The following is a 72089-nucleotide window of genomic DNA, read 5'->3' as shown; positions in this document are numbered from 1 at the left end:
GTGGGGTTGGGGGGGTGGGGTGAGGGATGTAGGGTGAATGGTGCCTATTAGTAATGCTTTTATCAGGAATACCTTTACAATTAAATATCGTTGTTAAGGCATTCGTGGTAAAATCATTAGTAGTAAGAATGAGGTCGGTGTTCCGACCTCGTTGTTAAGGCACTAGTTGTTTTCAAAGTCGGTGTTCCGTCGTACAATCCCAGGAAAGACCGCCAGCACCAGCCCCGCAGGGCCAGACAGGACCGCCAGCACCAGCCCCGCAGGGCCAGAAAGGACCGCCAGCACCAGCCCTGCAGGGCAAGACAGGACCGTCAGCAGCTGAGTCGCTGGGCCAGACAGGACCGTCAGCAGCTGAGTCGCTGCCAAGGACCCCGCCGCAACAAGCACCGCTGCCAAGGACACCGCCGCCACAAGCACCGCTGAACAGGACACTGCCACCACCAACACCGCTGAACAGGACACCGCCGCCACAAGCACCGCTGAACAGGACACCGCCGCCACAAGCACCGCTGCCAAGAGCACCACCGCCACAAGCACCGCTGAACAGGACACCGCCGCCACCAGCACCGCTGAACAGGACACCGCCGCCACAAGCACCGCTGAACAGGACACCGCCGCCACAAGCACCGCTGCCAAGGACACCGCCGCCACAAGCACCGCTGAACAGGACACCGCCGCCACAAGCACCGCTGGCCCATGACCGCCAAGGGCACTGACGCTACTGTGTCCACCATGAGCAGGATGAAGCACTCTAGGCACAAAGCCCCCTCCAGAACCTGTGGAGATTCACATCCACTACCTCAGTCCTTGGCAGGATGAAGCACTCTGGGCACTAAGCCCCCTCCAGAACCAGTGGAGAAAGGCATCCACTACCTCTGTCCTTGGCAGGATGAAGCACTCTGGGCACAAAGCCCCCTCCAGAACCAGTGGAGATTTACATCCACTACCTCTGTCCTTGGCAGGATGAAGCACTCTGGGCACAAAGCCCCCTCCAGAACCAGTGGAGACTGTTATCCACTTGAGAGACTGTGGCTTTGCACTCCCCAGGATTGAACAGTGGGCAAACCACCCACTGGAGAGACTTCAGAGACTGTGGCTTTGCACTCCCCAGGATTGAACAGTGGGCAAACCACCCACTGTAGAGACTTGAGAGACTGTGGCTTTGCACTCCCCAGGATTGAACAGTGGGCAACCCACCCACTGTAGAGACTTGAGAGACTGTGGCTTTGCACTCCCCAAGATTGAACAGTGGGCAAACCACCCACTGTAGAGACTTGCGAGACTGTGGCTTTGCACTCCCCAGGATTGAACAGTGGGCAAACCACCCACTGGAGAGACTTGAGAGACTGTGGCTTTGCACTCCCCAGGATTGAACAGTGGGCAAACCACCCACTGTAGAGACTTGAGAGACTGTGGCTTTGCACTCCCCAGGATTGAACAGTGGGCAACCCACCCACTGTAGAGACTTGAGAGACTGTGGCTTTGCACTCCCCAGGATTGAACAGTGGGCAAACCACCCACTACCGAGACTTGAGACACTGTGGTTTTGCACTCCTCAGGATTGAACAGTGGGCAAACCACCCACTTTAGAGACTTGAGAGACTATGGCTTTGCACTCCCCAGGATTGCACAGTGGGCATGTGGCCCCCTCATGGATTTGGCGTCGAGCACTCAACCGGCTGAGGTCCCCCCCCTTTTCCTTCCCCCTGAGGTGCCTGTTTTATTGCTCTCTGATGCCCCTGCAGTGTTCCCTCCATCATGTTCGGGTATTGGGTGTGGGTCTCGCCCATGCCGTGTGGGCCCAGTGTTCCACTGACTTCAATGGAGCAATACCTGGACTACTATTCTTAGTGTATACATATGTTAATAGTGTATATATATTTTTGCGTACTGGATTTTAATATATTACAATGGTTACACTAATTTCCTTTTGTCTTTGCATTTTTCCAGGGGGTTTAGGGGGTGTAACTGTAATGTATCATGCTGTATTAGTGTGTGTGTTGTAGTGGGTGAGGGTGGGGGTGGGGGTGTTGCGTGTTGCGTGTGTGTGTCCCTGTTTTTCCCTCCCCCTCCCCTGTGTCGTAGGTGCAGTACTCACTGTGGTCTTCGCCGCCTGCGTTCGTGCTCCTGGTAGAGGAGCAAGAAGATAAGGGCGGGGAAAATATGCAGCTCTGGTTCCATGGCGTCCTGGTTCCTCGTGGGGTGTGTAGAGGTGAGCATTTTCCCTTCAAAGTCCTGTTTCTACCTGTCTGTTGGCTGTGACCGCCATGCTGTTTGTTTGTACCGCCGTGGCGGTCGGAGTGTGAAACTGGCTGTCTTTGTTGGCGGTTTCAGCAACAGTCGTAATTCAATTTTTTTTCCGCCGGCCTGTTGGCAGTCTTACCGCCGCTTTAACACCGTCCGCCAGGGTTGTAATGACCACCATGGTGCCTAAAATCACAGCCATTAGAGTAAAGTTTGGGAACCGTGGAGGAACATCACTCTCGATGTTCTTGTTTGCCAAGATATTGCCTCTCAAACTTAAAGAGATTGAGGTTTTGTGGGCGGTGCTATTAATGGGTTCAACGCATGAAGATGTTTACTTCTTCTTTGGCTAACATGGCCAGTGTGCCTCATTTATTTTCTGTGGATAGTGCATTTGTCGGTTGACCTGGAATGATCCCTCTGATATTTCTTCTCTATCACAAAAAGAAGTACTTCCTCAAAGGCACCAATGCTCCACCTTGTGATCACTTCCAGGTCATTTCCTTTTGCTTCCCCAACTATGCTGCCTTCTTTGGTCAGAGCTTAGTGCTCTGTCCGCACTTTCTCTCATCTGTGACCTGATCCTTCCTCTACCCCTTTTCATTCCCCTGCTTTATATTTAATTCCTGCTGGCTGTTCCTTCCCCCTACTGTGTCCCATCAATGCCTAGCTCGTGGACGTGGCTCTCTTTCCTTTGATCTACATTATTTCCGTTATCTCTTTCATTGTCTTTCATTACATATTTTACTTGCTTTAGTTATTATTCTTCCTTCCTTCCTTTCCCTCTTTCTTTCTTTCCATCTTTACTCGATTTTCTCATCATTCTTTCTTTCTTTCTTTCTTTCTTTCCTGTTACCTTTTATTCTTTCTTACACCTAGCTCATCCAACTCTTCCATCTGTCCTGAAGCAGAAAGACAATGATTAGATTGTGGGTGAGGTTGTGGGCCGGGTTAAGAAGGGCAACTGCCATTTATCTTATCAAAGGCCTGCCCATTTTAAGACCGTGGATGACTCCTCGACATCCTAGTGTTGAAATAAAAGGGCTGGGTGACGAAAAGGGTCTTTCCATTTCCACCCACAGAGGGTGAGAGTCTAAAGCTAGGATGGAATGTGGAGGGGAGCTGGGACAAGTGAATTCTTAATTCAGTTCTCCCATGTCCCCAACTCTTGTTCTCCATCACCTACCAGAATCATTTTCTGAATGAGAAGACTGCTAATTGAAAAGTGGATAGCACGGTTGGAAATAACATCTTCTAATTCACAGAGAGGGGGATCTAGCATTTAGGGCTTGAGGGGAAGGAGTATGAGATGGAAACCTTTATTCCTGTCCTCCAGAAACTCCCACTCTGCCTAACGTCATTGAATTCTCCCTTCATAGTTATAACAGTTGTGTTGGCCTCGGCGCACACATTCTACTGATGTGCCTGTCGTGTGAGAAGGACAACGAGCCAGAAAGAAAAGCGTGTCTGACCTTGGATACGAAATTCAGTGAGGTGCCCTTCCCTCCCCAAACCATCCTTGTCCTCCTTTGCCCTTGGGCAGGGCCTTTAGAATTATGCGGAGGGAAGGGCCAAATTATGCAGTAGCGGAGGAGAAAAATTCAGTGGCACGAAAAGGCACATTAAGCAACATAAAAGTGCATATTTTTTGTATTAATCATTATTTTGTTTTTTATCCATGTTAAAACTGTCTGCGCAAAGATTTCCACCTCAACGCCAGTTTAACATCTATATATATGGCAAAAGGCAACAGAAAGGGGTCTTTGCAAATGGCCTTCCACTGAACGGCAACACGTCACTGTGTTTGTAGTAACTTTTGATCCATTTTAGCTAGAAACTATTTTTTTTGTGTTAAAATCTGCAGGTAATGCAGCAGATCATTGTGGATTATGTGGTAAATTTGTCAAATCCATAATTATATGAAAAATGCTGCAGCTGCAAAATTGCATAATTCCAGTGGCCCTGCCCTTGGGTCCATATCACTACATTGCTCGTAAGAGGTATATATGTCGTCAAGGTGCTTATCGGCCTAACATTCATATATATTGTTACAAATTATGTAATTTACAGAAGTACAGAGTTAGACTGCATCCAGAGACCAAGGAAGCCAAAGTGCAAATTCCTCCATGGCTTCTTTACATCCTCTCCAGGGTAAGCTGCCACATTTTGCTGTGGCTTAACCTTAAAGGATCAGAGGTTGGAATGCACTGGAAGGCTGTTTGTGCATTCTGGTGGGGGCAGTGCTTTAAATGGAAATACAGAAGTGGAGGTACTCACTGTTTAGAGTACCTGTTCGCTCTCGAGAAGTGCCGGTACTCTGCCATTACATGTGTTGCCGCAGCGCTGAGAAATGCATTTAGTCCCCTTACAAATTAAAGAAGTGCGGGTACTCAGTACCGGACAGTACCTGCCCATTTAAAGCACTGGGGGTAAGGGGGGAGATCACGACGCTGTACGCAGTCCCAAAGAGAACATTCACATCAACGGTATCTCCACATACCTCATACACTTAGTAAGTGGTCCAAAGAGACCACCTCCACATTAAAACATCACAAGCCAGACGACACGCATGATGCTTGTGACTGCAGCGATTCCATATTTTTCTTCAGGAGCCACGAAAACGCTATTGCCACGAACTGGCATTAAGAGATTATAGATCAAAAATACTTCATGCATGCTTTAATCAAAAATGTGTAATTTTGCTTATTTGAGCAAATTCACAAACAGAAATGTGCGTTTTGTTCACCTTTCTGAATGGTTGATAATCCCTTAATCATTCATTAGACTATTCTCGTGGGTAATGTTCATACTAGCATTAACGTGAAGCAAAATATCTAATCTTCTTGTTTGCATACATCTCTATAGTTCCTGGAAACAAAAACAAAAACGTTTGCCCAAATGTGCGTATGCAAGGTACTCCCTTTCACCTGAATGTTGCATGAGCTACATTTTAGCTTGCATTTTTTCCGCCAGAATAAAACCGGAGCTTTCCTGTCCAACTCATCATCTGCCATGGCGTCCAAAATGATGTTTACTGTTTACCCGACGGATTAGCCCGCTTCAAAGTGTCTCCTCTGACTCAGTTCACCCGGCTCCCAAACAAGCAGTAAAGGGCCATTTCAAAGCAGTCCCACAACCATTAACTCATCGAAATGGGGACAGGAAAGGAAAAGCTCCCTGCATTTGGTGCGTTCCAGTTTGGTCAAGGAATAAGTAATTCAGGGGAGGCCATAAACCACCCAAATGCCCTCACACAGGCGTTTCCCGGCAACTGAAGCGGCGGCAGAGGGGCCGGCCCGGGAAACTGTGCGAGTCCAAATTTCGGCTGCCCTTGCAGACATTGCATGCAAGTTTATTCAGAACGGTGCAGGCATCTTTTAGTAAAGTGCACCTTCGACGCTTTCAGCTGTGTCATTTACGTTTGTATTGGTGTTTGCGTTTTGTTCTTCGAACTTCAGAAATACAGTGAGGGCCACTTAGGGGGCCAACGTTTAGGACTGTTACTTTACCGGTTTTGCTTCTATCCGTGATGAATGATAAGTAGGAATCAAGCCAAGGGGCTGCTACCCATTTGAGCGCCTTGAAGCATTCATTGACTGCATCGGAAACAAAATAAAGCTAACAAAGGTCATGCGCATGTCGGCACCCCACTGTTTGTTTGCGAGTCACAGTGCAGTACTTGTTTCCTGCCATGTGGCCCTTGTGTGCACACAAACTATCCTGTATGTATATTTACATGGCGCTAGAATGCTCAGACAGCTATGTGCTAGACATATTTTGCAAACACCTTATTCGCGATTCGTGGGGTGAGGCGCCTGTTTCTGGGTGCTCAATAGGAGGCGGCAGCAAAGAGTGTGGGCTGAGCTGCCCGGGTTCTCTGGCATTTGGGATGCAGGTTGCCCCTGCCTTCCTGTGCCGGTTTCGCCTTTATTACTGACTCTTTCCATGGCCCTTTGTACACGTCGTACCACAGGACATCATGGTTCTAGTCATGGACTTTCATATAACAGCCCGTTTCTTTTTAGTTGGTGCAGGACTCGGTATGCTTCAAGCCACTTGGACGAACCTAGCTGATAATGATTTCTAAAAAGAAAGGCTACGCTGGAAACATGATGGCCTGCCAACTCAGAGCAGAATGGCCTCCTTACACCTAGGTCAGGCCTGTGGCTTCCTATAGAACACCCCTGTTAGGTTGAGTCTGACTTCCCGACCATCACCTCTAACCACGCGTGAAGTTGTGCCTTGATACCTGTGCCTTGCCCTTGTGCATCTGTATCATATTCTAAAGGGCCTCCTGCATCTTGCCCCTCCATCACCCATGTCAACTTATACCCACAACCTTCCTGCTTGTCATCCTCCTTAGCTAATGTCAGATTTAGTCTAACCACTTGCACCTTCCCCTTTTACAGCCAGGTCGGGTTGTGCATGACTAGCTCTGTGATCCATCACTTGTCCGGAGGCCCTGTTTTATTGCCAGTGCCTTCCCCTTCTACACCCGTGAAACATTGTACCCAACGAGCTGCACATTCCACTATTAAAATCATGTCAGTTTGTGTTTTACTGCCTGCCATATTCCCTTCCTACACCCACGTCAAGTTCTTTGTGACTACCTACACCCTACCCTCCAACCACGAAGCCAGGTTGCATCTGCCTTCCTGGCCTTAGATACCAGCCCTGAATTGTGTCTGAGTCTGTTCATCCTTCTCCGGTACCTCTCTCAGGTTGTATCTGACCCCCAACCTTTCACTACTACACCTATTCCAGGTTGTGAAATGCTCTCAGGACTTACAAGTGATGGGACCTGTAGGTTACAAACCCACACATCTGTGTAGAGAATTCATTAACCCTCCATGCTGCATTTCCCATCTTGGACACCCATGTCAGTCCTCTCAAAACAACTGAAATAGCTACCTATTGAGAAGAGAGCTAAATTCACAAATATGTGAATATGTTACACAGTGCCTTAAGGCAACAGTCCCACATTTCTCTGTAGCATAATGTTCCCTCATCAGTCTCCTCGCCCTTTGTGCGCTTCAGCCAAAGTCCTTTAAGCCATTCTCAAGATCTTCAAATCCAGAGCTAGTGGTTGTGCGTTCTGCTTTGCTACAACGTCTCTATGGAACTCTTAACCCCAATCCCTTTGCTTTATGCAAGGCATTTTATTCTTCAGAGAAGCTTTAAGACTTGGCTATTTAAAGATCACATTTTGTTCTGGCATTTTTCATTCAATTGTGTATGATCCTCAGAGGGACAGGATGCCAGGAAGGGTAACAAAGGACTCTTCAATCACCCCCCTCCAAATAAGCAAACAAATAAATATTGGAACCTCTGACCTGTCAGCTACACACTGATCTCTGATGCCGACAAGTGCCCACAGTGTGTGATGTAATAAGCAGACAGCTCAAAGGGTTATTACCAGCTTGACCTGTGCTCTCAGTACTGCACCATCAGCGAACAATCGCAAGGTGATCCTTGGTACCTTCTAAATGTTTCAGTGCTGGATTATCACTGTAGGGTGCAGACCGAGCCCAGTGAATGTCTGAGTCCCAGGATCTCTGTTCTTGGTGTTGATCAACACACAGGAGCGATGAATTCCATGTGAATGTCTTAATAGTGGCACATCCTCCTGTATTTATCTTTCACTCACTGCAGCTCACCAACATCACTTGTCACATCATTCATTTTAGTTGAGTACATTAAATTACTGGGATATCCCCAAATCATCCACCTACCTCCAGTCCTAAAGTCAATGGCTAATATATGTCTCTGGTTGTCTTCTACACTGGATCCACTTAAGCAGGACATACATGGACCCTAAATAGACGCCCTACCCACAGCTGACCTAGGAACAACCATTTTATCACAGGTGGGCTCTGCAGCTCAGCAACTTGCTGTGCAACACCGACATCTGTGCCCTGTTTCTTTGCCTGGCTTGTGACATAGCTCAAGAGGCATTCTGCAGCTCCTGCACTTCGTAGGGTACGCACATTTCTGCTTATACACAGGCAGTCTGCATAGTGGGCTGCAACATCCTTTTGTGGAAAATTCTTTGCCCACCAGCGGCCAGGTGATGAACTGGCCATGAGCAGAAGGTGCGGAGAGGACAGTAACTGTGGGTCATGGATGGAAGCCTAGGGCACAACAATACACAAGCTGAATTGGGGAATTAATGCTAAACTGGACACTGAAAGGATGGGGACACATGACAAAGCACAAGCGGTGAGGAAAACCAATACAAAGGAAAAGATGCAGAGCGCAGCTGAAAGAACACACAACAGATCTCTGCCAATGCTTCTCACAGTGTCATGTTTGGCTACATTTTCAAACAGAAATTGTGACAGGATGAAAACAGTTAGTGTATGCAATATGCAGTGTATGTGTAGTTCCATGCAATGGACCCAGGCTGTTCACCATGGAGAAGCAGTGTATGCATCAAGGAAGTCGGTATGCCATAATTACACAATATGGACGTTTCACTATGCAGAGCAATGAAAGCCCTCAGTGCTTAATTTGTAAAAAAAAAAAAGTACTAGTGCCCATAGCTTAGTTCAGAAGCTTGCGGCCAGCGATATCAAAGGATGGCGTTCAGGTACCAAGTCTCCGTATTTTTGATTCCACCTCATGCATCTTTACTTCTCCAACAGATACTTCCTGCCTCTTTATCTTGCAGGTTCTTTCTCATTGCTGCTTTTCAGCTGTCACCAATTTTTCATATTACTTTTCTCTCTTATACCTGCTTCTCTTTTGTGTGTTCTCTCTCTTGCTCTGGATCAAAGCTTATTGAGGAAAAATAAGAGCCAGTCTCCGAAAAAGAGTGCCGGTTGCCCTACCTGCAACCACTGGCTCAAACTAAGCACAAGAAGCAGTATTCAGGCAAAAGGACAAAGCAAGAACGTGAGTGACCCCAATACTTTGTAGTGTTCATTGTGCCTGTGAATTCACTTTGACCCCACGCAATATCCCTTCCTCATCTACAGCCACACTTAGTAGAAGTGGGGTGCTTGTGTTGGATCCAGTTTACACCCTTGCAAGTTTGAAGCTAGCGCTGTCCCTCCCTGTATGACAACCCACTGTGCAGGCAGGAGAAGATGCTTTTGCACCACTTCCACCATTCCTTCATCATCCTATCTCTTTATACCGGAACCCCTCACTGTTCACCATAGGCCAGAAGCTCTATGAACACTTTCTGGAAGCACCAGTGTTTCTTCCATTTCCTGTATTCTTTAATGCAGGATTTGAAGATATTTATGGTTTGATGCACCGATCTGCTTTGGTTACGGCAGAATGCGTATTTTGTGATCTTCTCCCAGCCCCTTCTCATAGAGGAAACGAATAAAGGAGTAAAGGCAAGGGGATGGTTTAGTAGAGCACTACTAATACCATCATGGTGTGGATGAGGGATAAAGTATTAATCTCCATCCGATAAAAAAATCACCCCACTTTATACACAAGTAAGGGCACCGTTATTCTTTTATAGCTTTGTGCACAGGTCCAATTAAAGAAATTTGACATTTTGCTACACCTTCTATAGAAATAGGTATCTATTTGTGGCGAGTATCCTAGGTGGATGCCAGATATTATTTCAAGTAGCGCTGGATATGGTTGTGTGCCACTGATAGTCACTAACCGGATGAAAATACAAAGGAGGGGTGATTTGATTGGTTAGGATGCTCTGCCAAACCAATCTTTTGGTTTGCTCGCACTTTCTGATGCCCGGCGCTACTTTTAGGGGGAAAAAACATAAACTGTTGTTATAGAAACTAAGAAAACACCGATGGAGTACACGAACCACTTAAGCATTGGTAAATACAGAAGTCTACTTTACTTGGGGTAACTGGCTACAGCCACCCCAGATAAAAGCGTCTTACAAAGGCCAATCCCGCCAACAGAAGCCATGTGGAGATAGGGGAGATTATAGGAAGGAGGTCCTCGCCTCATAATATCACTAATGCTGGCGGGGCAGGGGTCCCTCTCCCCCTGACTGTTTGTTCTGCAGTTAAAAGAAAAGGGAAAGAGAAGTCAGCCTCACACCCTCCCGCTTACATAAACAGTCTGACGTTTACACAGTGAAGAGGCTGGCCTTCGTTTAGGCCTCAAAATCCGGCAGCCTGCTTGGTTAAAAACCAGCGCTAAAATTTAGGCGGGAAACACCCGATTTTTCCAGCCTAACGTGTTATTTTAGTTAGCTCTCTTCCAAAAAAAGGCACTCACTAAGCAAATTAGCAGTGAGACCGACTTTTTTTTTCTAAATCTCCCTTTTCTGTCCCCAAATGTTTGCATGGGTATTTAATTCAAAGTAAGTCTGAATATTCCTAGGAATTGTTAATTCCAGAAATGATGAATTTTACAGTAAGAAAAGACTCCAAAAAGTGAAATCTGTCAAACGTCGCAGAGGGTGATTTTCCCTTCTGTAAATGAAAAAAACACACCAGTTTAAATTGCAATTAAGGGGAAAGAGGGCAAGGTTAGGAAATATTTTGTCATTTGTGTAAATTCTACCTTGGCCTCGTGGCTACAGCACGCGTTGCCTATGATATGCATTAAATAATGTAATGGGCAAAAGTGGGCATTAAGAAGGAGCAACATACATTTTAGGGTTGGTCTTTACAGGCACACTGTCAAGGCTACTCTCGCACCACTGAACTAACGTATATGGGATAGTTAAGATCGAGTTAACATCGTGGATAAAGGTGGGGTTTCTTATATTGTTAACTCATTTTAATACATCTAGCCGAAAAGGCTCCGTTGTATAACTTTATTTTAGTGTGCACTGTGTTTTTTGTTATGTCACGCAAGGTTATGCATGCTATTATATCTTTATAGCAACATCATGTTGCTTCAAAACAATATCACGTGAACATCTGTGTACGTATCATAGAGAACACAAGAGCATAGTCAGATTTCTGGATTTCTTTATTTATTTTTGCAATTTTATACAGCGTGGACATGGTCCGAAGGCATTAGAGAGCTTTACAAAACATAGAATACTGGGTTACAGCAGGTTACATTAGTAGTAGTTGAACTCAGACGTTTACATCAGTGATGTATACAGGAATTACCACAAGAGACAGTTACAATAGGGCAAAGGACATAAACAGTTAAACAAAGGCAGATCAGGGAGCATTGGAGAAAGTAAATAAGTCTGGTCGAGGGAGAATTAACCAAGATGTCTGACAAATAGGAGGAGCTTGAGGTCCTTTTTAGGTCAAGGGTGCAAGCGCTCTGACCTCCTGTAATCTAGATGTGGGCTTTTAACCACGCCCACCGTACGCTCATCACTATCACTCGTTTGTGAGCTTGCCTTTCCAAAAATCCTTTGTTGTCACTGGTAAATGCTTTACATTGGTCCCTCCTTGGGGCGGTTTGGTTACCGCCTTGCACAGCGACCCTGTTACCTGGATAATTGCACAATTTCTGATACGTTTGACTGTGAGCAAACTTCTGTGTCTCTAATTCGCGGTCATGGCGCTTTGAATCGTCTCACTTACGTCAACTGTTATGCTTTTCATTTTCAATTTAAGGGGCAAGAAAAGTCCAGTTAGGAATTTACAATGTTAACAGCTCTAACTTGAGCAAACACAAGACCCATTGCATTGCAAATGCTTGTTGAACATTGCTAGGCAGGTGGTTAGACCGAGTGAGGAAGGCAGAGAGTTTGGTGCGGCCAAAGAAGGACTGATTCATTTGTCATTCTTGCCTGAAGGTTGGGGGCTCCATGAGCAGGGATTGGGCATTTCTGGAACGCCTATTTGCTACAAAGATTTTCAGTTTCTCGTTTAGATAGGAGAGTGTGGAGGAGTGAAGCGCTTTGTGGGTGATGAAAGCAATTTTGAATTGGGCCCGTGCATCAATTGGGAGCCATGGAAGGATAAGCAGGGCAGGGGAAATGTGGTACATTTCTTGACACCTTGGACAAGGCGTGCAGCAGCATGTAGTATTGCTCTCAGTGGGATAGATGAACTTTGGGAGTGTCAGAGAGAAGGGCAATTCCATAGTCTAGTCTAGAGAGAACAAGAGACTGCACCATTGATTTGAGGTCTTGTTCTGGAATCATCTGTCTGATATCCTAAAGCTGCCTAAATTGGTGTTGTGAGCTGTTGGACATGACTGTGATGTGGCTGTGAAGATTAAGACAATTGTTCAGAATGATGCAGAGTGATATGGCACTTGTGACAATGGTGGAGCAGCCTACAAAGGCAGGAAAATTGGCCATCCATTCTTGTACAGGTGATTTTGGTTTTCAGAGATGAGCTCAAAAGACATTCCATTTTAGTTGGCTTGAGTTTTAAATGGTGGTTTGACATCCAGTTTTGAATCTTTAAGAGTGTATTTGAAAGCAGGGCAACATCCTCGGGGATGAGATTTTCAAGTATATTTGGGTATCGTCAGTGCAGAGGTGGAAAGAAACCCAGAGTTTCTGAGAAGCACACAAAGAGGTTCTAGGTAGAGTTGAAGAGGGTTGGGGAAAGGATCAAACCTTGGGGGACAGCTTGGTGAGAACTCACTGGTCTCAAGAATGATTTGCCCATTTTCACAATTTGGCAACAGTTGGATAGGTAAAAGGAAAACAAGCTGAGGACCGTTCCTCCACATCCCATGTGAAGTTCATGGTAAACGGAGGAGGTCATGATGGTTGACAGCGTCAAATGCAGAAGATACATCCAGGGGAACCATGAGGCAAAAGTTGCCAGAGTCGAGGATTCTAAGGGAGTCATTGACCATTTGGAGGATCGCAGTTTCTGTACTGTGACACTGGGGGAAACCTGACTGAAGAGTATCTAGGAGGTTGTTTGTTTGTTTGGATGTTGGAGGCTAGTTGGGACGCTACGAAGCTTCCAATGACTTTGCCTACAAATGGGAGTGTGGAGATTGGGTGGTGGTTGTTCAGGTTGTCTGGATTTAGAGGTTGTTTTTTTAAGAGCAGAGTGATTTGTCCAATTTTGAGTCATTCAGGGAAAAGGCCCTGATTGAGAAAGGAATTGAACGAGGTGGTCCATATGGTAAGTATCTGTTTGGCAAGAGATTTGCTGATGGATCCTGGAATAGCATCATGATGATGGTTTTAGGGTTTTACTTTGGAGATAGTTTGTAGTAGGCCCTGCTCAGAGATTAAGAAGACCATGATTGAAATGCTTTGCTTGGTAGAGACTCAACAATTTAAAGGGAGCCATTGATGAGAAGCAAAATATGGATGTCTCTAACTTTTTTATCAAAGAAATCCACGAAGACACAGCAAAAGGCCACGGATGGCTTAAGAGCCGAAGTGACAGAGGGGTAAGTAGACTGTGCAATAATCTCGTACAGGTGGTTCGGTCTATTTTCTGTGGAATTCATGAGGGCTCTGTTACAGGAGTATTTGTTCTTTGTATTGTTTTCTCACTTTGCGAACCTTAGTCATACTCAGGAAGGATGGAGCTTTTCTCCATCCTTTCTCATATTTTGTGATAAGCTTTCATTCTTCATAAAGCACTTTAGAGAACCAGGGTCTAAAGGGTTTTGGTCTGGATAGTTTGCACATCAGTGGTGCACATTTGTCAATAAGAGATTCCATGCAGGAGTTGAATTTGTCAGTGGCTTCATTGATGTCACGATGAGGTGTGATCGCAATTAGGGTGGGAAAGGCCATGTTGGCCATGGCTTTTGTGTCAAGGTTGGATGTGCCTCTAAACCATATTTTCTCTGTCTGGGGTTGTCCTCAGGTTTTGGTGTAAGAGCTGGTTACTGAGAACAGGATCTGCACATGATCAGACCAGTCAACTGGAATGGGGTTTCATATCTTTAGGAATGGGGAGTAGGAGATTATCAGATCAAAGATGGCGCCTTTGTGGTGTGTGGGTTTATGGCAGTATTGTTGGAGATTGTTGACATTGAGAAAGGAGGTAAAAGTATCCACGTAACTATTGCACACGTCTCTCCAGTGGATGTTGAAGTCACCAAGGAAGACATTGTTGTCAGAGCTGATAAATTGAGAGGTTCAAAATATATGCATTCCAGATGTCAGGATTATGGGTCAGGATCAAGTCTGATAGCTCAAGACAATGATTGACTGCAGATCGCCAACTTTACAGCATGTAGTTCAAGGAGAAGCTGTTTTCTTTCTGATTTGGCTGATCTGGGAGGGTAGCTGGGATTTGTATCAAGTTACGAGGGGATGAGCATGCACTGGGGTGGTGTGTGTGTGAGTTTTAATGCGGTCAGAGATGGGAGCGGAAATCTGGCAGCCCTCAAAGGAAAAGTAGGAGGAGGGGGTAGCGGGCAGATCAGAGGAGGGGGTAGCAGAATTTGAGGCTGCCTTACTCTTTAGAAAAAGGAGTAGATTCAGTGACCTAAATGTTGTCATTTGAAAGTGTGAGTTTGCGTGAAAAATTCACAGGTTATTGACCTGCAGGGGTGGTATCTTAATGTCAACCTTGCTTGGCAATTCAAGGGCACATGTTAAAAAAAATGGTATTGATGGTTTAATGATGAAGCTGTAGATTTTATGTAAGAAACAAAACAGGGGGGCAGATGTACTAACATTTAATTTGAAAAAAGTTGTCGCAAACTGTGGACCTATTATTTTTGGAAATTAAATCAGATTTTGCAAACTGCCCTATGTACTAACAAGTTGAATTGCAAAATCACTGTTCAGAGTGGGTCGCAATCTGATATGCCTCATGAATATTATTGAGGTAGATGGCAAATTGCCACATACTGTGATTGGACGGCATCACAGCTATGGTGGCGTGCAGGGGTCAGTAGACTACCATGCCTTTGATTGCATCTAAATAAAACACTTTAAAAATACAGGCAGTTTTTCTTAAAGGAAACGGGCCTGCATTATTCGCTTTGATGATCGATTGATCGAATAAAGCATGTGTTAAACGAAAAAAAGAATGAATAGTTTGTTCAAGAGTTGGCAGCAGTTCCCTCGACTTTTGCTCACTCCCTTACAAACTTTTTTTCATTAAAAAAGGGCATGAGACTCACAGGGACCCCGTCCTCTTTACAAATGTGTTACCACCTCTTTGTGGAGTCAGTAGCCTATCATTGATTTACAGTGGGAAAAAGCAGTTGCAAACCATTGATGAATAGCACTGCAAATTGGAATCTGGAAGGGACAACCTACACAAGCCGTTTTAAAATTGCAATTTGTAATGTATTCCTAAACCCATCTTGCAATTTGGTAGCCAGTTACCAAGCTGCAAAATATGTTAAAAAAGCCATTTAGCAAACCCCGTAATTTATCGGATCGCAAGCTTAAAGTTGTTTTTAAGATTGTGTGTTTGAAAATGCCACTTTTAGAAAGTGAGCATTTTCTTGCTTATATCATTTCTGTGACTCTGCCTGTTTGCGGATTACCTGTCTGGGTCAGTTTGACAGTTGGGCTGCTTGCACCTCTCACTAGACAGTGACACAAAGGGAGCTGGGGTGTAGTCTGCATTTCCTGATGAGCCATCTGTGCTAGGAGGGAGGGGAGGAGTGGTCACTCACACCTGAAAGGGCTGTGCCTGCCCTCACACAATGCAGTCTCCAACCCCTGGTGAGTGCCTGGGACCTGGCCTGGGCAAGGCAAGATTTCACAATCAAGAGAGTCTTTTCTTTAAAGTAAGCCTACTTCAAAGGGCAAAATGGGTGTAAGAAGGGCACCCAAAACCACAGATTTTAGAACACTTCTGGAAACCAAGAGGAACCTCTGCCTGGAGAAGAGCCGAAGAGCTGAGGAAGAAGAGCTGCCCTGCCTGAGACTGTGCTTTGTGGAGCTACCCTGCAGTTGCTGTTTCTACCAGAGTAAGAGGGCAAAGACTGGACTTTGTGTGCCTTCCAGCTTGTGAAGATCTCCAAGGGTTTGATTTAGAACTTGCCTTCTGTTGTTTGAAGTCTCAGGGGCAGCAAAGACTTCTCTCTGCCAGCACCTGGAGTCTCTGGAGAGACTCCTATCCTGTCAAGTGGTGCCTATACAGTTCCTGGGACCCTGAAAGGAGAAGCTGGCAGCCTAAGAGGAAGAAATCCCCGCACCGACCGCCGTGTGGGGAAAAGATCAACATGACTCCGATCTGCGGCTGAAAAATCGACGCTCTCCTGCAACGCGACCCTGAGATCAACACCTGGGCCTGGAGAAACGATGCACAGCATCGCTGACGGAGGCTGGTGAGATCGCAACCTGCACTGCGTGGTTTTCGGATCATCGTGCGGCTGGATTTCTGACGAAAGGACCGCTGGGCGTGTAAAAATGACGCAAGGCCTGTCCAGATTCGAGAGTGCTGACCGGATCGATGCATCGCTCTCCTGTGGAGAGAAGAAACGACATGCACCAACCCGACGAAAGGAGAAACGACTCAAGGTCTCACTCGTGAGTAAAATCAACGCATTGCAAGCCCTTTTGACGCCCATGCGGGGTTATTTTTGACGCACGAAGGTACTTTTTCACGCTAACAGTGTTAGTGTGTGTTTAAAATTACAGGAAGACTCTTTTTGCATTTCTTGTGATGACTTGTGTATTGTGGATTTTTGTCGTTTTGGTCTTGTTCTGTTTAGATAAATATTTCCTGTTTTTCTAAACCTGTGCTGTGTCATTTTGTAGTGTTTTCATTAAGTTACTGTGTGTTTGGGTACAAATACCTTACATCTAGCACTCTGAAGTTAAGCCTACTGCTCGTGCCAAGCTACCAAAGGGGTAAGCAGGGGTTAGCTGAAGGTGATTCTCTTTTACTCTGACTAGAGTGAGGGTCCTTGCTTGGACAGGGGGTAACATTTCTAACAGTGAGAAACTTGCATTGCCTTCAGCCTCAGCATCAGAGTTCTCAGTCAACCTCTGTCATAAACTCCCACCCACAACCTGCATGAGTTTACCCTGACACCTGGAGGCAACTCAATCCACAGAAAACACTATACAAAAGTACAATGTACATACTGTGGAAAACCTACATATGTAAAAAGCACACACTTTAAGAGACTGCAAAATGAAATAAAATGTGAAATGTAAACATGGACAGCATCACTGATAAGGATTACCATAAGGGATTTTAACGTCATTGTTGAAAAATCAATCTCTGTTTTTGCCTGTAAAGTTAAGGACCTGGATACAGGGCCCAAAAAGGACCAGTTTCAAAGTCAGTTTCTAATTATTGCTAGGTCCAAGACCCAGCAGGACTCAGCCCACTTAAGCTAACAGTAAGGACAATGAGGCATCCATGCCAACATTTTAAACCTGTAAAGTGGGAGATTTTGAAAACAAAATCGGGGAATGTAATTTTCCTATTGACCTCTATTGAGACAGAGGCAATTTTAGGCAAGAGACAGAGAAAAGTACGCTTTTTTGGCTTTAGAAATCAGGAGAATACCATCTGAATTGGGTCTACTGGTATGTATGATGAGGTCACTAGCTGAACAATGGTTATGTTCTAATCAGGTTTGCACCAAAATCCATCCTGGTAAAAAATGCTCAAACCAGATCCAGGCCGCTGGAGGCGGTGAATAGAATGGGACAACAAGGCACACTTGGGTCATAACAGCCCATCAAGTTCTGAAACCAGCCCTGGGTTTACAGCCTATCAGAGAAATGGCAGAGTGGGCACATGGCTATGGTTCTAGTCCCCAATCCACCTGCTGAGAGTGCAGCCTCCCCGTTATCTAGTCTGAATACAAACAGCTTGATGTTTTCACTACAGTATTTTCTTGCTCAACACTGGTCTTCAACTACTTTGACACAGTCGACCGCAATGGAGTTGCTGCACTACTTCTCTTGGACCTCTCAGCTGCCTTTGATACGGTTGACCATGACACCCTAATTCAATGACTCCCTGAAGCCGGCATAGAAGGGACTGCTCTCGACTGAATTACATTCTACCTTCAAAAAACAACTAATATCATCTATTTGCCCCCCTTTTCGTCCAAACCCTACCTCATAAAAGCCAAGGATTAATCATCTCAACTTTGCTTTTCAACATCTACATGATATCATTACCAGAACTGATCAATGATTTTCATCTCACATGCTACAACTATGCAGATGACACACAAATACTACTTATATTAGAATGCTCCAAACACATTAAAAACTCACTAATCTTCAGTTGCCTCAGAGCCGTTGATAAGTGGATGACTCGGAGCCATCTCAAACTAAATACCTCCAAAACAGATATACTCATATGTTGTTACTGGAAAAATTATGACCCACTGTGCGCCTGGCCTGAAGATCTCGGATCAACTCCTCAATTATCCAAGGAAGTTAAAAACCTTGGAATCACCATGGACTCCAAGTTAACAATGAATGCCCAAGTGAACAAATTAGCACAAACAAGCGTCATCACCTTGAAGACTCTACAACGCATCTTCCCCCACCTCAGATTTCCATACAAGGTGCAAGCTACTATCTCGCTTGAACTGTCTGAACTGGATTATGCCAATAGCCTCTACCATGGATCATCTCTATCTATTATGAAAAAACTACAACATATTCAGAACTCCACAGCCAGGCTACTATTACATGTAAAGCCAAAAGCCCACATCTCCCCTGCCTTGAGAGCACTATACTGGTTACCCGTTGCCAGAAGCTGCACCTTCAAGCTGCTTTGTATCACCCACAAAGCTATATATGGAACAGGACCACTCTTTGTCAGAAACAAAATAACCAAATACATTCAACAAAGAAGCCTCCGCTCAAGATTGGCACCCCGCCTTAGATCACCACCATACAAGAAAAAGACTATTGGTGGTGCATCCTTCTCCGTTCAAGCAGCCAAACTATGGAATTCATTACCCCCAACTATAAGAGCCACAGATAACTATCTTGTCTTCAGAAAACTACTCAAGAGTTGGCTCTTTCCTTCATAACCACCCTATTCAAACAGCTATGGACTGTATATGCCTATGTTGATAAATATATTTTATCTGATTATGTGTATATTCTAGTTATATATAGTTCTTTAGAAAATATGTATTGATACTATGTCATAACAATAATCTACACACATACTCTTTAAACCTGATTAACTAATGTGTATTTACTAATGGTTTAAATACATATATGTATGTACATATATGTGTGCATATGTGTGTGTATTCATGTGCGTATGTATGTGTCTGTGTGTATGTATGTATATATATATATATATATATATATATTTAAATATATATATATATATATGTGTGTGTATGTTATTCTATGCTTAACATGTTCATAGGTCATTGCATAACTCCTAGATAAGTTGTTATATTAGATACGTATGAATCCCTGCTCTCATTTTATATCACACTGTGTCTACCCATCACCATATGTCATGTCTCGATCAATCTATCCTTCATTCCCACTCTGACTCATCCCAAATCCATTCTACTACTTTCATCTCCTAAATAACCCTGCCTAAGCTCTTCCACATCTAACTCACCAAACCACACTTTACTACCATGATCTCCCAAACAGCCCTACCAAATTCTCCCTCATGTATCTCACCCTGCTACTATGATCTCCCTAACCCTTTACACAGACTCTTCCCTCCTCCATTCCCACTTTACTCATCCCAAGCCTAAATCCTATTAACATAAACTCCCAATTAACACTTCTGGATTCTTCCCTCCTCCACATCGCCATTATTCCAGTCAATCCAACTAACAAACTCACATATCCGCTGCTCAAATTAACTCATAATAATACTAAAACTGTACTCGTATTTCCCTATACTAATCCACCACTACTTCCTTTTGGGTTCAGGAGTAGCGTGCTACTTGCCAAAAAGCGCTTTGATGCCTCTTCAGGGGTAGTAAGCGCTCTATATAAATACTATTACAAAACAATACAATTACTTCTAAAATGCATTGTCCTTCTGAAGGTGTGCCCTGCACCGATAGACACAGTGCCCTGAAAAGCGTGTGACAAAAAATGTATACAACTGCCTCACAGCTTCCTTATTCTGGGCAGTTTTATGCTTCCTCTTCCGGTGCACGCAGCGTGGCATTGGCTTCCGTTACAGCCTTCTCACACAGTTTTCCACCCAGAGGTCATCAGACGAATCACCTCTATTCCGTCTCCTGTTTTGTATCTGTCAGTCCTGCTCTTCCCATTGTGTTTATCCCGAGCTTCAGTGTCCCAACAACACGGATGTGCCTTTTTCGCAATATCTCCTAATTGCCCCTCTCTAAATACTAGTACAGTTACAAATGATGCAGTCATTTAATGTTTTGTATACAGCGCCTCATACCATACATCTGTTGTTTCTAACAGCTGTAAGTAACAGGTGGTACTATTAGCTAATTCAGAGGTACTCTTTTTTATCAAACATGGGAGGATGGGAAGTAGAGGCGGCCTTGTGATGCGCACTCGTGAACTGCATATCACATGTAAGATTTATAAATGATGTAACAATCAAAGTAAGAAAAATACAGTGATGGACATAAAAATATTGATGATGTGGATAAAAATAAAAGTAACAAATGAAGATGGTGGTGGAGAGGTGATGATGGAGAAGCGATTGATGACGATGGTAATAAGCAGCTGGTAGCACAGACATTTATAATCTTAGTTTTCGACGCACGCTCTTTTTATACCCTGCACGTTATTCTTACCTCATAACAGCTGATACTTCCGAGCTACAGCGGCTTGTACTACACACTAGTACTTGAACCTGTGACCCTTGGATTACCACAGCTCTTACTCTTCAGGCGGATGCCAGAGACAGCAAGCTCGTCTGTCAAGCGACCTTCCATTACAAGTGCTCTACACACCCCTCGACAATTTTCAATGGATATTCTGGTATTTCCTTTCATCGGCCCTTTGGGCTTCATGTCAGGGCCATGTGTTTTACCTTCAGATGCTTCCTCTGCTGTCATCTTTTATGGAGTTGAGCTTCCACACATTAGGATGCGGCACGAATCTATTAAAAAAAGTGTCAAAAGAGGTCCTTCGGATTCTGTACTGCAGTACCAACCATGATTTGTTCCAAAGAAGCCTAACCATGGTGGAAACAGTATAAATCAGGATAAGTTTGGAAAGGATGACTACACTTTTTTTTTTACTAGAAATATGATTTGATGTAATGAGGGGCTGTTCAATAAATCACACGCATCTGTTTCACCAGGCCCATCTGTGTCAATTTCCAAAGGTATTTGTGATATTTACCAGCACAAATATTGAAGTTTAGGATTCACAGCTTGTTGCCCATCTGTGTGCGACCAGACACATAGGAAAAAAGTATTTTTTCTGGGCATACTTTTCAATGAGTATTACACTAGAGATTCCAAAAATAGGCAAGCAGGGCATTTCACCTTGAAATCATGGGATCTTTAAAGCCACCACAGTGAAAGAAATGCCTGGAATTACAAGCAAGCATTGACAAAGCTAATAGGTTTGGCGTTTGTATGATAAAAAGATTTTTACAACGCTTCAGTAACATAACAATCACAGCATATGCAATTTTCATAACACAAAGAAGAGGTACAAAATCTGTGACAGCAGCAATAGTGAAACTTTCACACGCACATACAGAACTGGTACAATGCAGGTGATAGCGGAGCACACTTACACACATCCCTGCAAGTACACATACTCATGCAAACGCACACAGAACAGGTGCAAAAGCGGTGCAGGCCTCCCCCTTATAAAGTAATGGTACACGCAGCTTAATGCACGCTTCTTCTTGCATGCAGAACTGGTGCAACACAGCAGCAGTGAATGTTTCCTGACACACACAAAACATGCACAAAACGCTCAGAAGCAGTGCAAACGTTTCTGAAATAAACAGAACTGTTACTGCACAGAAAGCAGCAATCCCATACTCCTTCACACACACAAAAAACAAGTGCAACATGTAAAGCTCAAATTCAGGCTTCTTTTGACAAACCTATAACTGTACTGGCAGCACAATGCATGCTTGTTTATAAAAACTCACACATATACAGAACAGGTACAACTGTGCAAGCTTCACTGACATACCCAGAACTGCAATAGCACAGGCAGCAGCAGTATTTCCCGGGAGGGGTGTCTGGGGTGGGGAGGGCAGCGCGTGTGTGTGTGTGTGTGTTTAGTGATACAATAGCGTATGTTATGCCGTTAATGGTGTGTATTTGTTTGGTAATGTCATAGTTTGTATGTGTGAATGTTGTTGCAAGATGTGCATGTCTTATCGCGTGTGCGATCGAAAGATAAGGTGTATATTTTTTTGTTTTAATTACGTGGTAGTGTGTGCTTGCCGAATGATGGTGTGTGGGTGCCATAGTGTGTATATTTTGTGTGATGATGCGAAGTTTGATGGTATGTGATGCAGGTGTTGTGTGTGCTTGCGTAAGTATGGTGTTTTGTTTGTGTATGTAAACGTGTGTCCGTGTTTGTGTGTGTGTTTTAGTTGTAGCTAGTGGGTGACTGTGTGTGTGTGGTGAAAAATGAAGAAATACAGAGGGATATGCTGTGTGCTGATGTGTAAGAGAGATAGAGCGAGAGAAAAAGAAAGAGAGAAGGCAAGAGAGAGAGAGGGAGAGATCGGAAGCAGCACTTGAGAAATAAGCACGATAACAGCACACCTTCTCAAGCAATGTAAGTACCCTGAGAGAGAGATTAAACAATGGAAAAAAACAACTACAAATTTCAATATAAATCATGTTAAAGTGTAAGCTGCTCCTTTCAACTGGCCCAATTAGTGAAGTGATTTATTAGCGCAGAGAAAAGTTTAAAACATTGCTTGTTAAAGACCAAATCCGGGCACTGAAAATTCAATCTCTGGAATAAAATGTTTAATTAAGACATGTGAGTGCGTTTTTCTTAAAGACGTCACTTGGTTGTAAGATTTTCTTTCATGGCAATATACCATTTCCAGAAATTATATAACTCAGTTTTATTGGGCTTACAGTCAACGTCGAGCTGCAATATAGCTCGAAGAACAGCAAGTGTACTATTTGCTAAGTCAGTGACATTCATGCAATCGACCCCGGAAAGATGAGTTGGCCCTGCTGGTATTTAAAACAATTTCCTGTAGGTTTCACTCAGATTTCTTTGGCAGGTGCATGAACCTGCTGACTAACCTTAACCATCCATCTGTATGAACAGCATTTTCCTAAGGACACAAGCTAGGAATTGATCTTGCTGGGTGCAAGGTTTGCTTACAAGCGTTTGTGAAAATACTGCAACTACTTGTTTTTGTGCAAAGAGTTTTCAAGGTTGAATAGGAACAACATTAAGCTGCAGTTTTTCCTGCATGTTAAGACCCCATGTCTCCTTTTTAGTCACCTGTTTTCTTCATGCAAATTCCTCCAAGTAACACCTTAAGGAATTTAGGCACATAAATGAGCTCAAATTTTGCACGCACAGAATCCAAAGATGACGGGTCCGGGACTTTGTGCATGATTAAGAATGGGCAAGTTAGTGTGTCATGTAGAGATGTATTCCGGCCCACAGCTTGACAGACCACCAGTGCTCACTGAGAGAAAGGCGAATGCTGAATAGGACACATGCAAAGGTGAGGGGAACAGGGTTCAAGAACAATGGAAGGAAAGAGGCACATGCTATGGGGTGCGTTGCCTGAAAAACAGGCACAGGGTAGAAAGAGGTGTCATCAATTGGGATACGGGAAGTGGTTGGTGACTTGGTGTGGGGCATCAAGCAACTACGAGAGAGAGAGGGCAGAACATCATAGGGTCAAAAGGGACAGAGGCAGGGGTGGACGGACATGGGATCAGTGTCTTAAACGAAAGAGGCAGATGTGTAACCAAGGCCCCCGAGCTCCAGCCCCCCCCCCCCCCCCCCTCGAGCACAGTGCACGGGCGTCATGCCCCTGTCTGGCTCCAGGGGGGAGGGTGTCCCCTACAGATACTTTGTAGGGGTCCCCCTTTAAGTGTCTTTATGCCACCGAACACAGGCAATGGTGCTAGGGAGAGATCACTGCCCGGTAAGCTCCATCTGTCCATGTACAGTGTTAGAGCTAGACATCTATCTATAGAGCTCGAAAAAGAAGTAGGACTACAGTGATATCAATCTCTGCCCCTTTTAGGTAAAAAAGCCAGTGCTTTCCAAGAGGGCGGAGCACTGATTTGCATAAATGCGGTCAATGTACTGCCATTATACTAACCAGGAGCTTCAGCATGCACACACACAGGTTGTAACCTGTTATTTTGATTTGTTAGTACAATATGCATCAGATCGCTTTTAAGGCTTCTAACTGTACCACTTTTAAATTGAAGTGCATTTTATTCAAATTAATTACGTGCTATATCTGGAAAAAAACATTTCGTTTTTTTTCTAGTGAAGATAAGCTAAACATAACTAACACTCAGCAACACAGTTCAAAGTAAACATATCTCCATATGGGCCATTAAACAAATGCCATCATAAGGGTGAACCATGTACCCTCACCACTCTAACCCTTCTACCTTTAACCACTGTAGACTAAACCCTCTGCATTTCAGAATCTATATGGACGGTCATGCTCTAATTCAGTGGTTCCCAACCTGTGGTCCGGGGACCCTTGAGGGTCCGCTAAGCCTCCTCAGGGGGTCAGTGACTGCTTAGACAGTAATAGATTAATAAAGTTTATGCAAATAAAGTGGCTAGATGTACAACTGAAAATTGTAAAACGTACTGTAAATGTCATGGAAATTGGAAGTCAACAATTAAATTAGTATCCTCAGATTGGTTTGTGGGAGCAGTCCAGGTGCATCAAACAGAAAATAGTATGTCCTATATGTGTCTTCGATTGAGTTTGGAAAAGCTTCAACCTTCCTATTAAGAAAAAAATATTGTTTTTTATTATTTGTTTGCAAATTAAATAAAAGGTGTTATCATGTGTGTATGTGTTTGATGGAATGCTTGTTTCTGTATTTTTGTGTAATGTTTTGTATTCCAAATCATCCACTATGTTTAGGCCGGGTTCCCAGCTTTCAGTAATGGCTCAGTGGTGGGTCCCCGGATCCCAATAATGATTCAGTGGGGGTCCCCGGGTTCCAATAATGATTCAGTGGGGGTCCAAGGGTAGCAGTAATGATAAAGTGGGGGTCCACAGAAGTCAAAACGTTGGGAACCACTGCTCTAATTCAACTATGTGAACACAGAAAACAGGAGAGAAATACTAGCTGAATTTCCTCGATGTACGTAGAGGAAATATTTATATTTATATTTGCTGGAGACCAGTAAAGGAGTGGTCTGACGAGCCTTTGAGCTTTCTGACAAGGGCAATTCCGGTATGGCTAATTTCTTTGATGAAGTCTGAACAGCCTTCCATAAAAGCTCAAACCAGAAACTGCGAAAGGCATGAATGTGCGCAGGAACAGCGATAAAGTCGTGTTTGCATAATTTCTGCAGCCTCACAAATAAATAACAGACTCCTGTGTGCATTTCAGTTTCTGTGGTTAAACACGAGTGTCAGAATTTGCAGCTGCGTGTTTATTCCATTGCTTATTTCCTAAAAATCGCAAATCATTAAAGATTAATGGGCTCCGTTTTTTAATTAAGACTGTAAAAAAAAGTTAGTTTTCCTGTTCCCCACCCACAACGTCATCTTCACAGACATTCAGTGGCATGAATATTGTGCCTTTGTGAAAAATCGAGGAAATCTGTAAAGTTTTCCCTTTGAGGCTTGACAAAAAAAGCATGATTAATAAAGATCCATTCAGCGCCACTTGCAGAATGTGAATTCACTGCCCCCGTCGTGTCAAGAGCCTGGGATCCCATCCCCCTCTTGTCACACTTGGTAATTCATTCACCCACAGACAGGCACGAGACAGGAGGCAGGCCATATGGGAGCCTCATCTTACAGGGGGCGGGGCAGGGAGGTCCCATGAGAGAGTGCGGCACTAGGCCTCAACATGTGAATGTACAGCAAACACACCTCCATGAGTAAATGCAGCTATCACTTGCACCCTGCTATTAGAAATTACAACTGTGATAATGCAATGATTATATTTGCAAGAATTGCTACACACTCGCGAATCCGTTTAACTATGCGCTAAGCGATTCTATAGGTGTCGATGTGGTGCCTTTTAAAGTCAATCAGTAAACACATATAATTGTGCTGAAAGGACCTTGAACGAACACGTTCAGTTTTACAAAACATCCCCGAGAGAGGTGCATACGCTAGTCGGCAGGCAGCCTTGGTGGATTGAACGCTCACCCCTGAGTCATGCGATGAATTTCAGTTCTCCGGTTTGACTCCATCCTTGGGAAAGTACACAAACTGGGTACCATGAAGAGGGCATAATAACAACCCCTGTAATTTACAGTGCTCAGAATTGCCGTATGAAGCTTGTTAGGCAGGTTAAACTCTCCCAGTCAGGATCCGACCGATGTATCCCAAACATTCTGTGGGTAATCCCGAGGTCCATCAATGGACTTCGACTCTCGTTACTGTCCCGTGTCTGTGGTGTAGCTTTTTGGAAATTATGCCAGTCAGCCAGCAACACTGATAGACGGAAGGTGAAAGTGGTATTCTGTTCTAAATAGCATCGGCAGACTTAAATTAGGCCATATGGCAAAATTGTCATTTTTTGCTGCGAATAGTTGGGAAGGTAAATGGAAGTGCTTTATGTATATACGCGGCCACTGGAATAATGGGGCAGGAGAAAACCAAATTATTCTGCAAGGTAGACTAAATTATGTAGCAACAAAAGGCTAATTATTCTGCATACTGCAACACATTTTTGATAGTATTACTTCATAATTGTGTCATTTATACACACAGTAACACTGTCTGGGCAAATATTTTACCTTATTAGTACCAGTTTTACACCCAAATAAAGCAACAAGCAATTGAAAGATGACCAGTCTACCTTTGCAAAGGGCTTTCCACTGTGTGGGGACACATGTAGCCAAAGATTCAGGAATTGTTCACCCGTTTAGTCTTGGAACGATTTGTTTTTGGTTACAATCTGCATATAATGCAGCAGATGATGGATTATGTGGCACATTTGGAAAACCCAATATTATGTGAACGATGCCGCAGCCACAAAATTACTTAATTCCAGTGGCCTGGGAATATGTAATGGCAGTTGGCGGAGAGAGGGGTTAAGCATAGGTCTCGCAAGCTGAGGTAAAGAAGAGGGTAACATGATTACAAATTAGTTGTGTGTTACACAGAATAGTGATCTCACAGACTTGACAAATGCAGTGCTCCAGGACACGATGGGCGCTCGCCTTGTTGACTGGAGTTCGCATGAAGCCTATAAATCACGTGCGATTTGCATTTTTCTAGTGTGGACCGTGCTTCTGGAAGGACATTGTTCTGTGTCCAGTCCCATCAGTTTATCCATTCACTGGAGGCATGGACAGCTCCGGCTCCGCCGTTTCAAAGACTCCATCCCTGGCACTGCAGACTCGAGGGTGGGCAACAGGCACTACTGTGCTGGCACCTGCTGCAAGGCATGTGCGAAGTACAGCAGCACACGAAACAGACTTGCCTGGGCAGATAAAATATATGAATAGCCGGTGTGGAGCCTAAATAAACAGCGACTTCCTTTTTTATGCAAAGCACACACATTTCGGAAAATGAGGCAGATTTGTGAACTCGCTAAATTGGGATTCGGGCTCGCTAAGAACAACGAAAAGATTAAACTAGCATATAATGTGGCAAGCTTCCATGCCACATATAACACTCAGAAAATACAAATTAACTTGCTGAAAAAACGTTGCAATAAATAAATCGACGCATTCAATACTTTTTTAATGTAACTGTTCGTCTCCCAGTTCTTTCTAGCTATTCTCTTTTTGGTTCTGTGTTCGGTGTAATTGTTCGTGGATATGTGGACGGTGCATAAGTATGCCCACCAAAGTGTTCTTCTTTGAACTGCGGACTTTTCTGTTTTTCTAGAAAACTAATCGTAATAAAGGCCCGTTAGTCTAAGAGTTGCGAGAATGCAATATGATATTCGTCGTCTACTGTTATTTTAACACAGAATAAACTACTTTGAAACTGGAAATTGAAAACCACATGTTCAGTTTTGATTGTCCTTCTAATCCACTCGCTCCTCCTAGTCTGCGAAACGGAAAAGGGACAGCGCCTTCCATCTATAGGCTGCATTAACCTTATTCTCGCCTACAGGTGCCGCTGTTCAGTACCTTAAAGAGAATTTCAACATTTAGAAGCAGTTTCTCCTCATGCGTTTCCCACCCATTTCAAGAACATGCTGCAGAGGTCAATTGGTTCCATTTTTTTTGGTTTGGTCTTTTCCTTGAATTGCTCTAAATGTCAACGTCTGTTGCAAAACATCCTATCAATTCAATATGCATTCTTAAAGCTCACAGCACTATCCAAACCAACAAACTCCGAACTCTGGTAAGATGGTTCGGTCACTCGTCTTCCACAGAGGAGCTAAAAGTGCACTCTTTTTATTCAAAAGGTGAACGTTAGCATTCAAAAACTCAAAATCAAACAGTGGAGCCTGGAAACCAGTGGACTACAGGAGAAAGCAGGGTTTGGTCTGGAGCCTACAAAATTGTTTTATTTATATGTTTTTATATTGCACGTTTTAGAGCGTCGGAGAGCTTTAAGAGCACAGGAGAACGTATTCAAATTGAACTGGACCATGCATAGAAAACAGAAGACCTATGCAGTTATCTGTGCTGTTGGTTTGAACTCGATTCATTCAACTCTCACCTTCGTCACACTTCCAGAATGAGTACCATTGAGATGGGTATAGCAACACCTGCCATTTTATGCAATTGAAAGGTGCACTTCTGTGTCAGCAAGGGCGACATAGCACAATTAGCAAAGGACCCAAAACTAATGTGTGAACGGCTTTGAATATTATAGGCCTGTGCAATTGGGTGACAAAACTGCACTAAACCAAGAAGGAATTCATAATTTTCTACTAACACCACCCCCTTCACAACGTTTAAAATCAAAACCCACTTGAGCCACCAACACCACCTCATGGGACCTACTGATCCTACCTTCTTACCCAGCCTAACTATTCACTCTCCTCACTTAGCAGTCCTCCTAAGCAGTCCATGACCTACTAGCCCATCTTCTCTGAACCTACACTGACTGAGGTCCTTCTTTCAGGTTCGACTTTCCATCTCCTGAACTTAATACCCTTCACCTCCTGGCTGCAGCTTCTCAGACATACAGTCCTCCTCCTCTCCCCAGACACACAGGTCCTTACTATTACAGATTTCCATCTTGTGGACTTATCAGTCCTCATTCTCTAGCTATATCTACCAGTCCTCCTACAGGTCCCTGACAGTCTAACTTTTAATCTCATGGACCCACAGGCCGCCCTTCACTACCTGAAGCTACCAATCCATCCTTTCTTACCCGGACCTATTGCACCTTCATCTCACCCTGGACCTAGAGGTCCAACTTTTCATCTTGTGGACTTATCATTCCTTCTTCACCTTTTCACCTTTTGGTCCCCCTCCTCTTCCTGGACTTAAAAATCTCTACCAGTACACATTTCCATCACATGGACCCACTAGTCTTCATTTGCCTTCTCTGCTCTACTTTTGAAGGCATCCTATATGATCCAGACCCACCAGTCCTCCTGAGTGCCCTGATTACCCAGCTGTCCAAACTCCTCAGGTGTTTTGTCCACTCTGAAAAAAGTGTTGTCACCCATTCAATTCCAAACCAAAGCAACCTAAAATAACAATGACGTTCTCTAACCCATTCTTGATTGACCCTGTTTTGATGTGTCACATAAGCACAGTTTAGAGAAATTTATGACACATTTAAGTTGCCACAATAAAGAGTCATAAAAACACAAAACTTAGGCCCACATCTATACTTTTTTAGTGCCGCATTTGTGTCATTTTGTGATGCAAAAGCGCCGCTTTTACATCACAAAATGACGCAAATGCAGCACTAAAAAAAGTATTAATAAGGGCCCTAATTAGCAAGGAAGATAGCCCCCACTTAAGAAGGCTTTAGAAGTTAGAATGGCTTATTTCCACCCACCAAGCATCCACATCCCATGTATTCACCCACAAAATGGGCAAGGTATGAGCTCTCCATCCACTTTTAAAAAAAACAGTTGTGTGATTTGGCAAATAAATAAAAAATATGCTGCATCATTTTGAAGGCCTGTACATGCATGGCTTGCATACCTACAAATTGGCTCAGTTTTTTTATTTAGCCATGCTGCACAGCTAGGTTTGCCACCTGGCTGTTTTTTTAACAGCATGGTCAGTGTTCATTGTTATCAAGGCTGGTAGAAAAACTAGGTAAGTCACTTAAAGTTGTGTTATTTCCTAATATCAGTACATATTTTAAACAGCAAATATACTAACACATTGTAGGGCTGCTTTATTGATTCCTGATTGATAAATAAAGTAAATAAAGACAGAAATACTGTTTTAAAAATGAATACAGATGAATTTAGATGGCCAGTATTTCTCAATGAGGAATATGGGAATCCAGTTTACAGTATCGAAGATGCTGCACAGCACGACTAAATGGTGGTAAAAAAAGCTACAGCCCACAAGAGGGGGATCTATTGGCTTTTGTGTTTTTTTGCAGTTTTATATGGCGGGAACACGACCAGAAGGTATTGGAGCGCTTTACATGAGCACCAGCTACATTACACAAGACACACTCATTTTTGAGGCATGGGGAGATTAAGTGATTTTCTCAGAAACCAGGGATATTGAGCCGACATCCGAGACTTCAACCTGGTTCCAAAACTCCAGAGCAGCTCTGGCTGTTACACCACATCCTCTTCAGTGTTTTTTTTTTTTAAATAATGCTAAGCCAGTTTGGAGTCTTGGCATAGGCTCAAAAACTTGAGATTCTAGGTAAATCACTTAATCTCCCAGTGCCTACCAAAAATGAATGAGTCCTTGTGTAACCTAATTGGTGGTCAGGTGGGTCAGGTAAAGCGTTTCAGTGCCTTCGGTCAAGTTCACACTATATAAAAATACAAAAAATGCAGTGTAAACGTCATCAGAACGGGGAGCGCAACCCGTTTCTTACCACGCCCTGGTCGTGGTTTTCAGCAAGCAGGATAACTGTTTAAAAAAAAAAAGGCTCCGTTTTATGTACCGGCCTGCTAGAGATGCTTATCTACAAAACGAAAATATATATATTTTTTAATGTTTTGGGTTGTGCTACGCCAGCTGCAGGAGAATAACAGGAGGAGGTTAGAAACAAAAAAACGTTGGGCTATTGTGCTCGGCGCCGGGGACTCCCCGGACAGACGTCAATACCCGCACGCGGCTGGCAGCAGGGGCGGGCGCATGCGCACTGCACAAACGTCCCATGTTTAAAAGAGGGCGGAATACCCGGGCTCGGGCACAAGTTCGGAGCAGCTCAAGGCACACGGAGTTCATAAAGCGGCAGCGCGCGAAGCACAGAGTGGCTTGCACTGCAGGCGCGAGGAGCTGGTGTCACACTTAACGGCAGCGCGAGCTTTTGGGCAAGTGCAGGATCCCACCCGAGTATTCACCATGGATAACATAGAAGTAAGTGGAGTTTCATAACCATATTGACTGTGCCCCTGGAGGAGGACACTAGCGTATTGACTGTAATATTTTTACAGCGCATCGCTGCCTTAAACGGGACTCAATGCGCACGTAATGCGGCAAGGAGGGCACTATACCCTGCCCACTTGCAGTGCTGCTCTTTTGCGTTTTATGAAGCACGTGGGTAGGTCCTTCCCGTGTGATTTAGGAAGTCTTATGCGACTTTAAAGTTGCGTGCGTTCGTCTTCATGCTGTATTTCGGTTGTGCCCCCTGAAACCGCCTAAATTTAGATTTTTAGAGTTGTTATTACTTTGTACCTCCAGTCTGTCAAGAGCCAGAAGATATGATTTGGGGTGGGAGCAAATCCATAACTCTTCATTGTGTATGGTGTGCAGATGGTTGTGTTTTTAATGTGATGGATAGATAGCCACGCCTTTTGGTGTAGGTTGGGTTACTGTAAATAACTGTAGTGCAGTTGGATTACTGCATCCCCTGCAATAATCTGCCTTTGACCGCACAGACAAGCGGTTTGAATCCTGGGGGCTGCGCTCAAACTCTCCTTTTTCTAAAGCTGATCACATTTGTAACAGTTAGGTAGGAATAAACATCTGTTTGTCAGCGGCATGATACCCCCGGTTTGTGAGGTGTACCAATACACACGTGCACACTCACAGTTGCCGAGGAATGGGATAACGAGGAAGTGTGTGCAAAGCTAGGAGTGTGGAACTTGCACTGGGTGGTACGCTTGGAAACTGCGGAGATATTGGTCTTTCGGTGTAGCGATTCTCAAAAGCTTGTGTGAAGTGCGTGCGCGCCCGTGACAACCAGATTCGGAGGAAAGGGCAGCACCTGGCAGGAGGGGGCAAGTGAAGTTGTGGGTAGTTTTACATTTTAGTGTTGATTTTGTAGGATGTGTGTTTTCTTTGTGTTGTGTGCAGCACACCTGTTCAGTGGGGTGGGCGAAGAATCGGGGATTATTTAGTAAGGTTTTCCGAGCTTGAAACATAAAGTCAATTTTCTGACATTTTAAAACCCCGCTGGTACAGTGCAGAAGTGCGCGAAGCAAGCGCCTGGACAGTCGTTAGCACACATACCTCATGTTTTTAAGTAAAAGGGTGCCCTCATCCCAACCCCATTCCTGTAAGGTCCCTTTGCGCCCAACACCTTAGGTCTGGCCGAATAAAATGCCCTCTTAAGGTCCACTAGCAGCATCACGTCTCCTCTCATCTCTTTCATTTGTTCACCACCCGCTCGAGTTCCTCTTTTTTAAATTTCCCTCACGATTCGTTGTAACGCCACACCCCTTTGGTGCAGGTGCCTGCATCATTCTGGCAAGAGATGTACCATTTGGTGAAGTATGTTTTTTGCTAGTGTTTTATTCTGCTTTTGACTGGGGCTCAGAGTGTGCCCTGAAACACCATGCTCGGGGTTCTGTGAAGGTGTGGTGGTAGGGCTTTCCTGACTGCAGCCTGTCGGCCGTTTTATAAAGAGGCCCGGGTTTCCCCAGTGCCTAAGCCTGCTCCCAGCGGTGACCTGTGACCCCGGCAGCTAGCCCCCCCCCCCCCCCCCCCGGGCGGGGGCACCAGGACAGCTTTAATAAGCAGGGGTCACCTCAATTTTCGGAGCAGACTCCACCCGGCCCCCCAAATCCCGTCAGATAAATTGAAAGTCCCACACAGAGTGGAGAGCTTGTTGTACTCGCTGATTTAACGTGTATCCAGTCTCTAAGCGAGGGGAGTGGTGTGTATGTGTTTATTTGGGGAGGGGTGTGTGACATGCACTATGCGGCCTCCATTGCCCAAGACCATATATTCTACACGTAGAGCTGCAGATCACCAACAGGTTGCTGGTTTCGGGAAAGTAGTCTGTAAGCAGATATACACGCCCATATACAACCAGTAGCCAACATTTGCATAGACTAAAGTTTGATTTTTTTAAAGTACCAAAGACGTTAAAGGAATGCCATAGCTGTGCAGGGTGGAGCCACCCGCGTTTTTGTGCATTGATCGCCCTACGGTTGGTGGTTTCCTGAGCTTGGCCACCAGTTCGCAACCCTCAGTTGGCTGTGGTTTGCACTTTCACACTTCCTTCTTTCCCCCCATTGGTGAAGTAAACCCGGTGTGGAGCATAACTTCAGGTGTGGGGGAGGGGAATTTCAGAAACTAGTGTAAATGGTATTGCTTGCTTTTGAAAAGTAGATCATCGCGCCTCTAAAACTGTATACGCTGGGAGAAAAAATTGAGCAAGAATGACTTTCAATGTGATACATCGGCAACGTTGCAAAAATAAGTCTGTTTAAAGGATTTCATAAAACACTCAACTTTTAGACGCGAGACTATGGTCTTAATTGTAATCACAACCCTACAATATTAGTAGAACAAAGAAAAACACCTACGCGATAGGAACAGTGATACAATTGTTTGGTTATGAGTATTGCACATGTAGTTCTGTATTAACTCTGGGAGTTAGGGGACCGTAGATTTTAAACATGATTATTCAATTTGACACTCTCCCACTTACTCGTGCAATAACTTTGATTCAAGATTTTAGAGTATAGGATTTAATACTTTGTGCTTTGTGTCAGACAGATGAACTCATCATCAACATACCCCATGATTACATGGATAACTCCACAGACGGATTGGGTTCGGGTGACATGGATTATCTGGAGGAGCCATGCTTCAAGAACAACAATTTCAACCGGATATTCTTGCCAACAATGTACTCTATCATCTTCCTAATGGGAATCATTGGCAACGGGCTGGTTGTCCTTGTTATGGGCTACCAGAAGAAGTCAAGGACAATGACCGACAAGTACCGGCTGCACCTGTCGGTGGCCGATCTGCTGTTTGTTTTCACCTTGCCCTTCTGGTCCGTAGATGCTGTGATAGGCTGGTATCTGAAAGAGTTTCTCTGCAAAGCTGTTCACGTCATCTACACAGTCAACCTCTACAGCAGCGTCCTGATCCTAGCCTTTATAAGCTTAGATCGCTACTTGGCCATAGTCCATGCCACCAACAGCCAAGGCACAAGGAAGCTGTTGGCTGAGAAGGTGGTGTATGCTGGGGTCTGGTTGCCGGCTGTGCTCCTGACCGTGCCTGACTTCATATTTGCCAGTGTTAGTCTGGAAGAAGGCACCTACGAGTGCAACCACATCTATCCCTATGAGTCGCACCAGCAGTGGACCGTTGGATTTAGGTTTGTGCACCTCACCGTAGGGTTTGTTCTGCCAGGCCTAGTCATCTTGATTTGCTACTGCATTATAATTTCCAAGCTGTCCCACTCCAAAGGCCACCAGAAGCGCAAAGCATTGAAGACTACAGTGATTCTCATCCTCACTTTCTTCACCTGCTGGTTGCCCTACTACATCACCCTCAGCATAGACACCTTCATTCGACTGGGCGTGATCAAGAACATTACATGTGATTTCGAGATCACCCTGCATACGTGGATCTCAGTCACTGAAGCCTTGGCCTTCTTCCACTGCTGCCTGAACCCCATCCTCTACGCCTTCCTCGGGGCCAAATTCAAGAGCACCGCTCAGAACGCTCTCACCACCGTGAGCAGAGGATCTAGTCTCAAAATACTCTCGAAAAAGCGAGCAGGACATTCGTCAGTTTCGACAGAGTCCGAATCGTCGAGTTTCCATTCCAGTTAACAGTGTTGCACTGCATAGGACTGTGTTACTTCTGGATTGCACGTTTATGAGTGACAAACAGAGACTGGTCACTGTGTACAGTGTTTTGTACATAGCTGGACTTCATGTTGAGCATACTTCAGTTGCTAATGTAAATATGAGTTATTTATATAAGTATGTTTGGTGTCAGTCGACCTAGGGGCCTAGGCAGGGCCTATGGACCAATGACTGGGTCATGTATGTCAATATTTTTTTCAGATTCTGATGCCAACCGACCTCTGCTTTAGTAACGTACACTGTATTCATAGCAAGTGCTGCACAGATCCACATCTTCTGTCTTCTCTGTTGCAATCTCCTTGTTTCAAATCACACCTAGGGTCTCAGTTTCTCACTACAGTCGGAATGGTATACTCACCTCCTGTAAATTATGGCACTTATAACCAAAGTCTGTTTCACTCGGTGCTTTTTTACTGTTCAGTTTTCAGTCTGGGGTCTGCTAAATAGCAATGCTGAATGTTATTTGTGTCTATAATATCTTTGTGATACTATGTTTGTTAATAAAAAAAAACTCGAATCTATTTTTGGAGTTTTCTGTTTTCATGCCTAATGTCAAGGGACAGATCCTAAGCTCATACGGCAACCTGACAGGTTACGGGTCTGCTGCAAAGGTATGTGTGTGTATTCTGCAAGCCAAATTTACCAATCTGACAGACATTCACTCTACCCAGTTCGATAAAGGAGTACTGCTGAGTTGGACTAATTTTATCACTCTGTATTTCACACCGCTGTAAGGATGCCAGATTGGCACTAGGTTCTATAATAATAATACACTATGATGATATGCCAGTTTAATAACTGTAGCAAGCACCGTATAACAGAGTGTCTTAGTTCCACGCACAGAATGCCGAAACGTAAGTGGTCAGAAGGAACTTTAGTTCCAATTCTGTACAATGTATTGTATTCTTTGAAGTCTTGCACTATAAGTGAATTTGTGTGATGATCACGAGTTTTGAAAATTAGTGCTTTGTTTAAAAGCAAGTTTTCTGCAGGGACATTCTCTGGTGTCACTTGACAACAGCTGTCAGGCATGACTGAGAAGACCACCATTGTCGGTGTTTCTTTCAGTTCATAAGCAGGCTTCATCTGACTGTATTTTAGGGCACATGTACTTAACGTTCACACAAGCAAAGTTACTGCTCTGCGCTGCATTGCATGAAAGGAAGAGAGCAGAAACGGTCCATATTCACAAAGACATAGAGCATTTCTGCTCTCTCCTTGTGCTGGCGTACTGAATGCAGCATAGCACCAAAGCAGGCCCCGTTGCACCACAGTGCAAGGGTAGCTGCGCTACAGGGAGGATTGTTTTTGTGCATCAAGGGACACCTTCCTGCACCTTCCTCCACCCATGGAACGCCTCCTAAGTTAAAATTTAATGTAAAGAGGTGCAAGCAATTGCCTTGCGTTACATTTCTTTACAGAACCACGCAAACCAGGCCTTGCATGGCTTTGTAAATCTTACTGAAACTTCTGCATTGTCCTTGTGTCATCTTTTGTGATGCAAGAATAGTGCAAAGGCTTCATAAATATGTATGTCTGTTCGGTCCCTACTTAAAACTAGGGCCCAGGTTTACAAAGATGTTGTGGAATGACGAGTAACACCCCAAAGGGTGCGTTACATGACAGGCATAGAGCTGGAAAACACCACATTTACAGAGACTGACACTCTCCTCTTCCGTCCCCAGTGCTGGTGCACAATCAGGCAGCTGAGCATCACACACATACATTTTCACCATAGTGCAAGGGTGTGTGCGCGAGTCTTCCTAAGGTTTTGTAGAAGGGTACCCTTCCCGTACAAAATACTATGCTTAGACTAACTAAAACCTTTCCCATTTGTGCAGCAAACATGCAAAGTGGGAACATTTAGGAGAAATAAAAGCTTTTCTTCTTTTAACAGGTGTTTCAAAGTGGTGCTATGTTTTGGTGCAAAACCCGTGCACTGTTAGTAGATGGGGTTTGCATCAACCACCATGGGTGGCTGCATGGGAATGTCCCCTTAATGCAGAGGAACATAAAGTATCTATTTGCACTGGTTTGCGTTACTTTCAGGCAGATTTCCAGTGCAGAACAAGTTTTGCGTTGGGAAGCACATTTTTGAAAAAAGTGTGCTGGTTTGAGTCACTTTTGTGACGCAAACCTTGCACAAAATATTTGTACACCTAGGCTGAGCTCTCTAATTTAGTATTTAATTGGATTTATTTCAAAATTGTACCTCACATTTTTCAGACATAATTAATGTTTGTGTACTGGGTGTTGAAGAGAAACACACCACTGGCGCTAAATACACCTGTAAGCAATTGATAGTTTCTATTTTTAAAACTTGATTGTTTCAAAGCTCTTAGTTTCTGTTCAGGCTTGGAATCCAGTGCTTGCAAAAAGAGACACTTCGACTAGGTGGTCATGAAAAAGTGGACTCTGGCCCTGAAGGATGGCCTGGAAACCAACATCGACTCAGGCAAAAAACATTCAAACCAGGTCTACACAGCAAGATGCCTCAATTAGAATATACATTTGTGTGTGTTTGTGTGTGTGGGCGGGGGGTGTCATTTGAGTACTATGGTTAGTATGGGTAAGAATAGCGCTCATTTAAACCCCAGGAATCAATTTAGTTAGTTGTGCGCTAAAAGAATAGTCAAGGTGTAATGAAATTGTTCACGGACTGCACTTTTAAAAACAATGGCGGTAAAAATATGGTCAAAAGACTAGGTGTTACACTAGGCCTCCCCCTTTAATGGAGGCCCAAGGCCCAGCATGTGCTAGTCTAAACCTGCACTGTATGGAGAGAGCTTCACAAGGGCTATACATACACTAGTACCAGGAGACAGGCCAACAGTTAATTGCTTTAAAAGCGTTATTCGCCAATTAATTCAATGGTAGCCTTCACTTTAGCTTGGCAAAGGTAGTGTTTTTCAGAGGAAAAGAGGAAGAAGCTGAGACAATGAGTAAAGCGTCTCTACAAAAATAGAACAGTCCTGTTTTCTTCAAACCGGTACATGAAACAGAGGGGGGATCCAGCCGATTGACAGTACTTGTATTATTCACCATCATGTGCTTCACTTTGTGCTCGCATGAAGCATTTACATTATGAAGTGAGTTTAATTGCCTATAACTGCTTCTTAAGACAAAGTGCCAAACCACTCAACGTATATTACGTTTAGGTTAGCATTTTATTTTCTGACCTCCCAAACCCCTCATGGTGTCTGTTTCTTATTTGGAAAAGATGTGCCCTAATATGGGTGCACTGCTCCAACAACATTGCCATCGTTACTTGTGTGCAGTGGAATGCCTGCAAGCACCCCTAGTTTGTGTAGATATGGACGTTGGAAGAATCACGTTTTAGATTAAAATCACATGGGAAAACCAACACCAAATCTATTCCAAGATAACTGCGTTCTTCCCCCTGCTGATTGCCCACCCCATCCAGACTTTTCAATCGAGCACCTTACTGTGCCATATATGCCACTCACATTGCTTTTCTAAAAATTACTCGAGGGTTGGTCTGTATTTCTTTGTGATATTCTGATATCAGCTCGTTTTCTATCTAGCAGTGTTTTACTTCCTTTGGTGTGTGAGCCACTTGATAGGCTATGCCAGCCTGCTCTTTCAACAGAAGATAGGCCACAGCACCACTACTCAGTCGCATGAAACTAAAGGAGCAGCGAGGAAAACAACATACTCCCCACTCTGAGCCATATCCGAAATAGTACTAAGCGGACAAATTATGCAAGCCTCTTCCTCCTTCTGGGTGGGGGCAGGGTTCTGGGGGTTGCTATCTTTTCTTCCTTCCATTTCTTATTTCTGCCCTTTTCCATATATTCATACATCTTTCCATCCATCCAATCACCCTTTCTGATCTCCACTCTTCTGTCTTTCCCATCTCTCCTATCAAATCATCCTTTTCTGGGTTTTTTACCTCCCCCCGTCCCTTCATCCATTTATTCAACCGTCACCCACCCTTCTTTGTTCCATCTCTGCAGCCTCTCATATCCTCGTCATCATTCCTGCTCTACATTCTTCTCCAAATGCATCCTTCTCTTCATCTTCCTTCCATCATTCTCTACATCCCTTTTCCATGAATCCACCTGTCTACCCTTCTCTTCTTCCACCAGTTATCCTTCTAGCCATCCACTCATTCAACCATTCATATATCCATCCTTCTCCTACCCTTCCAGTCTACTGTTCATCTGCCCATACATCCACTCTCCATCCTTTCCTCCATTCTTCCCTGTATCCGCCCCCACCCCATCCTTCTTTTTGTGCTATTCTGTTCCATTCATTTCCACCGTTCCCACCCACAGCTCCTCTATTGTCTTGCAGTTGTGTTATGGGCTTTTGTCTGGGGACCTGCATTTATAAATACCAATTTAAATGCTTTATTTCACGCACACAGATCCCTCCACTCAAGCTGTAAAAGTAGAGTGCTCATCACACCCTTGGGTATAAAACGCACCCCTCTTCGGGGAAGTTAACATTTTATTTACTTATAGGGAATTGTATCTTCTTCAAAGATGGAACATGAAGATCATAATATCTTTGAGGACACGCTGCACGGCAGCCCAAGGGTAGGTTGTAGGGGCAAAGCTACAACAAGCAACTGTTTTCTGCGCAGCTGTGATATCACTGCAGTCCAAACCGAAGGAGAAATCAAAAGGGCAGCGGCAAAGAGGACTGTTGAATCCAAGTAGACACACGGGTATAAGAAAGATGTGTCTTTATTCCATAACAGCACAGTACATCTTCTCCACATCCTCTCCAACGTACAGCATAACATACAAATGATTACATTCCATCCTACAGAATACCCCTACATTCCCCCCCCAACATTCCTTTCCACATTTCACTTTCCTCATTCCAAATACCAACATACAACATATTTCCCTTCTTTAACAAAATATAAAAAATGCACAAATTAATGCAGATAAAACTATGTACAAGACAAAATTATAGATTTGAAACAAAATCTTTGAATTTGAGCAATTATACATTTGAAACAAAATCTTTGAATTTGAGCGGCTTGCGTTTTGTTCTTGCATCAGACTTCACAGGTGATGCCATAGAACCATTATCTGGCACACCCCCAACATCAACATCACCCTGACAGGATAATTCATCACTCCGTACATCTTCCTAATTAATCTGTTCATGACATACATTTCCAACCCCACAACCTGTTGAGGTTTCGGCAGAGAGTATTCCAACACCTTTCCCAGCTTTAGGAACACAACTATAATACATATCGCCTTCCAAACCTTCTTTATCCAAACACACCAATTCACTTTTGCCTACATCCCCACAACACTTTGCAACTCTACTCACATTCCACACTTTCCCATCCTGAGTAACAACACTCTTGTTATACACTTTAATCACCTTCAAAGCTCTTCGTAACTTTGACGTCCCCTTCCTCACAAATCCTGGTTTACGAACTCTGACCCAATCACCCACCTGAACCTCAGACTCTTACTCTTCACTTGCTATCATAGGTTTCTTTGAATATTCTCTGCTTCTCTCTGACTCTCTCTCTGACCTCTTCCGAACACACATTTTCCCACTCTTTGTTTAGTCTTTTCTTAAACCACCAAGGACATAACTTAGACACAGGATGTTTTCCCTTAAGTAACCTAAAAGGGCTAACTTCAGTAGTACTTTGCAGCGTTATACGATAGTGCCATAACTTTTCCCTTAACTTCTCCTTCCATTGTCCTCCAAAACTACGTGCCAATGCAGTCCTTTCTTTGAGCACACGGTTGAATCTCTCCACTTGACCATTCCCTTGTGGCTCATAGAGAGGAGTGGTAACATGATTGATATTACAATACCTAAAAAAACTTTTCATTTCTCTTGACACCAATCAATCAATCAATGCATTTATAGAGCGCGCTACTCACCCGAGAGGGTCTCAAGGCGCTGGGGAGGGGGGGTGGGTTACTGCTGCTCGAAAAGCCTTGTCTTGACGCGCTTCCTGAAGGCGAGATGGTCCTGGGTAGTTCTTAGGTGTGCGGGGAGGGAGTTCCATACTTTGGCTGCCAGGTAGGTGAAGGATTTTCCTCCTGCGGTGGTTCTGCGGATACGTGGGATGGTGGCGAGGGCGAGGCTGGCTGAGCGAAGCTGACGGGTGGGCGTGTAGAACGAGAGGCGGCTGTTGAGGTATTCGGGGCCCATGTTGTGGAGAGCTTTGTGTGGGTGGGTGAGGAGCCTGAAGGTGATCCTCTTGTTGATGGGGAGCCAGTGCAGGTGTTTCAGGTGGGCGGATATGTGGCTGTGGATGTCGAGGATGAGGCGTGCGGAGGCGTTCTGTATGCGTTGAAGACGTTTCTGTAGCTTTGCGGTGGTCCCTGCGTATAGGGTGTTTCCGTAGTTCAGACGGCTTGTGACGAGGGCATGGGTAACTGTCTTTCTGGTTTCGGCAGGGATCCATCGGAAGATTTTTCGGAGCATGCGTAGGGTGTTGAAGCATGATGACGAGATGGCGTTGACTTGCTTGGTCATAGTGAGGAGGGGGTCCAGGATGAATTCGAGGTTGCGTGCGTGGTCTGAGGGGGTTGGTGCGGTGCCCAGATCCGTGGGCCACCAGGAGTCGTCCCAGGCGGAAGGGGATTGTCCGAGGATGATGACCTCCGTCTTGTCTGAGTTCAGCTTTAGGTGGCTGATCTTCACCCATTCCGCGACGTCTTTCATTCCTTCCTGTAGGTTGATTTTGGCGGTGGTTGGGTCTTTGGTGAGGAAGAGTATCAGCTGGGTGTCGTCGGCGTAGGAGATGATGTTGATGTTGTGTTTGCGTGCGATGTCGGCGAGGGGGCTCATGTAGATATTGAAGAGGGTTGGGCTGAGCGAGGAACCTTGGGGTACGCCGCAGATGATCTCGGTGGGTTCTGAGCGGAAGGGCGGGAGGTAGACTCTTTGGGTTCTGTCAGAGAGGAACGAGATGATCCAGTCAAGGGCCTGTCCTAGGATTCCAGTGGAGCGGAGGTGGGTTATTAGGGTGCGATGGCACACGGTGTCGAAGGCAGCCGAGAGGTCCAGGAGGATGAGGGCGGTTGTTTCTCCGTTGTCCATCAGAGTTCTGATGTCGTCGGTGACTGCGATGAGGGCGGTTTCTGTGCTGTGGTTGGCCCAAAATCCTGATTGGAAAGGGTCGAGCGAGTTGAATTGATATAACCCTTGTGGTGTGATAAACACAGTTAAATGTCTGGAATCCTCTGTAAGTTCAATTTGATGATACGCCGATCTCAAATCCAACATTGAAAAAACGCTTGCTCCTTCTAACATGCTGATCACCTCATTAATATTAGGTAAAGGATGACCATTCACAACGATGTTCGCATTGACTGCCCTCAAGTCAACACACAACCTCAGTGAATTGTCAGCCTTCCGGGCCAACACAATTGGAGACACCCACTCTGACGATTTAATGTCTTCAATCACATTGTTCTTACCCATTTCCAAACAAAATTTGTTTCAAGCAAAATTTCCTAACTTGCCACATTTTTGACACTTCTTCCCAATTGCGGGACACTGGGGAGAACTAGCTAAATGATTCATATTTCCACATCGAAAACACGATAATCTATCAGTTTTATCACACTTGTCCCATTTCCTACTACCCATATTATTCCTGGAACTAAAGCTACTACTTTTACTACCACCCCCCAGTGCTCCAACCATTTCTGAGTCTTTAACCTCAACTTTCTCAGATTCCTGTACAGATTTTACCCATATTTGAGATTGTTCTAGAGCTTTTGCCATGGTAATAACATCTTGCAACTTAGGATCACCCATTACCCACAACTGTTCTTGTACCTTCTTACTTTTAACATGCACAATAATCTGATCATGTATCATCTCATCAGACATTTCACCAAAATTATAATGCAAAGACAGTCCCCGCAATGCAGTTAAATAATTCGTAAAACGTTTCATCAGACTGCTCTACTCTTGTATAAAACTTAAATCTATTCAGAGCTATACTAGAAGTTGGTTTAAACCTATTTTCTAATCTCATTAGCACTTCCTTGAACACATCAACATCCCCATCAGACTGCCCATGGATAGTAACTTGAGGTATAGTCCTGAATACCATTTTTCCTTCTGAACCTAAACAATGCAGTAGAATGTTATTTTTCCATTCTTGGGACATAGTATCATCATCAATTGCCTTCAAATAAGTCAGAAACCCCTCCTTCCATCTTGACCAACGCATGGGTGGATCCCCTTTGGATTGTAAAAACTTTGCAGGTGGTTCAAATTGCATTGTATCCTCTGTTAACCAATAAACAAACACGCACAAAAGTGTCCACCACAGAAATGATGAAGTAAAAAAAAATATATATAGTACTCTTATTTGCACAGTTTGTATCCTAAGACAAGAAGAAAAAGAAGAAAAAAAAACAACAGCAAGGAAACATTCCCTCTACAAAAATGAGCAAGTACAATTGTCACATCACCTGCTTTCCTTGCTGCACTACAAATAACTCATCACAGTAAGTGGAAAGGGTAAACAAAATAGAAGAAAAAAATTGGAAAAGAAAAAAAAACTCAGCTGCAACAGTTTCCTGTAGTCCTACAACACTTTCTATAACAGGAAGCGCTATGACGACAAGAGAAGCAAAAAAGAAAAAAACATCGGATCATCCTTTCTGCAGTCCTACAACACTTTCCATAAGAGGAAGTGCCATGATGACAATAGGAGAAAAAAACATCCTGGAAGGCACCACCGGCGAGGTAAGTTCTCCTTGACAGTTCTCTTAAGTAATAGATCCAAAACAATTGATATAACTGAAGTACGGCAATGCACTAAAGGCATCTCACCAACGCGCAATACATGCAATGGAGCAAGACGTCTTGCGCGCGTGTAACAGATGTCACACACAATAAAGCCACACAGCGCGCGGAGCATCCTGGACAGAAGCACACGACCATATTAACGGTGAAGACGTGTGATTAACTGCTTCCAGAAGGCATCCAAAGCGGTAGAAGAGAATGTCACAAAAATAGTCACACTGTCAAAGCAAGAATAAACGCAAATCATACGAAACCAGATTTCCACATCCAATAAACCGGGTTCAATGGAGCAAAACAGCTCCTCGGTTTGACACCGCGCCTCTGCTGTGTTGAAGTAGCAGGTGTCAGAGCTCGTCGCCAAAATGTTGAATCCAAGTAGACAAAAGGGTATAAGAAAGATGTGTCTTTATTCCATAACAGCACAGTACATCTTCTCCACGTCCTCTCCAACGTACAGCATAACATACAAATGATTACATTCCATCCTACAGAATACCCCTACATTCCACCCCAACATTCCTTTCCACATTCCACTTTCCTCATTCCAAATACCAAAATACAACAAGGACGCCTCAATTTCATGAAACCCTCTCTGCCAGCAAGAATATGCCTGACCACAATGTGATAATGCTTAGGTTGCTCCCAGACCTGAGAATCGCGGAATACATTGTGTCAATGTGGGTTGTTGATTTGCTTTCACCTTCATTGCCCTGAGCTTCTTACTTAGAGCACAACGTTTTGCAGCGTTTGTATGCAGGATAAATCTGAGAACAAAGATGTGGCTATAGACTTTCACGTAAAAGTAGATTTTGAGCAGATTATGGATCTTAAAAAGGTGATAACTGTATGGTTGTGTTAAGGAATTTCCTTCTCAAATTTCTATTTTTCTACGAGTCTTTAAGATTATTTCTTCATCTTCCTTCCTCATCACCATTATTTCTATGATGGGAAGCCCCACTCCTTGTCAGTCCTATCAGCAGCTTTTTTTCTCATCTCCTTCTCCTCAAGATAGAAGGACATTTACGGTTGTGCAACCTACAATGATTTGCCTCCTGGATTTTTCAGCCTGCCTGTGGAGACCCACTGTGATCTATGGGTTTTTGGGATCTAGTTTGCAAGCATATTGGGTTCCACCAGTTACATTTGGAAATTCTCAACTCTGGGTTTCTTGGTGACAGGAGATGGCGGGGGGATTGGCTGGCACCTGTCAGAGTCTGCCTTCGTTCGTTGCCAAGCATCTACAAAAGGAGACTATTAATTTCTCCCAGTGTTTGTTATTTTCTCCAAGTGTTGGGTCATAGCTTTCGCACTTCGCCAGGGCTATTCTGGGTGATATAAAGCCATGGCTTCACCTCTGCCTCACACCCTTACATTGAAGCCGTGTTAGTGTGGGCCACTGCAGCTCTCCAGCTGGTGCATGCAATTTTTGGTTTGAATAGAGAGGGTTATGAAGCAGTCATCTTCACCTAATGTGAAGTGAGTGGGGTCAAACATGTTATAGTGGCTGCTGTCATCTGGGAGGTGTGGTGGGTTTCTAATACTGGAAAGCTGTGTTGGCTGTATTCGCCTCTGCTGTCAGCTATTAACAATGGAGGGCATACATTCTGTTGATCACTCCATCTACGTGTACTGATAGTGTAGCAAAACATGGGTTGTACAGGATTTGATTGTACCTTATGACGGCATGAATGAAAAAAAGATTTAGCGTTAACTCATTTATGCCCCTTGCCTCACTTTATTTGGGTTTGAGTGCTGCTGAACGTGCTTGCAGGGGCAGTCCAGGTCTAGAACCTTCTACAGACATTGTCTCTGGATCAACAGGTCTCTTTGTGTCCATCAACATACATGTGTGGCAGAAACCTTTTCTGAGATCTTGGGTAAATAACGAGCATGGAGGCACAACTTCCTGGGTTCTTTCTCTTCTTGGATGTTCCCTGAATATGAAGAGTACTCCAGTGTCTTCATAATATCAGATCCTATAGACCGTTTAGTGGATAAAGAAGGTTTGTTCCTTCTTTTGGGCTACTTGAGAGACACTCTAGGACTACCATAGTACCCTGTGGATGTTCCCAGTATTTGTTCTGCCTTATTTACTGAAATTTGCTCTCTGGCTCCCACGACGATTCCTTTCATCCTGGTTATGGATGATCCCATGTCAATAATTGAAGGATTTGGACACAACTACCATTCCACATTTCTTTACCTTCCTAATCCATTCTGTTGAGTATCCACATTTCCAGCAGAATGTCCTGCAGATTCGATGCTTTGCAAATTAGCAGGCTGCTTCACAATGGATTTGTAAAATTATTATCCTGTGGTTATTGTTAATAAAAAGGTGGATGGGGCCCTTGTGCAGCTTACTCTGGATAAATATACTTTCACAAGCCCCAACCGCTGCCTCAGCGTCACCTTAGCATCATTATTTTGACACTACGGCTGCACTAAGGTGGCCTTTTCCCCGATCCATATTTACAAAGTGGCGCAACACATGCATGCAACTCACTGACCTCAATCAACAATCAAACAAGAAGAAACCTAGGACATAATTCAATAATTCTTGAACAATAATGTCATCTTCCTTGTTCCCTTGAAAGAGTAGGGTCAAGGTCAAGTGTTCCTAATCTCGAAGATCAAGTTTAAAAGTTGCTAAAACAAAAAAAGTTAACATTTAAAAAGGTTTAACTCATTTGTCAAATCTATTTACTTCAAAATGATAACTCTCCAGAGCATAATTCACCTGATCCTATTGGGACATTTTTTTGTATCATTTGACTTGGAGGACACCTATTGCCACATTGATGCTTCCTTAGTATTGTGATTCTGTCCTCCATCGTTCAGTATGATGGTTGGCGTGAAAACTCCCCAAAAGTGTTTTCCAAGGTTCTGGTTCTGGTGGTGGCAGTGCAGAACCACAAAAAACCACACAAAGGGATTGTTCTTCACCCATATCTCAGTGACAGGCTGATTGTCTCTCCTTCCAAAGCCCAGCTTGTGTTAGATGTAAAGGTGGTGTGTCAAGTAGTGGACATCCTAGGGTTTCTGATCAATTTTGTTAAACACCAGTTGGACTCAGGAACTACAGATCATTGAGGCAAGATTCTACACAGACACAGAGATGGTCGCTTTGCCCTTGCACCATGCAAAGCACATCCAGTCTTATCTAGTATCACTTTTGATCATGCCCTCATTATCTGCTTGGAGATAGGTGCATGAAAAGGAGGATTTGGTGAGATGGAGTTCCCTTTGGAAGGGTAGAGATGTTCACTGGGAGTGATATTGTATTCCTTATGAATTTTCCTTTGGGTTCTTCACTTGATTCTTCAATAGTGTTTGTGGTACTGCTGGAGCATTTTCATCCTTTGTAGGAATCTGTATGGCTTTTGAGGTGGATGGATCTTTGGACCCAGTAAGTGGTGTGGTAGAACCACTAACCCAATTTCAATGCAAACCCAATTAATTTAAACACCATGACCAATGCACCATGAAAGGAAAACTCCATTCAGAAATAAAGTTAAAGTATTATTACAAACACAAACTCAAAGTCATATAGACAATGCAAAACTAAGTTATAAAGATACATAATCACCAGAGGTTACCCAAGGCGACAAAATAAGTTCAAGCGAACTAACATTAACAGAACTAATCACTTAAGAATGACAATACATATCATTAAAAGAAATTTCTGAGCTACAGAAATTAAGCATTGCACCGGGTATGCAATCATCAGTCAATTCAATTTAGCAGATTCTTAATTTTAGCTGGGCACAGAGAAACCCCACAGCTAACCAAATCAGTGAAATGCATGTGTGGGGTGAAACACGTGCGGGCAAAAGACAAAAAGCACAAAAGGGGCAAAAATAATTTGGAAAAAGATAATCTCGGACTATCATTTACTTACTAAGGTGGGCAAAAGATAGGAAAAAAGGGAAAGGGTCAGCATATAAGAAGCTCAACCAAGAGTCTTTGACAGGGGCTAGATAACGGCTCCTAAGTCTCAAAGGTCATCTCATAGGGGCAAAGTCAGAAAGAAAGATACCTCTGCGAAGGGCACAACATTCAGGGTCTCTTCATCAGCAAAGCATCTGGAAATCTGCAAAGCATCTCTTAGCCTATGAACAAAGTCCAACTGATCATTGACATATCCAAATTCATAAAGCACTCTGATTCACCAAAAGTATCAGTCCATGTCACATTAAATTGACATCATCCATAAATAAATGATCAGACGACTCCAAGTTGTAACATACACATTTTATCCCAAGTCTGTCATGAGAACATCTTCCATCTGTGTGACTCCACTCAAGTTTGAAACAATTGTATTAGATGTCAGTCCATGTTCCACAATGTTCTTCTCTCAAGGACACTACGATACCTTCTCTCTATGTCTAAACAATCTGGCATATTACCAAAATCTAGTCTTCTCATGGGAACGTAGTCTGACAGAAAACCCACGGTAAGAAATTAAATTAACGTTTCAAGCACAGTCACGAAATACAAACTTCAACAGGCCTCACTCATGCTAATGCAAGAGAATTACAACAATACATTAAAAGAATATGTTTTAATAAAAAACATATAACATACAAACGTATGCATTCAACATTAATAATAATTCATTAATATGAGTAATTCATTTCATTTTAAACAAAAAGGCAGTGTTAATGCATTTCATCAAATATGACAGAAGAACTTTTCTCTCATTTTTGCACACATTTTTAATTCATTAACCCCTCGGGTGCCTTGGATGTGACGGTTACGTCCTGGGCAGCACCGCTCGGGTGCCCAGGATGTAACCGTTACGTCCAAGTAGGGGCCCTTGGGGGACGTGCTAGCGCTCCTCCCGGGGGCCTCGCAACCACCTCCCCTGGGCAGGGATGGAAGGGGAATCGCTTCCCCTTCCACCCCCATATCCCCTGACCTCCCAGTGGCATCTGATGACGTCAGCGCACAATCGCGTCCTGACTTCATCAGAGGCCTGCCTCTTGAAATGCAAAAGCATTTCTCTTCTGATCACGTGGAGGGGCAGAGAGACGCCTCAAAGGAAAGGAAACGCCTTTCCTTTCCTTTGATGTCTTTCTCAGCATTTCTGCTGCAGAAATGCCCACTAGACACCAGGGATTTTTTTTTTAATATTATGGAATGATAAATGATAACATTTCATTTTTTTTATATGTGGGGAGTGACCCCTTAGGCAGGGGTCGCTCCCCGGGGAGGGCAAAATTACTTTTAGGCCATTTCTGCCCCCCTTGGGGGCAGTTCGGTCTATTTTTATGAGGTTAATCTGCCCCCAAGTGGGGCAGAAACCACTAGACACCAGGGATTTTTTAAATTATATATTATTGAATGAGGTGAGCGGCCCCTTCGGCAAGGGCCGTACCCCAGGGGGGCAAAATATTTTTAGGCCTTTTCTGCCCCCCCGTGGGCAGATCGGCCTCTTTTAATTAGGACGATCTGTCCCCGGGGGTCAGTAACCCCTAAACACCAGGGATATATATATTATTTTGTTTGCTTAATTGTTTTATATGTGGGGAGCAACCCCTTGGGGGCAAATTGTATTTAGGCCATTTCTGCCCCCCTTGGGGGCAGATCTGCCTATTTTTATTAGGCCAATCTGCCCCTAAGGGAGGCAGAAACCACTAGACACCAGGGATTTTTATTTTTTTGTGTCAATTTCACGCAAGAAGCGCCACCCCTTAGGCAAGAGCCATTTCCTTGGAGGGAGGAATTTATTTTAGGCCATTTGGGGTGCCAAGGGGGCAGATCAGCCTTTTTTTATTAGGCAGAAACCACTAGGCACTCGGGATTTTTTTTTGTGCCAGTTTCACGCAAGGGGAGCGACCCCTTAGGCAAGGGTCGCTCCCCTGTGGGAGGCAAATTTATTTTAGGCCACTTCTGCTCCCCTTGGGGGGAGATCAGCCTATTTCTATTAGGTCAATCTGCCCTCGGGCGGGGGGGAGGGAAGAAGCCTCTTAGGCACCAGGGAATGATGTGCGTGTATGTGTGTGTTTGAGGGGGCAGCCCCTTGGACAAGGGTCGCTCCCCATGGGGGCACATTACTGTTGGCCATATCCGCCCCCCTTGGGGGCAGATCAGCCTATTTTTGGAAGGCCCATCTGCCCCCAAGGAGGGCTGAGAGCCCACCAGAGACCAGGGAAGATTTTTGTTTTCAAAATAAGAGGGTGGGGGTATGACAATACCCCTACCCCAAATAAATGGGGCCAAAGTTGTTCTTCCCACCAGTGGGCAGATGGGGCAGTTACCCCTGATCCACACCCCAGGGGGGCAGAAAGTCTACTAGATGCCAGGGAATTAAAAACAAATAGTGTGGTGGTGGCTACCAACCAGTATAGGCATGGTTATGCCTCCACCCCAACTGAAGGGGGTAACAATCTTTCATCTCTCCCCCGCACACTAAAACATCTTATCCCATGGCAAGCAAGAGGACATTTGATTATTTTGGGTTTTGGTTTTACATTTGGGCCATGAGAGCTTGGCTAACTCTCAAAATCATCCCTCTTGAAATGGTGAGGGTTGCACTTTTTGGACTTTGGGACACTGCCATGAAGAAAAACCCACAAGACGTAGACACATCTGAAAACTAAACATCTGGGTGAGTCTAGGGTGGTGTACATTACATGCACCCTCACCATTTTCCTACCCCAATGCCCTGTAAACCTCCAACTTTGCTGGAAATCACACATTTTTTTCCACATTTTTAATGGAACCTTCCAGAATCTGTAGGAATCCGCAAAATTACTACCACCCAGTATTGTTTCATCTATACTGATAACAATTTTGCCCCACTGTCAGCCTAAAAATGTTTTTTTTCAAACTGCCCTTTTGGACCCGCTTTGGTTCCCCCTCAATTTCAACATGTTTTTGGCTCTTCCCTGTCACAGGCACTTGGCCCACCTACGCAAGTGAGGTATCATTTTTCCCGGGAGACTGAGGGGAACGTCGGGTGGTAGGAAATTTGTCCCAGTGCGGTGATCCCACACAGAAATGTGGGAAAATTAGATTTCTTAGCTAAATTTGAGGTTTGCTGAGGATTCTGCTTAAGAAAACATTGGGGGATCCACACAAGTCACACCTCCCTTGATTCCCTCGGGTGTCTAGTTTTTAGAAATGTCTGGGTTTGGTAGGTTTATCTATATGGCTGCTGAGCCCAGGACCAAAAACGCAGGCCGCCCCCAGCAAAAACAGGTAGTTTAGTATTTGATCATTTTGATGTATCCACATAGTGTTTTGAGGCATCTACTTTCGCAGGCACTAGGCCTACCTACACAAGTGAGGTACCATTTTTATCGGGAGACTTGGGGGAAGCCTGGGTGGAAGGAAATTTGTGGCTCCTCTTAGATCCCAAACTTTCTGTCACCGAAAATATGGGGAAAAAATGGCCAAATTTTGAGGTTTGCAAAGGATTCTGGGTAACAGAACCTGGTGAGAGCCCCACAAGTCACCCCAACTTGGATTCCCCTAGGTGTCTAGTTTTAAAAAATTTGCAGGTTTGGTAGGTTTCCCTTGGTGCTGGCTGAACTAGAGGCCAAAATTCACAGCTTGGCACTTTGCAAAAAACAGCTCTGTTTTCTTTGGGAAAATGTGATGTGTCCACATAGTGTTTTGGGGCATTTCCTTTCACGGGCACTAGGCCTACCTATACAAATGAGGTACCATTTTTATCGGGAGACTTGAGGGAATGCTGAGTGGAAGGAAATTTGTGGCTCCCCTCAGATTCCATATCTTTCTGTCACCGAAATTTGAGGAAAACGTTTTTTTGGGCCAAATTTTGAGGTTTGCAAAGGATCCTGGGTAACAGAACCTGGTGAGAGCCCCACAAGTCACTCCATCTTGGATTCCCCTAGGTGTCTATTTTTTAAAAATGTGCAGGTTTGGTAGGTTTTCCTCAGTGCCGGCTGAGCTAGAGGCCAAAATCCACAGCTTGGCACTTTGCAAAAAACAGCTCTGTTTTCTTTAGGAAAATGTGATGTGTCCACATAGTTTTTAGGGCATTTCCTTTCGCTGGCACTAGGCCTACCCACACAAATAAGGTATCATTTTTATCAGGAGACTTGGGGGAATGCTGGGTGGAAGCTTGGATTCCCCTAGGTGTCTAGTTTAAAAAAATGCACAGGTTTGGTAGGTTTTCCTAGGTGCCGGCTGAGCAAGAGACCAAAATCCACAGCTTGGCACTGTGCAAAAACAGGTGTTTTCTTTGGGGAAAATGTGATGTGTCCACATTGTGTTTTGGGGCATTTCCTATCACAGGCACTAGGCCTACCCACACAAATGAGGTACCATTTTTATAGGGAGACTTGGGGGAACACAGAATAGCAAAACAAGTGTTATTGCGCCCTTGTGTTTCTCTACATTATTTCCTTCCAAATGTAAGACAGTGTGTAAAAAAGACATCTATTTGAGAAATGCCCTGTAATTCACATGCTAGTATGGGGACCCTAGAATTCAGAGATGTATAAACAATCACTGCTTCTCAACACCTTATCTTGTGCCCATTTTGGAAATACAAAGGTTTTCTTGATACCTATTTTTCACTCTTTATATTTCACCAAACAAATTGCTGTATACCCGGTATAGAATGAAAACCCATTGCAAGGTGCAGCTCTTTTATTGGCTCTGGGTATCTAGGGTACTTGATGAACCTACAAGCCCTATATATCCCCGCAACCAGAAGAGTCCAGCAGATGTAACGGTATATTGCTTTAAAAAATCTGACATCGCAGGAAAAAGTCACAGAGTAAAACATGGAGGAAAATGGCTTTCTTTCTCCTCAATTTCAATATTTGTTTCTTTGCAGCTGTTATTTTCTGTAGGAAAATCTTGTAGGATCTACACAAACTGCCCCTCGCTGAATTCAGACTTTTGTCTACTGTTCAGAAATGTTTAGCTTTCTGGGTTTCATACCCATTTCTGTCACTAACTGGAAGGAGGCTGAAAGCTAAAAAATAGTAAAAATGGGGCATGTCCCAGTAAAATGCCAAAATAGTGTTGAAAAATTGGGTTTTCTAATTCAAGTCTGCCTGTTCCTTAAAGCTGGGAAGATGGTGATTTTAGCGCCACAGACCATTTGTTGATACCATTTTCAGGGGGAAAAACCACAAGCCTTCTTCTGCGGCCCATTTTCCAATTTAAAAAAAATAAAAAATAAAACATTTTCGCTCTATATTGGCTAATTTCTTGGTCTCCCTCAGGGGAACCCACAAGCTCTGGGTACCTCCAGAATCCCTAGATGTTGAAAAAAAAAGGACGCAAATCTGGCATGGGTGGCTTATGTGGTCAAAAAGTTATGTGGGCCTAAGTGCCTACTGCCCCAAATAGCCCAAAAAAGGCCTGGCACCTGGAGGGGGGGAGGGGGAAGGCCTGGCAGCAAAGGGGTTAATCGTTTACAATTCAATATTGTCTCAATATATTCTGTTGATCTAGAATCTAGAATCTAAACTACATTATAACATCAATTTAATCCTTCTAACATATGATTTAGTTCAAATACCACTTAAGTTGAACTCTGCAATGTAAACATTTACACATTTAAATTGTGCTTCAGTGCAGCTTCAACGTTTTACCATCAGTGCTTTGATTAACATAGGACATAAACTGTCACATTTTGGTGGCTTTTGTGATACATCAGCCCCTCCTCTGATGGCAAATTACACCATCACAATATACTTTCACTCTCATTTTCCATGAAACAGCCCAAAATTTCAGAGGTTTTATTTCAGGTAAGATCTTCTGAAATCCTCTAACTGCTTGACGTTAATGTAATACAGGATCCTCCTAGTCTCCATTTCATTCTCCTCTTTTCTCTGTCTACTCTTGGCTCTTTTCTCTTTCAGTTTCTTGTACAACTTGTAAAATCTATCTGCAACTAGGACACAGCAAACTACAATCAATGGGGCTCTCAAGATGGTTCCTGCAATACCTCTTCCAAAGCTTCCAATCCACCTACCAATGGCTGTAAAACCATTACCTATAGCTTTCTATGCCCCCATTTTTGTTAATCCTTTCAGATCTTGTGTCAAGTCAGTTATGTTTGCAATGTACTTTCTTATCTCCTTACTATTGTCAAGTATATACATGCAGCATTGTTGCACATGTAACATTTTACAAACTCCACCTTCTTTTGCGAGGAGTATGTTGAATGCAATATGATTCTGTAAAACCATTAATCTCATAGCTGCCATCTCTGTGTTCAATAACAATATAGCATCTCCAGTGTCTGCAGATAACATCTGCAATTGATGACAGCTTTCTAATCTTGATATCATTCAAGATCACAACTACTAATGGAGTTATGGCACCAGAAATGTCACCCACAATCTCTGAAGCACTTACTCATTTTGTCCAGGAGTTCGATTTCTCACTGGATTATTAAAGTGTTACATATGATAAATCTTTGGAAAAACTACTCCCAGGTAACATGTTCCATACCAGCCTTTAGGCAACTTGAAGTAGGCATTCTTTCTGCAAATAAGGTAAACACCTGGTATGACAGACTCTTGACCATTTAGCATGAATGTCCAAACACTCAAACAAAAATACATGTCTACACTCACTAGTACCTACAAAATGTGTGTCAATCTTTGATCTAGGCCTATATATACATAGCTTCCCTACATTTTGCCAATCCATAGCCAGGAATGCTGCTGTTGACTTGCTCAGAACTCCATCAGACCTTTGCTGTAGTAGCCACTTGTCCAGCCCCAACAGCTTGGCTAACCTGATCCCACTCAGTTACTGTAACCGACCCTTCTGGAACAGGTGTTGTTTCATCTAGGGGACCTGGAACTTTGCGAGTGTGGCTTGCATTCACCCAGTTCGGGAGAACACCACACTTCATTGCCGTAGCTGGAAGTAGGACGATCTGGTGAGGGTGTTCCAAACACGTTTTCCCTACTTGCTTTTTAATCATGATCCAGGCACCGGGACATAGGTCATGATACAGTTCCTGCTGTGGCTGTACAATAGCCTCTACAACGTGATGAGATAATGAAAGCACCATGTGAGGCAATTCTTTGTAAATAATCCAGCACTAAGTCATCTATAAAGTTCACAAGCACATTTTCAGGCAAGACTGTCAATTTCATGGCTTTCCCCATAATAATTTCATATGGGGACAGTCCTGTTCTTCTGTCAGGTGTGCTGCGCATACTCATCAAAACAAGAGGCAATGCATCTGGCCATTTCAGTGTTGTTAATTGCACACACTTTCCCCAATCTAGACTTCAAGATTCCATTAAATGTTTCTACCAGTCCTGAGGTTTCAAGTCCATGGGTCATATTTATAATGCCCCTGTGGCACAATAATGCAGCCAGAGTGTCACACTTCTGATGCTTCGGCAGCACAGAGTGCCTGCACATATTTAGAAGGCCATGTAAAGCCACCTTGCTGGGCTTTTCATGTCCTTATAAATAGGACCCCCTTTCACGCATAACTCTGCGTCAGAGGGGTATTCCAGTGGTGCTGCTGTGGGTGTTCCAACGCAACACCATTGAAATCTGACACATTCCTAGATTTACAAACCTGGAAATGTGTCAGATTCCTATGCCCACCCCAGGGGTGGCATAAAAGTGGTGCAACAAGGAGAAATACCTTTATTTTTGCTCTTTCCCTCGGCAGAATGCAGCACACATATAAGGAGGAAAGCACCATAAATGATTGTTTATGTGCAGAAAGGTGTCCCTTCCTGCACATAAACAATCATCCCTGCAACGCAGGCACCGTTGCACCGTGGTGCAAGGGTGCCTGTGTGAACGCTAGTCAGCCAATTGGGCAGAGGAAAGTACAGGGATGCGTTGTATTACTGTAAATACAATGCATCCCTGAACTTTCCTAGTGGTGAAACATGGCGCAGCAAGCTGGTTTGCAGCACCACACTGCATCATTTTCTTGTAATATGGGTCTATAACTGCAATGCAGTTTTTGCTCAACTTGAAATGCCGCACACAACATTTTAAGAACCTCACTGTTGAAGTGAGTTCCTTGGTCTGATTCTATAGATGTTAGGAAGCCAAAACAAGGTATCAACTCTCTAAGTAACAGCTTTGCTAGTGTGAGACTAACATTTCCCCTAGTTGGATAAGCTGCAACCCATTGAGAGAAAATGCATACAATGACTAAGACATATCCCAGTTCATTGCACACTGGTAGCTCGAGAAAATCCAGCTGCATTATGTTAAAAAGGTTATCCTGATCAGCTGGCTATCGCCATTCCTGGACGCCAGCCGGGCATCATATTTAAGCTATGACTCTAGCCGGCGGTAAGGCCCAGTTAGCGTCAAAAATATTGACACTAACGGGTGGGGGAGGCGTATGGAAACTGGAGGTTGTGCGTGAAAAAATGGCGCTAGTCAGATTGGAGTAAAAAAATGACTCTAACTTGATTAGCGTAATTATTTCCACTCACAACCCTCATGGACATGACTCCTGTCCAAGTAAAGACAGAAGTCATGCCCCCCCCCACCCAATGGCCATGCCCAGGGGACTAAGGTCCCCTGGGCATGGCCATTGGGCACAGTGCCAGTAGGGAGGCACAAGTAAGGCCCCCTATGGCACTTTGAAAAATAAAAAAAATACTTACCTGGACTTACCTGGGATGGGTCCCCACATCCTTAGGTGTCCTCCAGGTGTGGGTGCAGGTGGGTGGGGGTGTCCTTGGGGGTAGGGAAGGGTACCTATGGGCTGTTTCCATGGTCTCTGACCATGGAAAAAGGCCCACAGGTCCTCTAATGCCTACCCTGACCCAGGCGTTAAATAATGGTGCTAAGCAGGCTTAGCGCCATTATTTAAGACCCTCCTCTTCCTGTGCGTGATTTTTGCATGGGAGGATAAATAAGGTGCCAGGGCCTTTGAGTAATTTTTTGCCTGGGAACGCCTACCTTGCATTTCATTGACTCAAGGTAGTTTCCGCAGGCAAAAAATGTCTTTAACTCCAATATTTTGGGTTTAGACATGTCAAAATATAATTATGGAGTTAAGTTTGCGCTGGATTTGCGTGAACAAAAATGATGCAAATCCGGTGCAAACAGAGTATAAATATGCCCCTTAGTGGCCATTTTCTCCTAAATGATTCAAGAGAGCCATTGCATCTCTTCTGCATGCTTCTTGGGTATATGATGTGACTACCGTCTTCTATGTATTACACTAAGGTGGTCATTACAACCCTGGCGGTCGGTGTTAAAGCATCGGTAAGACCGCCAACAGGCCGGCGGTAAAAAATTTGCAATTACGACCGTGGCGGAAACCGCCAACAAAGACAGCCACTTTAACACTCCGACCGCCACGGCGGTACAAACAAACAGCTTGGCGGTCACCGCCAACAGACAGGCGGGAGACAATGTACCGCCCACACTATTATGACAGGCCAATCCGCCACCTTTTTCGGGGCGGATTCAACGCGGATAAAAACACGGCGGAAGGAGGAATCCCGAAGGGAAAACGCTTACCTCTACACACTCCATGAGAAAAGAGGACGCCATGGATCCGGAACTCCAAATTCTCCCTGCAATAGTCTTCCTGCTCCTCTACCAGGAGCACGAACGCCAGCAGCGAAGACCGCGGTGAGTACTGCACCTACGACACAGGGGGGGAGGGAAAAAACAGGGACACACACATGCAACACCCCACCCTCACCCACTACAACACACACACTAATGCATATCAATACATCACAGTTACACCCCCGAACCCCCCGGAAGAATGCAAAGACAATAGAAAATGAGTGTAACCATTGGAATATATTAAAAGCAAGTAGGCAGAAATATATATATACACCTTGTACATAATACATACCAAGGATAGTAGGCAAGGGAGTGCTCTAAGAAAGTCCGTGGAACACTGGGACCACACGGTATGGGCGAGGCCCACACCAGATCCCTGACCATGACAGAGTGAACACTACAGGGGCATCAGACAGCAACTAAACAGGCACCTCAGGGGGAGGGAATGGGGGGCACCTCAGCCGCTTGAGTGCACGACGCCAAATCCACGAGGGGGCCACATGCCCACTGTTCCATCCTGGGGAGTGCAAAGCCACAGTCTCTCAAGTCTCTACAGTGGGTGGCTTGCCCACTGCCATATCCTGGGGATTGCTAAGCCACAGTCTCTCAAGTCTATACAGTGGGTGGGTTGCCCACTGTTCAGTCCTGGGGAGTGCAAAGCCACAGTCTCACAAGTCTCTACAGTGGGTGGGTTGCCCACTGTTCAATCCTGGGGAGTGCAAAGCCACAGTCTCTCAAGTCTCACAAGTGGGTGGTTTGCCCACTGTTCAATCCTGGGGAGTGCAAAACCACAGTCTCACAAGTCACTACAGTGGGTGGGTTGCCCACTGTTCAATCCTGGGGAGTGCAAAGCCACAGTCTCACAAGTGGATAACAGTCTCCACTGGTTCTGGAGGGGGCATGGTGCCCAGAGTGCTTCATCCTGCCAAGGACAGAGGGAGTGGATGCCTTTCTCCACTGGTTCTGGAGGGCGCTTTGTGCACAGAGTGCTTCATCCTGCTAAGGACTGAGGTAGTGGATGTATCTCTCCACAGGTTCTGGAGGGGGCTTTGTGCCCAGAGTGCTTCATCCTGCCAAGGACTGAGGTAGTGGATGTATCTCTCCACTGGTTCTGGAGGGGGCTTTGTGCCCAGAGTGCTTCATCCTGCTAAGGACTGAGGTAGTGGATGTATCTCTCCACTGGTTCTGGAGGGGGCTTTGTGCCCAGACAGCTTCATCCTGCCAAGGACTGAGGTAGTGGATGTATCTCTCCACTGGTTCTGGAGGGGTCATGGTGCCCTGAGTGCATCATTCACCCCGTGACGGACTCAGTTGCGTCAGTGCCCTTGCCGCTCATGGGCCAGCGGTGCTTGAGATGGCGGTGCCCTGTTCAGCGGTGCTTGAGATGGCGGTGCCCTGTGCAGCGGTGCTTGAGGCGGCGGTGCCCTGTTCAGCGGAGCTTGATATGGCGGTGCCCTGTTCAGCGGTGCTTGAGATGGCACTGCCCTGTGCAGCGGTGCTTGAGATGGCGGTGCCCTGTTCAGCGGTGCTTGAGGCGGCGTGCCCTGTTCAGCGGTGCTTGAGGCAGCGGTGCCCTGTTCAGTGGTGCTTGAGATGGCGGTGCTGGTGCCCTGTTCAGTGGTGCTTGAGATGGCGGTGCCCTGTTCAGCGGTGCTTGAGATGGCGGTGCCCTGTGCAGCCGTGCTTGAGATAGCGGTGCCCTGTTCAGCGGTGCTTGAGGCGGCGGTGCCCTGTTCAGCGGTGCTTGAGGCGGCGGTGCCCTGTTCAGCGGTGCTTGAGATGGCGGTGCCCTGTTCAGCGGTGCTTGAGATGGCGGTGCAGCTGTGCTTGAGATGGCGGTGCCCTGTTCAGCGGTGCTTGAGGTGGCGGTGCCCTGTTCAGCGGTGCTTGAGATGGCGGTCTACATTGCAGGGTCTCAGCTGCTGGCGGTCCTTCACGGCCCAGCGGGGCTAGTGCTGGCGGTCCTTCATGGCCCAGTGGGGCTAGTGCTGGCGGTCCTTCATGGCCCAGCTGGGCTTTTGCTGGCGGTCCTTCATGGCCCAGCGGGGCTAGTGCTGGCGGTCCTTCATGGCCCGGCGGGGCTAGTGCTGGCGGTGGCCTCCTGGGCAGCTGGGCTGGTGCTGGCGGTGGCCTCCTGGGCAGCTGGGCTGGTGCTGGCGGTGGCCTCCTGGGCAGCTTGGCTGGCGGTGGCCTCTTGGGCAGCTGGGATGGTGCTGGCGATGGCCTCCTGGGCAGCTGGGATCGTGCTGGCGGTGGCCTCCTGGGCAGCTGGGCTGGTGCTGGCGGTGGCCTCCTGGGCAGCTGGGATGGTGCTGGCGGTGGCCTCCTGGGCTGCTGGGCTGGTGCTGGCAGTGGCCTCCTGGGCAGCTGGGATGGTGCTGGCGGTGGCCTCCTGGGCATCGGGGATCATGGCGGTCTTCTCCGCCATGCTGCTCTTCCCAGACTTACCGGGTTTCTTGTGGCCCTTCCCCATCTTGGAAGGTGTCACAGCTGATTCCACACTCCCACTGGGACCCCTGGGAGCGGCTTTGGTGGCTGGAGTCTTCCCCCTCTCCCGCCTGGCACTGGCCAACTTCTGATGCTTCACAGGTGGGGGACTGTCTGTGCTGTGGCTCCGTGCCACACTGGCTGCCCTGGTGGCCGGTGCACTCCAGATTCTGGTGACTACAGGCACCACTGGTCCCGGAGATGTTGTGGCTGAGGTGCTAGTTCGGGACCTATGAGATGGACGGGGTGGGGGAGGTGTGGGAAAGAGGTCAAGGGTGGACAGGAAAAGTTTTTGGGACACACTGGGACAGGTAGCTGGAGGGGGTTTGGGAGTGGAGGAAGAGGTGGTGGTTGTAGGAGGTGTACGTTTGGTGACTTTGGGTGAAGGTGAATGCGCTGGAGGCTGTCGTGAGGTGGATGGCTGTTGGGTGGGTGTGTGCCTGCGTTTGTGTATCTTGGGAGGGGGCGTCACAGACACACTGGGAGAGGACACAGGGGACGTGTAAATGGTAGTGGGGTGGTGACTGCACGTGAGCGGGGTGTGGTGGTGGCTGTGCTGGAGAGGGACGTTGTGGCTGTAGATGTAGTGCATGCAGGTGTGAGTGTAGACGAGACTGGGAAGGAGGAGGGAGACGAGGAGGAGAGGGACAGTGTAGAGGCAGTGGATGTTGCTGTGTCTGCATGTGTGTGATGCTTGCGTGAATGCCTGTGGGATGTGTGGTGCTTATGTTTGCATGAGCTACCCTTGGGTGTTGACGTGTGTGCATGTTGGTCTGTAGGTGTGCTTGGGATAGGCTGAGGTACAGGGGATTGGGTCGGGGTGGAGGAAGTTGGAGGGGGGAGGCTAGAGACGGGGACAATGGCTGCCATCAGTGCTGAGGCCAGAGTCTGAAAAGCTCGCTGAAGGGCCGCCTAACCAGAATGAATGCCCTCCAGGAATGCATTTGTTTGTTGCAACTGCCTCTCTACACCCTGGAAGGCATTCAAAATGGTAGACTGCTCAACAGTGAGGGACCTGAGGAGGTCAATGGCCTCCTCACTGAGGGCAGCAGGGGTGACTGGGGCAGGGCCTGAGGTGCCTGGGGAGAAGGTGATGCCCACCCTCCTGGGTGAGCGGGCACAGGGCAAAGGCTGAGGGGCTGCTGGGAGGGTGGTGCTGGTAGGGTGGATGGCAGCTGTACCTGTAGATGTGGGGGCAGAGATGTGGCCGCCACCACAAGGGAGCTCCCATCAGAGGACAAGTCTGTGTCGCTGGTCTCAGCTCCTGTCCCCACCGTGGAGCTCCCCTCGCCCTCCGTCCCACTGGTGAATTCAGACTCCGTAGTGTCACCCTCCAGGGCCATGTGGGATGCACCTCCCTCATGCTCCGGTGCCACTGCTCCTCCGCCTGATGATGCTAATGCACACAAGAACAGGGAGACCACAAAAAGGGGGGGGAAGACAGAAGAGAGACATGTTGAGTGCATGCATTACCACTACCGTTGGCGGACACGACAGACACAGAAGGCCCCTGCACTACGCCGCGCTCTTGGGCTCCACTGTTCAATTCCTGGGAAATGGCGTACAAGGCTATGGACGACATCTGCACACATAGATGAGACAGGGGCATGACTAGGTGTACTTGGCACTCTACAGAGGTGGGCTGGGGTGCCACATGGCCTGCCTTATGGAGGGGCCTTGCCTACGGAACTCGCCCTGGCCTAGGGAAACCCACAGCCCACCTCCCCACCCAGACCCCTCCACTGCGTGCAAACTCAGCAGAATGAGAGTGTACTCACCCCCTTGTGGCTGCTGTGATGCCCTCAAGCGCCCATCCAAATCCGGGTAGGCCACTGCCAGGATCCGGAACATCAGGGGGGTCATGGTGCGACGGGCACCCCTCCCATGTTGGGAGGCCATCCCCAGCTGAGCCTCCGCCATCTTCTTGCTCCAGCGGCGAATGTCCTCCCATCTTTTCCGGCAATGGGTGCTCCGTCTGTGGTAGACCCCCAGGGTCCGGACGTCCTTGGCGATGGCACGCCAAATATCTTTTTTCTGGTGGGCGCTGACCTACATGAAATGTACAGGGGAAAAAGAGAAGTTATTACCAACTGCACCGTCAAAGTGATTGGCCCCCATCCCTACCCTTGTCATGTGGCACATGCATTCACCGTCTTTCATGCACGCAGCACTCTCCCCCCTTCCTTCTTACATCCAGCCCTCTCAACACAGGCATAGCCCATACAACATGCTCCCTGTGTACATACCTGTTTGTCTGGAGGACCGTAGAGTAGCGTGTACTGGGGGAGGACCACACCCACGAGCTTCTCCAACTCCTCCGATGTGAAGACAGGGGCCCTTTCCCCAGACACTCGAGCCATTGTCTCTTCCAGACCGAGGTCACAGCAGCACTTGCAGTGTAGGTCCTCTCCTGTCGAAGATCAGGTATAGAGTGATTGAACAGATAGAAAATGGCGGTCACGTCCGCGGCGGTGCGTGCCGTCACTGCCGGTGTACATCATCATTGGCTCCTGGACCCATAGGGTCCAATGTTAACCAATGCAGCATTGCGCCGCGGTCTTCGACCGCCTACCGCAACGGTGTACAACGCCAGCGCAGTTACCTCACATCCCATTGTCCCACTTTACAGGTCAGGCAGCCGCCATTTCAGGGGCCCACATGGCTTCATTTCCAACTGTGTCACACATACCTAGACCTAGACTCAACACACATACAGTCCACCTTTTGTGTACGATTGGTGTTCTGGGTAAACTGTGGGTACGTACCTCTGAGTTGTTTGACTCTGTGCTCGCTGTTGTCCTTCATAGGCACCGTCCGCTGGGACATGTGAGGAGATGGCGGCATCCTCCGGTGTACCGACCGTTGGTGGACCTGTCGACAATGGAGGAGCGACATGTCATGATCACATACAGGCTTGACCGTGCCACAATCCAGGAACTGTGTACCCAGTTGGAGCCAGACCTGATGTCAGCAATCCGGCATCCCACAGGAATCCCCCTTCAAGTGCAGGTGCTGTCAGTGCTCTATTTCCTTGCAAGTGGGTCATTTCAAACAACAGTGGCCATAGCATCAGGGATGTCCCAGCCTATGTTTTCCAACTAATTGTCCAGAGTGTTGTCTGCCCTTCTGAAACACAAGCTGAGCTACATCGTTTTCCCTCAGGTGGAGGATTTGCCTACAGTGAAAGGTGATTTCTATGCCCTGGGACATATCCCCAACATCATAGGTGCCATTGATGGGACCCATGTGGCTTTGCCCCCCTCCCCCACAGGAGTGAACAGGTGTACAGAAACCAGAAGAGTTAGCATTCTATGAATGTACAGATGGTATGTTTGGCAGACCAGTACATCTCCCATGTGAATGCCAAGTTCCCTGGCTCAGTGCATGACGCCTACATCCTGCGGAAAAGCAGCATCCCTTATGTGATGGGTCAACTCCAGAGGCACTGTGTGTGGCTATTAGGTGAGCACCTGGAGGCAAGTCAGTGGGAATGGTTGTCTGGGTCTGGGGTTACCTTACAGGTTAGTGTAGGAGGCTGGCCTGGCTTGTAGTGGGTACCAAGTGGTACTTACACTCTGTACCAGGTCCAGTTATCCCTTATTAGTGTAGAAGAGGTGTTTCTAGCAGCTTAGGCTGTTAGAAGATAGCTATAGCAGAGCAGCTTAGGCTGAACTAGGAGACATGCAAAGCTCCTACTATACCACTGGTGTCACATGCACAATATCATAAGAAAACACAATACACAGATATACTAAAAATAAAGGTACTTTATTTTTATGACAATATGCCAAAAGTATCTCAGTGAGTACCCTCAGTATGAGGATGCCAAATATACACAAGATATATGTACACAATACCAGAAATATGCAGTAATAGCAAAAGGAAGTAATGCAAGCAATGTAAAGTTACAGTAGATTGCAATAGGAGCACATAGGTATAGGGGCAACACAAACCATATACTCCAATAGTGGAATGCGAACCACGAATGGACCCCAAACCTATGTGAGCTTGTAGAGGGTCGCTGGGACTGTAAGAAAACAGTGAGGGTTAGAAAAATAGCCCACCCCAAGACCCTGAAAAGTAGGTGTAAAGTGCACCTATAACCCCTAGAGAGCACAGAAGTCGTGATTGGGGGTTTTTGCAAGGAAGACCAACACCAGCAAAGCAACAACAGTGGATTTCCGGACCTGAGTACCTGTGGAACAAGGGGACCAAGTCCAAGAGTCGCGACAATGTCGAGAGTGGGCAGATGCCCAGGAAATGCCAGCTGAGGGTGCAAAGAAGCTGCCACTGGATGGTAGAAGCTGTGGATTCTGCAAGAACAAAGAGGGCTAGAAACTTCCCCTTTGGAGGATGGATGTCCCACGTCGTGAAGAAGCTTGCAGAGGTGTTCCCATGCAGAAAGACTACAAACAAGCCTTGCTAGCTGCAAGGGTCGCTTTTAGGGTTTTTGGATGCTGCTGTGGCCCAGGAGGGACCAGGATGTCACCACTTGGATGAGGAGACAGAGGGGGTGCCCAGCAAGTCTGGGAGCCCTCACAGAAGCAGGCAGCACCCGCAGAAGTTCCAGAACAGGCACTTGGAAGAGGAGTGAACTGGAGTCCACCCGAAGACACAAAAGGGAGTCCCACAACGCCGGAGGACAACTCAGAAGGTTGTGCACTACAGGTTAGAGTGTCGGGGACCCAGGCTTGGCTGTGCACAAAGGAAATCCTGGAAGAGTGCACAGGAGCCGGAGCAGCTGCAAATCACGCGGTACCCAGCAATGCAGTCTAGCATGGGGAGGCAAGGACTTACCTCCACCAAACTTGGACTGAAGAGTCACTGGACTGTGGAAGTCACTTGGACAGAGTTGCTGAGTTCCAGGGACCATGCTCGTTGTGCTGAGAGGGGACCCAGTGGACCGCTGATGCAGTCTTTTGTTGCCTGCGGTAGCAGGGGGAAGATTCCGTCGACCCACTGGAAATTTCTTCAGAGCTCCTGGTGCAAGAAGGAGGCAGGCTACCCCCAGAGCATGCACCACCAGGAAACAGTTAAGAAAGCCAGCAGGATGAAGCGATACAAGGTTGCAGTAGTCGTCTTTGCTACTTTGTTGCGGTTTTGCAGGTGTCCTGAGCAGTCAGCGGTCGATCCTTTGGCAGAAGGTGAAGAGGGAGATGCAGAGGAACTCTGATGAGCTCTTGCATTCGGTATCTCAAGAATTCCCCAAAGCAGAGACCCTAAATAGCCAGAAAAGGAGGTTTGGCTACCTAGAAAGGAGGATAGGCTAGTAACACAGGTAAAAGCCTATCAGAAGGAGTCTCTGATGTCACCTGCTGGCCCTGGCCACTCAGAGCAGTCCAGTGTGCCAGCACACCTCTGAATCCAAGATGGCAGAGGTCTGGGGCACGCTGGAGGAGCTCTGGGCACCTCCCCTGGGAGGTGCAGGTTAGGGGAGTGGTCACTCCCCTTTCCTTTGTCCAGTTTCGCGCCAGAGCAGGGCTGGGGGATCCCTGAACCGGTGTAGACTGGCTTATGCAGAGATGGGCACCATCTGTGCCCATCAAAGCATTTCCAGAGGCTGGGGGAGGCTACTCCTCCCCAGCCCTGACACCTTTTTCCAAAGGGAGAGGGTGTAACACCCTCTCTCTGAGGAAGTCCTTTCTTCTGCCTTCCTGGGCCAGGCCTGGCTGGACCCCAGGAGGGCAGAAACCTGTCTGAGGGGTTGGCAGCAGCAGCAGCTGCAGTGAAACCCCGGGAAAGGCAGTTTGCCAGTACCCGGGTCTGTGCTAGAGACTCAGGGGATCATGGAATTGTCTCCCCAATGCCAGAATGGCATTGGGGTGACAATTCCATGATCTTAGACATGTTCCATGCCCATGTTCGGAGTTACCATTGTGACGCTATACATAGGTAGTGACCTATGTATAATGCACGCGTGTATTGGTGTCCCCACACTCACAAAGTCCGGGGAATTTGCCCTGAACGATGTGGGGGCACTTTGGCTAGTGCCAGGGTGCCCACACACTAAGTAACTTTGCACCCAACCTTCACCAGGTGAAGGTTAGACATATAGGTGACTTATAAGTTACTTAAGTGCAGTGGTAAATGGCTGTGAAATAACGTGGACGTTATTTCACTCAGGCTGCAGTGGCAGGCCTGTGTAAGAATTGTCAGAGCTCCCTATGGGTGGCAAAAGAAATGCTGCAGCCCATAGGGATCTCCTGGAACCCCAATACCCTGGGTACCTCAGCACCATATACTAGGGAATTATAAGGGTGTTCCAGTATGCCAATGTGAATTGGTGAAATCGGTCACTAGCCTGTTAGTGACAATTTAGAAAGTAGAGAGTGCATAACCACTGAGGTTCTGGTTAGCAGAGCCTCAGTGAGATAGTTAGTCATCACACAGGGAACACATACAGGGCGCACTTATGAGAACTGGGACCCTGGCTGGCAGGGTCCCAGTGACACACACACTAAAACAACATATATACAGTGAAATATGGGGGTAACATGCCAGGCAAGATGGTACTTTCCTACAGTTAGTGTGTGTCTAACAGTTGTCCCTCACCATTTGCAGGTGACTCTGGTTACCCCAACCTGTCATGGTTACTGACCCCAGTGAGGAATCCCAGGACACGGGCAGAGGAACTCTACAATGAGGCCCATGGGCGAACTAGGAGGGTGATCGAGCGGACCTTCAGCCTCCTGAAGGCCAGGTTCAGGTGCCTCCATATGGCAGGTGGATCCCTATTCTACTCACCAAAGAAGGTGTGCCAGATCATCGTGGCCTGCTGTATGCTTCATAACTTGGCATTGCGACGACAGGTGCCTTTTCTGCAGGAGGATGGTCCAGATGGCGGTGTTGTTGCAGCTGTGGAGCCTGTGGACAGTGAAGACAAGGAAGCAGAAGAAGAAGACATGAACAACAGGGACTCAGTGATCCAGCAATATTTCCAGTGAGACACAGGTAAGAGTACAGACCTGCCTACTACATGTACTTTAACACTACTACCTCTCTACTGTCTGTCGTTTTCACCCAGTGTATGGTCACTGAGTTGTCACTTTCCCTTACGATTTCACAGATGTGGGTCCCACTGTGTGACATCTGCTTAGATTCCTCATGGACTAGAGCTGTGTGACATAGGTATGTTGACATTACAATTGAAAGAGCATTTTGTTACTGTAATTGCTAATACACTATTTTGAAATCACAGACAGACTCCAGATTGTTTTGTGCTTTGAGTGTGTTTATTTAAGTGCTCAATATTGGAGGGGGTAGTGAAATGGTGAGGGGTGATGGCGGCAGAATGTCCATGGCAGAGTTCAGTCTATTAGTCTCACAGGTGCATTGCCCAAATGGGTTTAGGAAGTGGAGCTGGGGCAGTTTAAGGATGGACAGGGTGACAAAGTGGGACAGTAGGATGACAATCAGGGTGGTCTCATTTCTTGGCGGGGGTCTTGGCATCGTGCTCTGTCTTTGTCCTGGATCTCAGGGACCGTTTGCAGGGTGGTTCTCCCTCTGCAGGGGGTGGGGTGCTGGTGTGGTGGTCCTGTGTCGGGGTGTCCTGTCCACTAGCACCGGCGGAGGTGGTGGGCAGTTCATCATCCATGCTAGTGTCAGGGGCCCCTTGTAGTGCCACAGTGTCCCTCCTGGTGTTCACGAGTTCCTTCAGCACCCCTACGATGGTGCCCAGGGTGGAGCTGATGGTTCTGAGTTCCTCCCTGAAGCCCATATACTGTTCCTCCTGCAGGCGCTGGGTCTCCTGAACCTTGGTCAGTACCGTTGCCATCGTCTCCTGGGAGTGGTGGTAGGCTCCCATGATGGAGGAGAGGGCCTCGTGGAGAGTGGGTTCCCTTGGCCTGTCCGCCCCCTGTCACACAACAGCCCTCCCAGTTCCCCGGTGTTCCTGGGCCTCCGTCCCCTGGACTGTGTGCCCACTGCCACTGCCCCCAGGTCCCTGTTGTTGGGGTGGTGGGTTATCCTCGGTTCCCTGTAGTGGTGGACACACTGCTGATTGACGTGTCCTGGGGACGGAGGTATGGGCCCGCTGGGTGGGTGCTGTGCTGGTGTTTCCAGAGGGGGGGGAGGTCTGTGGTGGCCTGTGACTGGGTGAGGGGAACCGACTGTCCTGAGGTCCCCGATGGGCCGGGCTGGTCATCTAGATCCAGTTGGACAGAGCTGCTGTCATCACTGTGGGCCTCTTCTGTTGGTGGTGTGGGCATGTGTGGACCCTCCTGTCCGGTGACGTTAGGTAGGAGTCCTGCAGGGGTATAAAAGGATGGTTATTACACCTGTGTATGTCATGGTGTGCAATGGGTGGGTGACCGTGTACCCCAGTGCTTGCATTCCTGTGTGGGACCTTGTGTGATGATGGTTTAGGGGGTTGTATGGGTATTTGCAGTGGGCATGCTTTAGTGATGGCTGTCCATGCTTTGTTGTTGCATGCAGGGCTTGGTATTGGGATGGGTGGTTTGTGATGTTGGGACATATGTGAGGAGTTGGGGTGCTGGGGGTGAGGGTGGGGTATGTGATAGCATGCAGGTAGGGTGGGGGATGTAATAATTGAAATGTGTCTTACCAGAGTCCATTCCTCCAGCTAATCCTGCGAGGCCCTCAGGATGCAGAATCGCCAAGACCTGCTCCTTCCATGTTGTTAGTTGTGGGGGAGGAGGTGGGGGTCCGCTGCCAGTCCGCTGAACCGCCAGCTAGTGTCTTGAGACCACGTAACGCACCTTCCCCCGTAGGTCATGCCACCTCTTCCTGATGTCCTCCCGATTTCTTGGGTGCTGTCCCACTGCGTTGACCCTGTCAACTATTCTTCGCCATAGCTCCATCTTCCTTGCAATTGAGGTGTGCTGCACCTGTGATCCGAATAGCTGTGGCTCTACCCGGACGATTTCCTCCACCATGACCCTGAGCTCCTCCTCTGAGAACCTGGGGTGTCTTTGCCGTGCCAAGGGGTAGTGTAGGTGATGTGTGGGGTGGATTGTGTGGTGATGAGGGCATTTTAAGGGGCTCCAGAGTTTTTTTCAAGGTCTGGTAGAAAATGGATGGCAACACAACACGATGATGGATGGAGTGCTGAAACTTTCAAACACTCACCCTCAGTAACAGATCTGGGATAAATTCATCATTCTGTCACTCACAATACCACCCCAGTTTGGACCTAGTCATATGCAAACCAGTCTTGACCCTGTTCCCCATGGAAACAGTCCAGCCCGAACTGCCAGGCCAGGTCCTCCCTTGATCATTAGCAAGCATCCCAGGACTGGTTTCGGGGTTTCACCCCTCACCAACAAAGTAAGTTTTAACCCAGTGGCACAGTGAGCAAAGGGATCCACATCTGGGCATACCCTTGCCACTTAGGGTGGAAATAGCAACACAACAAGATGATGGACACAGTGCTGAATCTTTTCAAACACTCACCCATATTCACAGATCTGGGTTAAATCCATCACTCTTTTGTTCACCATGTGTAGGAAGTTGGCTCTGTACGTGCTATTTCAAAGTAAGGAATAGCATGCACAGAGTCCAAGGGTTCCCCTTAGAGGTAAGATAGTGGCAAAAAGAGATAATTCTAATGCTCTATTTTGTGGTAGTGTGGTCGAGCAGTAGGCTTATCAGAGGAGTAGTGTTAAGCATTCGTTGTACACACATAGGCAATAAATGAGGAACACACACTCAGAGACAATTCCAGGCCAATAGGTTTTTGTATAGAAAAATATATTTTCTTAGTTTATTTTAAGAACCACAGGTTCAAGATTTACAAGTAATACTTCAAATGAAAGGTATTTCATGTAGGAACTTTAGGAACTTTGAATTAACAAAATAGCATATACAGTTTTCACATAAATGACATATAGCTATTTTAAAACTAGACAGTACAATTTTCAACAGTTCCTAGGGGAGGTAAGTGTTTGTTAGTTTTTGCAGGTAAGTAAACCACCTACGGGGTTCAAGTTTGGGTCCAAGGTAGCCCACCGTTGGGGGTTTAGAGCAACCCCAAAGTTACCACACCAGCAGCTCAGGGCCGGTCAGGTGCAGAGGTCAAAGTGGTGCCCAAAATGCATAGACTTCAATGGAAAAGGGGGTTCCCCGGTTCCAGTCTGCCAGCAGGTAAGTTCCTGCGTCTTCAGAGGGCAGACCAGGGGGGTTTTGTAGGGCACCGGGAGGGACACAAGTCAGCACAGAAAGTACACCCTCAGCGGCACGGGGGCTGCCGGGTGCAGTGTGCAAACAAGCGTCGGGTTCGCAATAGAAATCAATGGGAGGCCAAGGGGTCTCTTCCGCGATGCAGGCAGGCAAGGGGGGGGCTCCTCAGGGTAGCCACCACCTGGGCAAGGGAGAGGGCCACCTGGGGGTCGCTCCTGCACTGGAGGTCGGATCCTTCAGGTCCTGGGGGCTGCGGGTGCAGAGTCTTTACCAGGCGTCGGGTCTTTGAAGCAGGCAGTCGCGGTCAGGGGGAGCCTCGGGATTCCCTCTGCAGGCGTCGCTGTGGGGGCTCAGGGGGGTCAACTCTGGCTACTCATGGTCTCGTAGTCACCGGGGAGTCCTCCCTGTGGTGTTTGTTCTCCACAAGTCGATCCGGGGGCGTCGGGTGCAGAGTGCAAAGTCTCACGCTTCCGGCGGGAAACGTGTGTTGTTTCAAAGTTGCTTCTTTGTTGCAAAGTTGCAGTCTTTGGGGAACAGAGCCGCTGTCCTCTGGAGTTCTTGGTTCTTCTAGATGCAGGGTAGTCCTCTGAGGCTTCAGAGGTTGCTGGACCCTGGGAACGCGTCGCTGGAGCAGTGTCTTTAGAAGTGGGGAGACAGGCCGGTAGAGCTGGGGCCAAAGCAGTTGGTGTCTCCGTCTTCTCTGCAGGTTTTTCAGTTCAGCAGTCCTCTTCTTCTTAGGTTGCAGGAATCTGAGTTCCTAGGTTCTGGGGAGCCCTTAAATACTAAATTTAAGGGCGTGTTTAGGTCTGGGGGGTTAGTAGCCAATGGCTACTAGCCCTGAGGGTGGGTACACCCTCTTTGTGCCTCCTCCCTGAGGGGAGGGGGGCACATCCCTTATCCTATTGGGGGAATCCTCCATCTGCAAGATGGAGGATTTCTAAAAGTTAGAGTCACCTCAGCTCAGGAAACCTTAGGGGCTCTCCTGACTGGCCAGTGACTCCTCCTTGTTGTTCTCATTATTTCCTCCGACCTTGCCGCCAAAAGTGGGGCCGTGGCCGGAGGGGGCGGGCAACTCCACTAGCTGGAGTGCCCTGTGGTGCTGTAACAAAGGGGGTGAGCCTTTGAGGCTCACCGCCAGGTGTTACAGTTCCTGCAGGGGGAGGTGTGAAGCACCTCCACCCAGTACAGGCTTTGTTACTAGCCACAGAGTGACAAAGGCACTCTCCCCATGTGGCCAGCAACATGTCTGGAGTGTGGCAGGCTGCTAAAACCAGTCAGCCTACACGGATAGTCGGTTAAGGTTTCAGGGGGCACCTCTATGGTGCCCTCTGGGGTGTATGTTACAATAAAATGCACACTGGCATCAGTGTGCATTTATTGTGCTGAGAAGTTTGATACCAAACTTCACAGTTTTCAGTGTAGCCATTATGGTGCTGTGGAGTTCGTGCATGACAGACTCCCAGACCATATACTCTTATGGCTACCCTGCACTTACAATGTCTAAGGTTTTGCTTGGACACTGTAGGGGCATAGTGCTCATGCACTCATGCCCTCACCTATGGTATAGTGCACCCTGCCTTAGGGCTGTACTGCCTGCTAGAGGGGTGACTTATCTATACTACATAGGCAGTGTGGGGTTTGGCATGGCACCCTGAGGGGAGTGCCATGTCAACTTAGTTGTTTTGTCCTCACTAGCACACACAAGCTGGCAAGCAGTGTGTCTGTGCTGAGTGAGGGGTCCCCAGGGTGGCATAAGATATGCTGCACCCCTTAGAGACCTTCCCTGGCATCAGGGCCCTGGGTACCAGGGGTACCAGTTACAAGGGACTTACCTGGATGCCAGGGTGTTCCAATTGTGGAAACAAAAGTACAGGTTAGGGAAA

At 46.1% G+C, this 72089-nt stretch overlaps 1 protein-coding gene across 1 annotated transcript; it reads left to right on the top strand.

Moving 5' to 3' along the window:
- Positions 1–31399: 31399 nt before the first annotated feature.
- CXCR4 (C-X-C motif chemokine receptor 4) lies at positions 31400–35810 on the top strand. Its single transcript, XM_069225077.1, has 2 exons — positions 31400–31594; positions 34180–35810. The coding sequence occupies exons 1-2, from the start codon at positions 31580–31582 to the stop codon at positions 35251–35253; spliced, it is 1089 nt and encodes a 362-aa protein (XP_069081178.1). The 5' UTR covers positions 31400–31579; the 3' UTR covers positions 35254–35810.
- Positions 35811–72089: the final 36279 nt, after the last annotated feature.

This window comes from Pleurodeles waltl, chromosome 3_1 (assembly GCF_031143425.1).
Source record: "Pleurodeles waltl isolate 20211129_DDA chromosome 3_1, aPleWal1.hap1.20221129, whole genome shotgun sequence".
NCBI classification, from domain to species: domain Eukaryota; kingdom Metazoa; phylum Chordata; class Amphibia; order Caudata; family Salamandridae; genus Pleurodeles; species Pleurodeles waltl.
The sequence above is the reverse complement of the archived record's forward strand: the minus strand, read 5'-3'. Positions and strand labels throughout refer to the sequence as shown.